Source organism: Alnus glutinosa, chromosome 3 (assembly GCF_958979055.1).
Source record: "Alnus glutinosa chromosome 3, dhAlnGlut1.1, whole genome shotgun sequence".
NCBI classification, from domain to species: domain Eukaryota; kingdom Viridiplantae; phylum Streptophyta; class Magnoliopsida; order Fagales; family Betulaceae; genus Alnus; species Alnus glutinosa.
Window position 1 is genome coordinate 8,849,959 of NC_084888.1, and position 72,089 is coordinate 8,922,047.

General features: G+C 34.7%; 4 protein-coding genes and 1 long non-coding RNA gene across 8 annotated transcripts in view; 2 read left to right on the forward strand and 3 right to left on the reverse strand.

The window, feature by feature from the left end:
* Positions 1-4,114: 4,114 nt before the first annotated feature.
* Positions 4,115-15,414, reverse strand: LOC133863599 (beta-amyrin synthase-like). 4 transcript variants are annotated; one of them, XM_062299621.1, is made up of 18 exons: positions 15,110-15,413; positions 11,242-11,427; positions 10,311-10,400; positions 10,022-10,219; positions 9,847-9,922; positions 7,845-7,918; positions 7,563-7,751; positions 6,857-6,970; positions 6,500-6,619; positions 6,211-6,333; positions 6,022-6,120; positions 5,833-5,889; positions 5,479-5,525; positions 5,258-5,401; positions 4,922-5,099; positions 4,694-4,774; positions 4,500-4,583; positions 4,115-4,401 (listed from the first exon to the last, which is right to left on the reverse strand). In XM_062299621.1, exons 1-18 carry the CDS (start codon positions 15,308-15,310, stop codon positions 4,279-4,281), a joined length of 2,184 nt encoding a protein of 727 aa, XP_062155605.1. In that variant the 5' UTR covers positions 15,311-15,413; the 3' UTR covers positions 4,115-4,278. The 4 variants fall into 4 exon arrangements, with proteins under 4 accessions (XP_062155605.1, XP_062155604.1, XP_062155606.1 ...); XM_062299620.1 differs by having other exon boundaries at positions 7,845-8,011; XM_062299622.1 differs by lacking the exon at positions 5,258-5,401 and having other exon boundaries at positions 7,845-8,011.
* A 10,095-nt stretch (positions 15,415-25,509) lies between these two features.
* Positions 25,510-26,386, forward strand: LOC133862349 (uncharacterized). Its single transcript, XR_009899210.1, has 2 exons — positions 25,510-25,686; positions 25,812-26,386. It is a non-coding gene; the product is annotated as an uncharacterized LOC133862349 (long non-coding RNA).
* Positions 26,387-29,006: 2,620 nt separating this feature from the next.
* LOC133863123 (beta-amyrin synthase 2-like) lies at positions 29,007-33,687 on the reverse strand. The gene is made up of 9 exons (XM_062299114.1): positions 33,548-33,687; positions 32,427-32,892; positions 30,582-30,638; positions 30,229-30,275; positions 30,008-30,151; positions 29,672-29,849; positions 29,444-29,524; positions 29,249-29,332; positions 29,007-29,150 (listed from the first exon to the last, which is right to left on the reverse strand). The coding sequence occupies exons 1-9, from the start codon at positions 33,685-33,687 to the stop codon at positions 29,028-29,030; spliced, it is 1,320 nt and encodes a 439-aa protein (XP_062155098.1). The 3' UTR covers positions 29,007-29,027.
* Positions 33,688-52,900: 19,213 nt separating this feature from the next.
* Positions 52,901-55,306, reverse strand: LOC133862232 (protein IQ-DOMAIN 17). The gene is made up of 5 exons (XM_062298004.1): positions 55,066-55,306; positions 54,648-54,956; positions 54,319-54,564; positions 54,066-54,203; positions 52,901-53,964 (listed from the first exon to the last, which is right to left on the reverse strand). Exons 1-5 carry the CDS (start codon positions 55,144-55,146, stop codon positions 53,176-53,178), a joined length of 1,563 nt encoding a protein of 520 aa, XP_062153988.1. The 5' UTR covers positions 55,147-55,306; the 3' UTR covers positions 52,901-53,175.
* Positions 55,307-70,732: 15,426 nt separating this feature from the next.
* Positions 70,733-72,089, forward strand: part of LOC133863125 (zinc finger CCCH domain-containing protein 44-like) — an 8,381-nt gene continuing 7,024 nt past the window's right edge. The window contains exons 1-2 of the mRNA XM_062299115.1: positions 70,733-70,865; positions 71,146-71,389. Of these exons, the coding sequence (XP_062155099.1) occupies positions 70,733-70,865; positions 71,146-71,389 (377 nt within the window). The remainder of the gene's footprint in view (positions 70,866-71,145; positions 71,390-72,089) is intronic.

Consider the following 72,089-nt stretch of genomic DNA (forward strand, 5'->3'; position numbering starts at 1 on the left):
TTTTTTAGCTTTTATTTTTTATATTTTAATTTTTAATAAAATAAACAATACATACATACATATATATATACATATATATATATATATATATATATACATATATATACATATATATACATATGTATATATACATATATGTATATATATACATATATGTATATATATACATATATATACATATATATATATATATATATATATATATATATATATATACATATATGTATATATATATATATATATATATATATATATATATATATATATATATATATATATATATATATATATATATATATATATATATATATATATATATATATATATATTATTTTAATTTGATTGGCCAAGTGGCACTAACGGTATACAATAAACTTGGACATCAAACACACTGAGGGATTTATTGCGAATAATCAAAAACTCATGCATCTAATTTTCAAAATTAAAAAGTAAGGGAGTTAATGCAAATCGCGCATTTATTTAAGAATTTATAATACATTTACTCTTTTATTAATTGGCCTCGAAGATAATGAGATGTCCGCTGCAACTTTAATAATACTCCCAAGTACAAGATTGTCGCAAAGTCGAATCTAGCAATCCATAACACAAAATTAAATTTAAACAATAAAATTGAATTAAAGATAAATTGCAACAATTAATTATTTGGTTGGCAAAAATAGCTTAAATTAAGGAAAAACAATATATTAAAACACTAAGGCTTAAAGATCTACAAACAACACAATTATTGGTTGTTTTAATGATTATATTTTATAAAAGCTCAAGCATAGAGCAAACTAGGGTTGAAAATGCTAATGCAGGATATGCAGTTATCACTTTTACATATCCGCATCTGCATTCATATCATTCGAATATTATCCGCATCTGTACGGTTATTACGATTATTATCCGCTATCCGTATATAAGGTAATGAGTGTTTTAGGCCTTGAAATTGTAATTCCCGTTTCTAATAAAAAAAAAAAGAAAAGAAAAAAAAAAAAAGATATTATCTATAGTTGAACATTATTATTCAGATCACAATTGCTAATCATTTTGCAATGAAATTTTTATCTCATACATTATTCAGCTTCTTGCATAATCTATTTATAGTTGGTAAAGGGAAAAAAACAAATATTGGAAAATCACTATTTGCATATGAGGTAATATCCAAACGACGTTGTTTTAATTAATTTAATATATTATAAAGGGTATGTAGATGCGGTTAATAACGGCATCTACATATATTAAAATCGTTATTCGCATATGCGAATAGTAATTTTTGCTAACCGCATCCGCATATGCGAATAGCGGACATCGAGTGGTTATTATTCGCCCGCATTTTCACCCTTAGAACAAACCACGAAATACAAGACTAGAGTCAATTATTCTTACTGATAAGCATTGAATGTTACACATTCAAGCCCCTTAATTTATATATGTTAATTCCTTAGCATTGTTAGTTGTTTGATTTTGTGTTGTTTTATTGTTTTCAGGTTTTAAATAAAGATGCAATTAATTTCATTGATTTTTGGCTTAAAACACACTTTGAGAAGACTTGGAAGATATGTTTAAGCTTAACCAATCATAATAAAAGATCTATATGATGTGGTTAAGTTTAATCAAATCAAGTGAAGGATTAAATCGGAATTTCTCCACTAAGAGTCAAAATCGGATTGGATTCAAATTTGGATTCTGCATATGTCTCAGTGTTTGAATCATAACTTTTGCGTCAGATATCGGATTGCAATGAAATTGGTGGCGTTGGAAAGCTAATAAGATATTTAACAAATATGTCAGAAATATATTTTCTCTAATTCGAATGTTTACTATATTAAAATCGTCCCCCAATAAAATACCGCAATTCTGGCCGAATTTGGAATCCTTTTCCTACTTGGATTGAAGTTTCAATCTCCTACTTGGACAAGAAGACTCAAGAGACGATTTTTTTGGAATTCCAAAGGCTTCTAGGACTTGTGTGCTCCCTATAAATAGACCCCTAAGCTCCAAGAGATTGTGTGCTTGGTGCTTGGGCTTGTGCTTAGCTTTAAACAGAAATTCTTCTTGGAGGCCTAACAAGTTGAAGAGGAGAATACCATGGCAGGAGGCCATCCCAGCACCACGATGAGCGGTTAAATTCCTAATAGGGTGTTGATGTAGCCCTTTCCAAGTAAAAATGGTTTAATTGTATTTTAGTTTGGGATTTTCTCTATGCATGATAGTTGTATAACTGTGAGAATTGATTTTAATGTTTATATTCAATCATTATGAATTTCTTATCTTGTCTTAGAAAGTCTTTTATATTGATTGAACTCAATCCTTCATATTTTCTGTGATTATGTGAATGATTGTTATACAACGGTTTTAATTGATATATGATCAAGAGGATTAGATAGACCATGCCTAGGAAAGACGGATTGTACTACACCCTAGTTTAGTGTAATTTAGATAGACAGTCTGTGCCAACCGAAGATGGGTTATACTATTCCATTGATTGTATGTATGTCCTATTAAAGACGTAGCTAGTCCATGCCTAGGGAAGACGGGTCGTACCGCATCTTAGTGGTTAGGTGGACGGTCCGTGCCAACCGAAGATGGATTATACTTATTCTTTAGAGGTAATTTCTTGACTACTCGAGTGAGACGAGCCCTTTATCATGTATAGTATGAATTTTCCTTATTAATTTATTATTAACCATTGTTATGCGGTGAGTGGTGAAATCAATCCCCTATTCTTTATCTCGTCCCTACTATCTTTAAATTTATGTCTTTTACTTTTATGCATTTATTTTTATAAAACAAAAATCAAACATATTTTAAATTAAGTTATATTTAATCTCGATAAGCTTGATAATAATACCTATACAGTTCTTGAGGTTCGACACCCTAAACATACCCCTATCCTATAAGGATTCGTACTGTTGCGAGTGGTAATTTTATTATTGATATATTTTGGTAAACAAAAGAACACATCACTTACCTCAAAAATAGAAACTTTAGACAATTTTTGGTCTCCAAGCCAAGCAAGCTCCTTATCTTTCTCTATCTACTTCTCTCTCTCTCTCTCTCTCTCTCTCTCTCTCTCACTCTAGGGTTGATGGGTGGCGAGCTGGGAGGTTTGCTAGGGTTTCCAGCCCTTAAATAGAGTGTTTCCACATTTCTAAGCTTTTGGATGTATTATTATCACAAGCAACAATATGACCATTCAAACAATTATCTCAAACCGTTCAGACGATGTTTCTAAAATTTTGTTACCTCCTTCGTGGCATTGAACGTTCTTTAATGCCGATGTTTTTGCATCGTTCAAATAGTTCACGGATAGTCCAAACTTTTTCCTGATTCCCAAATTCTAAGTACTCTCTAAGGCCAAGCATTTATAATTTTGGGTGTTGTCTTACATTTCAACCATCTATTTTGGGTGATTTAGAAAATCAATGGTATTTATCTATCTCAATTTTATTGCACAGATTATTTCCAAAGATGATTTTTGCCACATGTTTTGGCAGGGCATTACAGTCACACTTCCAATTTTCTCCTTATGGTGTTAGGAGGGATTGGGGACATGCACGACATAAAATATATTCAATTTATCCCCATATCTGAAGCTAAATTTTGACCCAATTTTGTAATTCATTCTTAATGGTCTGAAAATACAATTTAGAATCCTAAACCATTTTTCTTACATAATTACTGACCAAGCTCCCCAAAAAATAGGATCAAAATAAATTTCTAAACTTGGTGAACTTAATTGACGCGATTCAGATCCATTTACCCGAATCGAAAGCTTTTAACCCTGACTAGTTCAAAATCCTTTCATGGCCCATCTTAGTCCTAATTTGTTTCTTTCTACCTTAGTTTTGTCTCGAATAGGTAACAAATACTGACAAAAATTTATATTTTTCGGTGAAATTTGGGTTCTTTTCCGACGATAGTTGATATCGTCTGTACGTAATTGCTAATGACAACTCTTTCTTTAAGCCATCCACCAGCACTTTTGCAACAACATTGTACATGAAAATGCTAGCCAGTCCTAGCATGGAGCATAATATGATACTAATTGTAAAACTTTATAATAAAACATGCTAAAAACTAAAATATAACAATTCAATAAGAATACATGTTTTTCAAGCTGTCTCATTATTTTGTTCGAATATTAATGCTACATACACATTTCCCATTACACTTCTGTATTACTGGACAGAAGTGACAGTTTTCATCAACCGTCTTTATTTAAAAAGAAAAAGAGTCAAGGACTAATGGGCAGTGCTACGTCATGAGTATAGTTTAAACAGATTTGCTAGGCAATGAAACATGATTGCGATATTCTGCAAGTGCCCACAAAGGGAAGGTACTCCTGAAAAGTGCATAGTGCAACATGTCATTCTTCATAAAAGCTCCGATAAGCTCCTGCAATAAATATGCAGTAAATGGTTATATGACAAAATCATTTTCTACTATAAATAAAAGCTACTTTTGGTGTAATTAATTAAGACAAGGAGTGGTACCTGTTGGGGGAAATCACCATTCTCCATTTGAGAATTGATCAATAGCTTTGCTGCACGATGAAGAGGAGTAGGGTCTCTCTCTGCCTATTATACATGACATAAAATTTAATACTTAAATCTTTTGAAAATGTATATGGAAAATTAAAATGATTTATGAATGAGTTAACTACATAGTGCTTAAATCATGAAGTCACCTGCTGAGAATGAATTAGGCCCATCATAGCCATTGCAGTCTGCACCAAATTTGATCGATTTCCCTCAAGAGGCGTATATTCCTGTAAACCATGGACAAAAAATATTTTTGTATTTTTGTTTTTGGAGATAGTCAGCAACTAATTCAAGATCAGCTCTTTGTTACTGCACTAACTAAATTTAGGGATCAATGAGGGCATAAGAAAGATCATTTGAAGGAAAGAAATTACCTTGTTTGGGCATGAAAGATAGCTCTCTCCCCAACCGCCATCATCATTTTGTGTTTTGAGTAGAAATTCTACACCTTTTCGCATTGCTAGACAATTCTGATAAGTCTTGCGAACAGCTTCTAACCCTACAAGTGCAAACCAGGTTGCATATATGAAGCAAATTCCCCAAATTCCGTACCTGCATGTTAAAATATAAATTAAATGATTAAATTTATCAGTTTTTATAAGTTTAAACTTTTAGAATAAGGGGTGATTTAACTTGGTGTCAAAGCAAAAATCATGAGTTCGAACTTTGACGATTCAAACGAATCTAATTAACTCAACAAAGAAACAGACCATGAACCATTAGCCTTTTGTGTGTCTTCAAGGTACCCTACAGCTTTTGTGATGAAAATTTCGATCTCTTTCTTCCTGTGTCCGGGATATAATTTATTGAACAAAACCAATGCCTGTATTGTTGATGAAGTGCATTCAACATACCTGAATCACCTGCTTTTTAGTCCTTAAGTTATTTACAACATAAACAATTGTTAGAAAGAAAAGGTGCCAAGTCTTACTCATGCTCAACCATAGTGTCCTCAAGAAATTCTACAGGATTAACCAGCTGAAGAACAACACAGAAAGAGAATACCTTTGGTCAATTATTGCTAAAGATGCCATCAAAACAATAATACTGTACAAGGTTTCCACTAACACTATATGTGATTGGAAGTGTCTCTCAAGTTGAAATGGAAATTAAAGCAGATGGGGGAAAATGAAATATGATTTTTTTTTTTTTTTTTTTTTCAGTCTCAGAGTCATCGAGGTACAGTGAAAAATATCATTTAACTATTATTTTGCTGTTAGATTGGGGTGTCCATGGCTTCCACTGGTTCAAACAATAAGTTAATTCAAAATGTTGAAGCATTTACCTCCAACCATGATGAGCCAGCTGCTGGCTCCCAGCCTGGTAGACCACCATTTTTACTCTGCAATAGTTCATAAGATGGAGCTTCTTGTTACAGTAATATGTTGGAGAGACAAAAGGAACACAAGTTTATCTACTTTGTGCAAACATAAAGTAGTTGAAATACACAATTCCAGTACAGTCTAATTCTCACCTGCAGAGAAATTATAAAATTGACTGCATCATATAACCTTTCAGGTTCCATTTTCTCACCGACAATTTCTGGTGGTAGCATAGAGAGCAACAATATACACTGGCATATAAGATAGCTCAATGATCAACCCATTTAAATGTGGATGAGGTTCAAGTCTCAAATTAATTGTAATTGAATATAATCAGTTACCTTTAAAGCTTCTGCAGTGCAATCAGAAACAGTCCATCCATGATCTTGATCAGAGAAGGGCCATCCCCCTTTAGTAATGTGACGAAACATCCTTCTAAAGTCGCCAGGAGGATTATCCTTGACCTTCCCAAGTTTACGTTTGTTGACAAGCAAGGCAAAATGTTAATGAAAATGATCTAAACCCATGTATAAACTGCCCGAAGAGACATACGTTACGTTTATACATATGAAAAATGCTTGAGGTAATATAACTTTTACTACATAATTGGTGAATGTATATGAGAAAAACCTGGGATTTCTTTAGAAAGTCGTGTCCTTTCATAAGGGTAGGTCCAATTTCATCACTGAGATTAGTAGCGAGCAAAGCTTGGATGGCAAAGCTAGCATCCCAAACTTGGCTACCATAAGTCTGCATATGAACAGGAAGTACGAAAATTGGGTAGACAACTAGTAATTTCAAAACTAAATTTATTACTTAAAGCGAAGGGCTGAATATAGAATGAAAAGTATAACTTGGGAAGCATCTCCAATGTGATTGCAAATTAAGTAAATTTTTTTTTTTTTTTCAATTTAAGAAACAAGAATAAATAAAAACTGTAAATTCTCAAGATTCTATATATGATAGTTGTGACTAATATCTACTAACCTGCAACTTAAGTCCATCTTCTCCAACCCATAAGATATCATGTATCCTATGAAGATGCTTCTTAAAGTAAACCCCATGTGGATCTTCGATCCAAGTAGCTAGCGTAAAAAATGGCTGTCCAATTGAAGGGGCATAAGAGTCTCAAGTTGAGGAGTAGGCATATATAACTTGATCATATATATATGGGAAATTCCCTTAATTTCCTCAACTTTTATCTCATTTATAATTACCCTCATAATTAATCTTCAAAAACTCTCAATTTAGGCCATTCATCTTTCATTTTTTTTTTTTTTTTTCAATTTCACTCATCCGTTAGAATTTTTCGTTAAATTCTAACGAATGGACGTCAAAATTCCCTAAAGACCCCACTTCTTTTTCCTAAAAAAATGAAAAAAAAATAATAATAATAATAAATTGCAAAGATCTAAATGTTGGTCATGATTTAACGAAATTTACAAAAACACCTACGCTTGAATTTAAATTTAAATTTTTTTAAAGTTTGAAAATGAAAAAATTTAAATTTTTTCAAAGTTTGAAATTGAAAAAATTTAAAATTTTTTAAAGTTTGAAATTGAAAAAATTGAGAATTTTTTAAAGTTTAGGAAAATAATTACAAAAGCGACAACAATTCATAAGGATTAACTGAAGTTTGCGCCTTGATCTCTATGTATTCCTTGTATATAAAAATTAATAGTGTATTACGTACCTTGTCCACCCCTCCAATGACAATGTAGCGACTACTTTCGTCTTCATAATGAATGTGTTTCATCACTACTTGAACAGCCTTATTTCTTAGCTTGTTAAAAGGCCAACGAGTTAGAAGAGGCTCTGTGAGCATGTAAACACCATCCCAAACCAAATCTTGTATCCAATGATGACGACAATACAGATCCTCCTACAAAAATTAATTTTACAAATATCATTTTATTCTATATACATAATCAAATTAATATTGTTGTAATTAAAAATGGTATGCAAAATTCATCACCTTAGCACATAAGTGGCGTGCTCTCCTCCAATTAATAGTGTGGTAAGGTTCAACATATAGCTCTTCTCTCAACTCTAAAATGAGAGGTGTTATTGGCCCAACAAACCTCTTCCCGTACAAATATGAAATTGAAAAATAAGTTACCCGAAGATAGCACCAAAGTGTTGCTGCATGCACATGGGATATATATAATTATCAGGGGAAACCTCACTTGCCCCATGATGTTTTGGCACTTTTGCAATTATATTCTTAAGTTTAAAAAGTTGCAATGTCACGTTTTCATATTTAAAAATTTTGCAATGTCTGCCTTCCATTCGGATTTTCTTTTAAGAATCCGTTTGATTTTGCGATTTCAAAAAGTGCAATTTTAAAATAGGGATTTTACGATTTGAAAAAGTAAAAACACAGTTAAGCATTTGGCAAAAAAACACTTTGACCTTTAAAATCTTAAAGTTAGCCTTTAAAATTATGTGCTATCAAAAAGCACCCTCTTGCGTGTGATTTGAAAACACATATTTTATGCGTTTTTAAATCGCAATTTTTTTAAAAAAAAAACACAATTTCAAACGATTCTTTTTTTTTTGAGATTTAGTTTAAAATGGCACATTTTATCTGTGAAATCGTAATGTCAAACGCACCCTAAATCCTAAAGGAGGATGCCAAAATACCCCTATTTATTTTAAAAATAAAATAAAATTAAAAATTAAAATTTGCTCAAGTTATTCCAAATTTTTTTTTAAAAAAAAAAAAAAAAAAACTATTTATTATTTAATTAGAGAAATTTTGTATTTTTATAAGTTTTACAGGTAGAAGAGACATTTTACCTATCAACCTTTATCTTCAACCCCAAATTCTAACGGTAAGGATAATATTGCAAACTTTCAAGGGTTAAATACCCCAGAGGTACCTGAGTTTTACGTGATTTTAAATTTAGTACCTAAGTTTCATTTTGTATCACAGGTAGTACCTGAATTTGGAAGAAAAAAACCTTAGGTAGTACCTGTCAGATTTCTCGTCCAAATTTCAACTTCTCGCCACGTGTCAACCACTGAGGTTGACACGTGGCAAAAAAAAAAATTAAAAATTAAAAATTAAAAAATAAAAAAAATGATTAGAATTAAAAAAAATTAAAAAAAAAACTAAAAAAAAAAGAAAAAAAAAAAAAAAAGATGGGTGGCTGAGCCACCCCCCTTGGCCGGCCACCCCCATTTTGGCCAAGGATGTGGCCCAGCCACCCCCTTGGCCGATCTGGCCGGTCTGGGGTGGCCGAACCACCCCCTAGGGCCACGGGGGTGGTTCGGCCACCCCCAGTCCGGTGGTTCGGCCACCCCACAGTTGGAAAAAAAAAAAAAAAAAAAAAAAAAAAAATTTGAAGGGTTTTGGCCCTAGGGGGTGGTTCAAACCAGCCAAGGGGGTGGCTGGGCCACCTCCTTGGCCAAAATGGGGGTGGCCAAGCCACCCCTCTTTTTTTTTTTTCTTTTTTTCTTTTTTTTTTCATTTTTTTAATTTTAATCATTTTTTAAATTTTTAAATTTTTAATTTTTAATTTTTAATTTTTTTTTATGTGGTGCCACGTGTCAACCTCAGCGGTTGACACGTGGCGAGAAGTTGAAATTTGGACGAGAAATCTGACAAGCACTACCTAGGGTTTTTTTCTTCCAAATTCAGGTACTACTTGTGATACGAAATGAAACTGATGTACTAAATTTAAAAACACGTAAAACTTAGGTACCTCTGGGGTATTTAACCCAACTTTTAAAACATGATCGTTGACATTGCAACTTTTTAAAATTGAAGGGCATGATTGTAAAGGTGACAAAACATCATAGGGTAAATAAAGTTTCTCCTAGTAATTAATATTTCCGAAAATCTATTTTAGTATCATAATATATTACACTCAATAAATGAGGAGTAATGTTAGAGGTCATTTTTTTATTATCTTTTTATTTTCCTAAAATTGATGTTATATATATATATATATATATAAAGATATGGTGCAAACCAGGATTAATCGGAGGGAACAGCCAAAACTCTGGGGGCATCGGCTTGCATCCAGACCATTCATAGACACCAAGCAACTAGAAGAAAATGGTAATAATTAATAGGTACGTAATTGAGTCAGAAATTAATTAAACACAAAAAAAGAAAAAAAAGAAAAAAAAGGTATTAATTTGTACCGAAAGCCAAATCTTTCCCCAAGAGAGTATATGAGTTGCACCACCGTGGTGGAGAATCCAGTTTCGGGACCTGGCACAAGCATTGTCTTGACCGCCATCTGCTCCTTCTCCAAGTATACGCATAGCAACGTAGCACAGAATTGTGCTAAACATGCTGCTCTCACCCTCTAAATGCAGCCCCCACCCACCGTCTTCGTGCTGTACGGACGTAACTTGGAAAATCAATTTACTTTTGCATGCAACTTTAAAGCATCTTAAAATCGTATAATTAATTAAGAAACTAATGTACCTGTTGATTGTATATATATCGAAGGATTTCTTTCCTATGTTCTGCAGTGAACACAGTATCAAGATGCCCTGTAAGGTATAGACCCATGATCTGCATTTTTTGTTTTTTGATTTTTTTTTTCAATAATAAAAAATTAAAAAAAAAAAAAAAAAAAAAAAATACTAGTTAGAAATTGCATCAACTGGATAAAAAGTTATGCCGATGTAACCCAGAACAAAATATTTGAGCAAACATGAACAATGATCACTAAGCCTATTCTGCTAGAGCTAAAAGGAAAAGATCGATCTTCGTGATGTTTTGGATTTAATTCATACTGATAAATTATTTTGATCGACCTTATCATGCATGCAGAGTTATAATTATGTATAATTGTAATCGAGTTGAATAAAAGCATGAAAATCCTGTAAATTTTGTTTCCCCTCACTACAAAAATACAGATTTTTGTCTTTTGAATCTTCTTTGGGTGTCTATTAGAACCTATTTTAAACGATTTTGAAAATAATTTAAGTAAATTTTTAATATTTTGGGATTTTTATTATTATTTAATTTAATTTCTTTTTTTTTTTTTTTTTAAAAAAAAAACCATAATCTTTTGAAAACATATTAATTTCACATTACTTTTGCGTTTTTTGCTTAAGTATTACAAGAAAAAGCAATATAGCCAACCAAACCAATGTAAGGCTATACCAAAACAATATAATTCTAGTGAATTTATTAAATATAATAGGTATAAGGATGCAGTTCCTCAAATCGTCATCCGTATCCGCATATGCGGATAATGATTTTTATTAACCGCATCCGCATGTGTAGATAGCGAATTCGATCTGTTAATATTCGTCCACATGTACAACCCAACTAATAACCTAATTAATTAATAAAACTTAAAAGACTCCATTATTTATTTCTCATAATGGAGATGAAAAGAAGTTACCATGCAAGGAAGGGAATAGATTCCACAAGTATTTTCAGCAGGCCAATGGCCGTCGCTGGCCTGCAAGGCTGTAAAGATGTTGACGGCCCTCCTCATCGCGATTGTGGCAGTTTCATATGAAATTTCCTCACCGTCCTTGACCTCCACTTGGGGAATCGTTTGTTCGAAATTTTTCTCTCTTAAAAACTGCATTATAAATCATAGAAATCGATCGATCGTAACAAAAAAGACATCCTCGACGATCAAATTTGGAAGTTGTAGTGATATATATATATATATATATATAAAACTGCATTATAAATCATAGAAATCGATCGATCATAACAAAAAGGACATACTTGATGAGCAAATTTGGAAGTTGTAGTGATATATATATATATATATATATATATATATATATATATATATATATATATATATATATTCTTGTTTAAGAAACATGGTCGTAAAGAATCAACCAAAATAATGCTGTCTGGAAACAAATTGATTGATACCTGCTAGTACACATGTTACTCATGTGGTGCTGCTATATAACAAATTATCTGATATCAAGTTTGGATCGGTATTTAATTTTGTAGAATTTTTAAAATCCCAACAATTCTTTTCAAACTAAATTATATATTCGATCGGATCTTAATTACTATTTCATTATTTATCGCATTTACTAACTAATTAATATATCATAGCATGAATTAAGAATACTTTAGAAGTTGATAAATGCCGAACGATTAGAATAAACAAAAACAAGTTTATATACTGAAGTATGAACTCTTGACTTGACCCATTTGCTGGCCAGAGGCCTAGTTTTTGGTAGTCATCGTTAGGGTTGTAAATGAATGCTTCGGGATCTTCTCCGGTTGCTCTCCAGAATTGCTTTTCAGTTGCTTTCAATTGGAGAGGAACCGGTCATTTATACATAAGAACAGAATTATAATTTTATACCATGTGAAATTACAATTCTATCCTTGTGTATAAATGACCAGCTACTCTCCGGTAGAAAGCAACTGGAGAGGATCCTAGTCTATAAATGAATAGAGTTGCTCGCGAACAGGCTTGGGCAGTGGCGAAGCCAGATAACTGTGATTGAAAGGGCCATTAAAAACTGATATTTCCCTTTGTTTTCTGCAGATCTCCAACAACAAATCCCCAAGTGTTCTCCCCTCCAAGAAGCACTCCAAAACCATAAGCTGGCAAGAACGGCTTAAACTTGAGAGAGAACGAAAGCAACAAGAAGAGGATGAGTAAACTGCAAACCTTAGCAAAATTGGAGGCTAGCTCCAATGTCAAAGAGTAAAAGATAAAACTTGAAATGCTCCAAATCTCTTCTCCGTTTCATTTTCCCAAGCACAGACTCATAGAGCACTTCCTGCCTTGCACTTCCACCACAGTCCACACGATTGATAATACAGACGTTTTTTTTTTTTTTTTTCTTTTCATTTTCCATGTAGTGATGATGTAAATGTCTATAAGGAAAAGGTGGTGGCCAGGACCTTACAAGGAAAACTGGAAAAGTATCGGTACTTTGTGTATTACCACTTTTTTTTTTCTTTTTTTTGCCCCTGTTGTCCCCGTAATAGATTCGCATTCGCCACTGAGCTTGGGCTTGGGTTCGATTAATTTAATTAAATTCAGGCTCATATAAACTCGTTTAGTTTTATTTTTATTATTTTTAATTTTGTAACAAGAACATATTATGTATTAAAAAAAATGTTATTCATAGTGTAATAGATATATATAAGTTGAATTATTATAATTATGAGTCTAAATATAGATATATGTATCTTTGTGTGTGTGTATATATATATGAATGAGTTTGTGTATATATATATGTGTGTGTGTGTGTGTGTGTGTGTGTGTATAATTGATATTAGATTATTTAAGATTTGAGTTAATTTCTATAATTAATCAAACAATAAATCTTAACCATAATTAAAAAACATTAAACAATCACGACATTTTATATATAGAATGACTAAACTAATTGAGAAGCTCGTGAACAAGCTTAAGTTCGTTCGAAAAATAAATGAACAGAGTTTGAACAAATTATCTAGCTCGGTGATAAGATCGAGTTCGGCTTGTGTTCGAAAAAAAAAACTAGTCGAATTGAACTTGAACATTCGATACTTAACTCGGTTCGACTGGATTACAACCCTAGTTGTTGTCATCAATGTCGTATCCCATACAGATTTCAGTAACGACCACAGCCGTCAGCCCTATAGTGTTTGGATCGTTTCTCTGGAAACCCTAGAATTAAGGATAAGAAATTTGGATCATGGATGCGTTTGTCCGTCTATCTAACCACATGGTGTCTATATGTTTCTCTGAATCTTATGTCTGATGTAAATGTCTTGATGCAGAGAGACAGAGAGAGATGTAAATTTGCCATAGAATAAAGAGAATTCATCCTCTGGGTTTGGAGCTGTCTTGGGGTCCAGTTTTGGAACCACACTCTTTTGGACTTCATATCGTATGGAGCTCAAGGGTACTGTAAGTGAAACACTGAAGCCCAATTAAATGATGAGGACAAAATTGACCTGATCATCGTACAAGAGATTGAGAGACCGTTTGGGTTTGCAATTTTAAAAACTACAATTTAAAAATAGCAATTTTTAAAATATACTATTTGAAAAAGTGATTTTAAAAAACGTAGTTAACCGTTTGACATTTAAAATTGTAGTTTAGAATTTTAAAATTACACGTTTTCAAAAAAGTACCCTATTGTTCATGATTTGAAAAAACAAATTTTCTGAGTTTTCAAATCGTAATTTTTTAAAAACTTAATTTCAAACGATTCTTTATTGTGATTTGGTTTAAAATCGCACTTTTTTGTTTACAAAATTGCAATCCAAAACGCACTTGAAAGAGAGAGAAACATTGGGTGTGTATAGCAAACCATTCTATTTTTTGTTTTTTGTTTTTAAATATTAATAAGAATTGATTGATGTGATATAAATATAAAAAAAAAGTAAAGAAAGTTGTTTGGAAATGAGAAAAAAGAAATTTGACTTTCTTTTGAAAGAACAATAAGAATTGATTGATGTGATATAAAAGAGAAATGAGTTATGGATTTTTTGTGAGAAAAAAATGAAAAATGTTATTCGGTAATGTGAAGAAATTAGTTTGACTTCATTTTTTTTTCTTAGAAAAAATAAATGAAAAAAGAGTGGGTTGCCAAACGGACTCAAAGAAGTCCATTCTCTTCTGGGAGGTTCACAGATCAATTTTTAACATTATATATTACAATTTTTATAGTTTTAATATATTTATAAATCTTTTTTATTATGGGTGACACGTGTCATAATCTGATTAGTACTGACGTGACATTTAACGTTTTCGGTTAAAAAAGTAGACAGAAGTTGGGTGCATATATTTGTCATTTTTTTAATACCACACGGGACTCTCAAAACATTTTTATACTTTGGTGTTAGGTTCTTCAATCGGGCTTCATTTGTTTTAACTTTCGGCTTGATCGAATTGAGATTTGAGGTGTCCAAGAATATTGGCTTGAAATCTTACAAGAGATAGATTCCTCTTTTTTAAAAGAAAAGACGGGAATGATTAGAATGGATTGTCCGTCCTGCAATGATGTTAACATTGTTGGATAAAGTTATAGTATTTAGCATTTATCATATAATTACATATACTTAATATTTCAAAATAAATTACATAACGTGTTTAAATCATTATTATTTATGATCTTTTAAATGCATGATTCAATTCACAAATAGTATTTTGGTTAACTTTCAAGCTAGCTCATACAAATTTTTTCCATAACACCAACGTAACGTTATAAGATTAAAGGTTGGTTGAAAACACAAAAGAAGATGTAGAAGATTGATGAAGGTGATCAGAGCATGCACGTACGTACCTGCAATCGCCAGAGGAGGTCGCTGCTGTTCCTGTTGTTATGGCGGTTATCGGAAAAATGTTGACGAGCATCTTCAACTTCGGCTCGCTCCTCAGGCGTACCGGCATTAGGGTCGAACTCCCATATTTGCCTCCCCACGAAGTTGTTTGTGCTAAAGAGGTAAGGGTTGTTCGCACCCTCCCCAATCTTCAATCTCCACATTCTTCTGCATGCACTACTCTCCCCTCCTATCACTCACAAAATATTGCTCTTCTATTTATATACCTTCCTTGGATCTTAGCACCATTAATCCTACGTACGCACTTACGTTAATTTATGAATATGTTAACTTGTAAGAGCTGCCAAGTCTTAAACAACCAAAATCAATAATCAAAGTAACCAATTCTTAAACACGTAATTCAAGAATCACAACCAAACAATCATTGAGACCCTTATACGGTACCTGCCTCCGAGCACTGTACTTATATTGAGACCCGCCGCTCTTAATGCTTATTATATATGCTATTTTTTACAGTACTCTTGCCAAACAATCACAACCAACAGTTCTTTTTCTTAGCCTTGTAATTCAAGAAATCAGCCCAGTCCGTACGTGACGATTTTAAGATCTAAGTAACAACGATTTTATCAATTCAATGAAAAATTTAGAAACAAGCATAAGAGAAGACAAGTATCCGGCATGATTTGATTGTAATATTTTAGACAAGGGTCAACATCTTCCAGCGTGCAATTTCTTATTACGAAAAGAACAAACAAATGAAAAACGCCACTCTCTTCTTCTTCTTTTTCTTTTTTCTTTTTGAAAGAATGAGTAAAATTATATATCGACAAAAAGAATCAACTATACAACAAAAGGCTTACAACCCAAACAACAGAACAACTAGAGAAAACCCTTTAGGAAAATCCACGCTACACTCATGGGACTAATCCAAAAACACCCAAAAAAAAAGCTCTGCCCACAATGGAACAACTAACTCAAAATACAAGCATCAATGCTCCATTTGTGACAAAGAATAACATTCTCCATAGTTTTTGAAAATTTGCCCTTTCCAGAAACTTTACACCGAACTGCCCAAAAAATTTGCTTCAAAACCTGCTCTTCGGTAAGAGGTTGTCCACTAACTTTTAACTCATTTCAGGCTCGCCATAACCAATTCACAGCAGAGCTCAAGATAAGTCTACAAATTGTCCTCATCAAACTCTTACTCTTCTAGGTTCTACATTCTTCATCAATCACTTTACTCCAACTTGTATAACAATTCAACAAGCCACTTCGTTGTAAACAAGTTTTTCAAACTTGGGAGCTAAAACCACAAGAAAAGAAAAGGCGGTTGGAGTTTGTTTCTGTATTTGTTTTTAGATTGTCTGTATTATTGTTGTTTCCCACTTTTGAGCTAATGGTGGTTTTGGTCCTTCTTGGGTTTCCTGTGAAGGTTAGAGTCTCCCAACCCCTAAGGTTGTGTGGAGTTGTTGTTCCCCTCAGTGTAGATCCGATGGGGTTGGTTGTTGGTCTGCTTTTTGACAGTTTGCTTTGTGTGGATCAACCTAGTCATTGCTTTTAGTCTAAAATGTGTGACCGACTCCCTCTTCAAGTAAAGGTTTATATCACCGTAGAGGCATCATTTTGTTTGAATAGGTCTTATTTGTAGCATTTTTGTCTGTAATGGTCTGAGTTTTTGGCTCAGGTGGGATATACACCTTTTTGGGGTGTCTTGTGTACACCTATATGGTGGTTTGTTATATACCCTTCTTTTGATTAATGAAAGATTTATCTTTTCAAAAAATAATAATAATAATAATATAACATGACAAAGTTTCCAAGAAATAATTATTTGACTATTTTCAACTATTGGAAAAGCAATATTAATTCTGGATTTTTTTTAAACGTTTTTTTAAAACATTTCTTCTCAACTGTCCCCAAATGGTAGCTCAATCGACTGGGGACCACGCCTCATGAAGCGGAGGTCACTAGTTCGAATCTCTCCTCCCTTCTCTTGTGTGGATATGTCAAAAAAAAAAAAAAAAAAAAAATCTCTCTTTCAAATAATCTGACATTTAATTCTTCTAACCCCCTTCTTCTTCTTCTGTTTTTTTTTTTTTTTTTTTTTTAATTCTTCTTATTCATTTTTTTTTTCCTTTCTTCTAACCCTTCTTCTTCATTTTTTTTTTTTTTTTTTTTTTATATATATTCTCTTTCCAATTAATTGGCTTTCACGTGATGAGCAAATTAGTTGTGTTAGATTTTTTTTTTTCCCAAATTTTTTATTCACAGCAGGTTGGTGATGATTCTTTACAACATTGATGGTTTTCTTATGCTCATGACTCATGAGTACTATTCCTTCTTTTTTTTTTAGCTAATTTTTGTCAAAAATTTTTCCAAGTCTTTTCTTCCCAATTGGTTCGTTTTTTTTTTTTTTTTTTTTTTTTTTCTCATGTACCTCGTGATGAGCAGGTTTATTATTATTGTTGTTGTTGTTGTTGTTGTTGTTGTTATTGTTATTATTATTATTAAAAAATATACAATAGAAAAAAAAAATTAGATTAACAATAAATGATAAAACAACAATATTTTAGTTAGTCAAATATAAACACGACACTCATTTCCTTGAAACCTAAAAAATAAGATAAGACATAAAATTAAACAAAAAATTTCCCAAAGAGAAAGCTAAGCATTGAAAACAAGAGAAATAATATATTAATTAAAATAAGCTTTGCCCATTTGAACTAAAAGGTTGAAACTTCACCTCACCTACCCAACTTGGCAGCCTCAAACTTCATAAACACTGCATTAGCGACTTTTTATATAAAATAAGGATTTTTTTTTTTTTCATTGCTAAGTTATTTACCCATCTCTCACTCCCTGCATCTTGTTCTATGGTGCTCTAAATTGTTCTGCCATATATTCTGAATTTTTTGATCACTTTGCTTCCTCAATCTTCCACTACTAAATTTCGACTAGGAGAAATGCTACTCACATTTTAACTTACACTTTTAAGTACATACTTTTTTACGTGAAAAATTACTATTAGATTTCAGATAGTTCACTATTAGATGGTGATTTTTACTGCCATCTCAAGAACTGTGTAGCATTTCTCTTCGACACGAGGCTTTCATTTAACTTAAGGAAATTCATCAAATTATTTTTTGAGTTTTAACTATTGGCCAAATTAGACCCAAAATTTTTAATTTTTTCACTGAAAGAACTCTGTTATGGCAAAATGTCAAATTAATCATTCCGTTTAATCTTTCATTCATTTTTAAAGAGAGTTTTTGTCATTTGAAATTTTTTCCAAATCAAACCAATAAAAGTAATTAAGAGTAGTCATATTTAGTAGACTGTTAGTAAAATTTAACCTTTAGATCAACAAGGGCTTTTAAAAAGAAAACTCAATTTCTTATTTTCACAGTCATGTCATCTCAATCATATAACAGTGTACTAAATAACATTTCTCAACCAATAATAAAAGGCTCCCATATGTTTTCTTTTAATTTTTATTTTCCTCATTCTTTTTTGAAGAATTTATTTCTTTTTCTTGTACATTAATAATTTTTTTAAAAAAAAAAAATATAAGCAGAGAGAGAGAGTTTATTTCTTTTTCTTGTCCATTAATAATTTTTTTAAAAAAAATATATAAGCAGAGAGAGAGAGAGAGAGAGAGAGAATGTGTAAGATTAACATTTTTCTTATATACAGATAATTTATTTTTATGTTTAAACAAATTAACAAAAATAATTTGATTAAGAAAAAGAAGGGGGAGGGTGGGGGTGGAGACTCACCTTATTCTACGAGGCTGGATCTCCACCCCTATAGGAGGAAGGGTGGATCTCATCCGTTCAAATTTAAATGCATAGATTAAATTGACAAGTCAAAGTGCAAGGGTAATATTTGTTGTAAGGTAAAGGTGCATGCCTCCTCGCCTCCTCTTCAGATGACCGTTTGTAGATATTTTTCTTTATTTTTATTTTGGGAAAAATCATATTTAACCCCTAGGTTTTCAGTTGATTTGGATTTAGTTCTTTGGTTTCTAATTTTAAGAATACAATTCTTAAGTTTTGTTCAAAAAATTAAAATTTGTTACTTTACCATCAAAGTTAACGGTTTATCATCTGTCACGTGCGTCCCATCTGACACAAATCTAAACCCTAATGCAATGCCACGTTAGCAAGTGCCAATTGATTCATAAAAGAAAAAATAAAAAACAACCCGCAAAAAACAATCAATTAATCTGACACGTGAAACTTAGAGAAACACAAAACCAAAGGAAAAAAAAAAACAACTTGCAACGTCTGTATATCTTATTGTCAGTTTCTTTTGCTTGCAAGTTGCAAGTGTAACAGTTGGCGACAAAGAAGAAAATTTTAAAAGCCAAGTTAGGGTGAAAATGAGGCCACCTAAAACAATTGTGCCCTCATCCTCTGCATTCCTTCGTTTGTATTTGCAATAAATTTTCAAAATGTAAAAAAAAAAAAAAAAAAAAAAAAAAAAAAAAAAAAAAAAAAAAAAAAAAAAAAAAACATTTGGAGCCCACATCCTCATTCCTTCATTTGTATTTGCAATAAATTTTCAAGAAATAAGCAAGCATACGATCCTCCATGTATAAAAATTATTTGAAAAAAATCAAAAGGCATGCTACCCCTTGCGTATAGAAAAAAAGATTTTCGATAAAACATTTGGAACCCACATCCTCGTCATTCCTTCTTTTGTATTTGCAATAAATTTTCAAGAAATCAACATGCATACCACCCTTCATTTATAAAAAAATATTTACGATAAATTTTTAAAAATCAAACAGCCCGGCATGCGACCCTTATGATTCGGTTGAACGTTTGTTATTATATGTTTGCTCTTTAGGTTCATAGGTTTTGTGTTTCTCTAAATTTCATACGTCAAATCGATTGGTTTTTGTAGTTATTATTATTATTATTTTTTTCTTATAAATGACTTGGCACTTGCCAACGTAACAAGCATTGAGTGCTGACATGGACATTAACGTCTCAAATGAGACACATATGACAAATGACATACTATTAACTTTAACAGTAAATTAAGTAATAGAATGACCTCTTTTAAATAATTTTATTTAGTTAACTATTATACGATTACTATACAACTTGATATATAATGTAGCTAGTAAAAATTAGCTATTGAATCAAAACTTGTAAAAAAAAAATATTAAAGGATAATTTTCATTGTCACGTCATCTCACTTGTATGGAAGTCGTATAGCAGTCTACTAAATAACATTACTCATTTTAAACTCGGAAAAAACCTAAGAACTATATTCTTTTTTTTTTTTGAGACACTAAAAACTATATTCTTGAAATTGAAAACCTGAAGACTAAATTCAAATCAAATGACCTAATTTCATTCCTAATTGTTAAGTACACATACTTTTCTTGAGGGTTTTCAATTGTAAGCCATGGTCATTGCCCTTTGTCAATTTAATGCCTAATTAATTTTCATTTATTACTTTTCTTTTGGGGTACTAAAGATGCCTCTTTAAAAACATAAAAAATAAGTTTTTGATACCTAATGAGCCAATTTAAAAAAACCTAACATAGACCACATGAATTGTTACTCTTTTATAATTGCTATCAAAAGAATAATTTGAATTCACGACTGCTTATAGCATTGGCTCTCAATCGTAAGAGGAATGTGAACTTAAATGTAAAGTCGATGTGATTTTAATACATTTAGATAATTCTTAGTAGATTCACCAGATTTTACTAGCTAAAATAGTTAAAAATCATTTTTCACTATTTTTTAACTATCCACTTTTTTAAGGGAAATGATATTTACACTTCTTGTGCACAACAACTACACTCACACAAGACACATTGAAGTGGGGCTCACACACTGGGCCCCACCCCCAATGTGTCTTGTGTAAGTGTAGTTATTATTTTTCAAAGATTTCTTTATTCTTTCTCTAACATTTATATTTTTTAATGTTTGTTTTTTCCTAATAGTCATATTTCTGAAAATTTTGTCTTATTCTAACGGTCATATTTTAAAATTTTTATTTTCCTTACGATCATATTTTTAATTTTTATGTTATCCTAAATATCATATTTTTGAAATATTTCTGTTATCCTAACAGTTATATTTTTTAAAAATGTCAATTTATTTTTTTTACTAACGGTCATATTTTTTAAAAAAATGTCATATGCTTTTAATATAAATTAGGAGTACTGACAATTTTTTATACGACTTGCGAATTCGATACGAACACGACACAAAATAATAGGGTTAGAGTTTAATCTAAACAAGTTCAGGTCATAAATGAGTCAACCCGTTTATGACATGTTTAATATACGGGCATAACGGGTCAACCCGCTTGACCAGCGGGTGACCCGAGCGTTTGACCCGTTAAAAAAATAATTGAAAGTAGTTTATGTCGGACCCTTATATTGCTGTTGAGATATGTAGTTGGCATTCATTGTAAATTGTATCGAAATTTTTACATTAAGGTTGAAAGTAGTTTTTGGAAGTACTTTATAAAGAAAAGTACATATAACTCACTCAAACTACCACCACATTGTCAATGTACCTTCTAAACTATCAATTGTGTCATTGTCCCCCCCCTAAACTACCAAAAAATGTCAATGTCCCCCTAATGACAAAAATACCCTTAATAAATTATTAAAATAAAATAAAAACTAAAAAAATTATTAAAAAAAATACAAAATAACAAAATTTATACAAAAAAAAAAGAGAATAGTAATAAAAAAAAATTAAAAACTGGTTTTTTTTTTAAAAAAAAAAATTGTTTTTATAATTTTCAGTTATTTTTTCATTTTTTTATTTTTTAAATTAATAAAAAAAACTGGTTTTTCTTTTTTCTTTTTTCTTTTTTAAAAAAAAACGTTCTTTTTTTTAATTTTTTTTTTTCGTTTTCTTTTTAATTTTTTTGTTTTTGTTTTCTCGAATTTATGAGAACATTTTTGTCTTATTCAAAAAACATTTAGGGTCATTTTTGTCTTTTTATTGGTCTTAGGGGGAACATTGACATTTTTTGGTAGTTTGAGGGGAGACATTGACACAATTGGTAGTTTGAGAGGTAAATTGACAATTGAGTGGTAATTTAAGGGTGATATGTATACTTTTCCCTAATTTATAACTTCATATTAAGGTTGGAATATTAGATCCAAAAAAAACAAATTATACTGCAAAGTTCTAGCTTAGAAGTTAGAATCATCAATTAGGTGATTGTATGGTTTTGGGCCTCAAGCTGTGCGGAAGATGAGACTTTTGAAATTGCATTACTTTTAAAAATTTTGAAATGATTGAACAAAAAACAAAAAAAAAATTAAAAAAAAAAAGGCAAAAAATTAAATTAATTGGCCATTTCGAGTGTCAATCCAACACGACTCGTTAACTAAACGGGTCAGACGGGTCGTGTTACCCGTTAATTTAACCTGTATGATTGGATTCCTCTAAACTCTAAAGTCTAAAAATTCATACTTTGCATTTGCCCGTATATATAGTGCAAATATTTTAAATATTGAGAATATATTGATAGAGTTTTGACGATTTATTGGCTCATTAATTAAATTCGATCTCTCTTTCTCGAACAAACTTCCACCGGCTAGCAAAATGGGTGTAAAGCAATTATTGAATTTCACATCACAAGAAAAGAAAGGGGTCTTAATTCAAGCATGCATGCTTGAATGGACCGTGCAACTGTGAGTATTTCTGCTAGGAGACTTTAGTCTGTGCATAAGCCTTGCTAAAATTCCAGACAATCGAATTCCACAAGTTAAGGTATAATTAATGCTAGCTTGGAAAAATGGGTTAGGAAGGGAGGAAAATTGTACTAAAAATTGAGATTCTAAGTTCTAAATTTCTAACGGGAGGTTGGTCATATATATATATATATATATATATATATATATATATATATATATATATATATATACCCACTTGCTGATCATGAAGTCAATTGTTGTGAATATAAATTAAATGATAAAATTTATTCATTTTTATGAATTTAAACTTTAGGTATAAATAGTGATTTAATATGATATCATAGTAATGAGCTTACTTAATTATTAAGCCAAAGTTTGTTATTTTTTCCATCAGAATAAGTGGTAATTTATCTGATAAAATATACCTAGGGTGAAGTTGGGAAATGGCTGCACAAGTGGATTAACAAAGTTGGTGACCTGCTCATTTATTCAGGTCAATGATAAAGTTGGTGACCTGCTCATTCTTGAAAAGCCATAATGCAAAGGTGACATCAGGCTTGGCTGACTTTGAAACGAGTTGGGGGGAACGGCAATTTATCTTCCATGGCCCATTGCTGCCGCCTGCCATTTATTAATATAAGATTGGAAAAGGAAATCGTTGACTTTAAGCCTCACACGTTCAATCCACCACATCCATGTTGGGTTTGGTATATAAATATTTAATATTACACAAACGCCCATAGTTCAACCGAAGGATGATTAAAGCTGTCTAATTTATAGAAATAAATAAAACAAAAAAAACAAAAAAAAAAAAAAAAAAAAAAAAAAAAAAAAAAGCTTTCTAATTTCTTTGTTCCAAGTTTCCATTGCCCATATTACAATTGTAAATGGCAAGCCAACCCAATTGGTGTATCAGAAAGAAGTCAGATTATTCAATTGTACATAGCCTTTGCGCCAATTTAAATAGGATAAATGCGCCTATTTAATAGCATGCTATAACATGAAACTCGTCACAATCTCACAACCTTCCTTGGCCATGACGCTCTCCAACCGCCCACGTTCTTTTCAACCCCACTATATTACAAGCCCCACAAATCCCACTCAACCCACGTACACACACATGCTCCGGCACTAACTCTCACACCAGCCGGTGATCCTTCGTTGAAGTCTTGAAGATTTCCTAGTCTCTCTCCCCGCCGGCCTCAAAATGTTTACAACTTGTGGTGGTGGTTCAGCCACCCCCAAAGGCCAAAACCCTTGACAATTATTATTATTATTATTTTTTTTTTTTTTTTCCTGCCATGGGGTGGCCGAAGGGTGGTTCGGCCACCCCATACCAATCAAGAGGGTGGCAAGCCACCCCCTTAGCCAAAATGGGGGTGGCCGGCCACCCCCATGGTGGCCAAGGGGTGGCCCAGCCACCCCTCTTCTTTTTCTTTTTCGTTTTCAATTTATTTTTTCAGTTTTTAATATATTTTTTTTTTAATTAATTTTTAAAGATTTTTTATTTTTTTATTTATTTTTTTATACTAAAACACTTGTCAAACCTGGTGGGCCATTAGTTTTTGGACGAAAAATTTGACTAAGGTACTAATTTGGTCTTTTTCCAAAACGGAGGTACCATCTATGATGCGAATTGAAACTGAGGTACTAAAAAATAAAATTTCCAAAACTCAGAAACCAAAAATGTATTTAACCCTTCATTTTATTAAGGATAAATTTATCACAAATTTTGGAGTAAATACACAATTTGAATTTACTCCCTCACTTTTTACTTTTAAAAATTAGATGGCTGAACTTTCGATTATTTACGATAGATCGTTATCTGAGTTTGTAGTCCAAGTAAAACTAGCCTCACCAAAATAGTTTTTTAGCTATTTTGGTGAGCTAATTTGATGAAAATCCTGAAAAACCACTCCCAGCAACCTCACCATTTTAACCAAAAAAATTTGATGACTGAAATTACTAACCAAATTAGATGAGGCATTTTCACTCAACAACCCACTCACCAAATTTTGTTTCACATTTCTCTCACACATGATCAGCACACTTTTTTCCTTTTTTCTCTCATTTTCTTCTCCCATCTCCCATCTCTCACAGGATAATGTCTTTATTTCATGGATATGAATGATTTTTTGTAAAAAGATTATATAGAGAAAAAATAAATAAATATGAAAAAATTATTATTTAAATGGAATAGTGAATATTGACTAGTTAAAATGATGAGGCTTCTGAGGGAATTTTAATAAAGTGGCTCACCAGAATAAAAAAAAAAAAAAAAAAAAAAAAAAAAAAAAAAAAAGAAAGTAATTTTTAGTTATTTTGATGAGTAAAATTTGGTGAGGCTACTAAGAATGCTCTTAGAGCCACTTGTCAAATCACCTTTATTTTTTATTTTATTTTGTTAAAATCTGAAAAATAAAAACTAAAAATAAAATCTTAGAAAGAAAAATGTTAAAAAAAAAAAAAAAAGACAAATATTTCTTCCAAACTGGGTTGGAGGAACTTCTTTCAACCCAATTTATAAAAATGACGTGTCTACTTTGCATGTAAAAAGCATATGCTTTTTAAATAACAAGAACAAAGTTGGAAGAGACATTTTTTTTGATAAAAAAAATTTGCAATTATGTCTTTATTAGTTACTATTTAAAAAATATGTACTTTTCACGTGGAAAAGATAGCAAAAGATACGCATAACATTTTTATACACCGATTTGGAGAAAGTTCTTCTCACCTAAGTTGGAATAAAATTCTTTTCTAAAAAAAAAAAAAAATCATCAGGTCAAACCCCAGTTCCTACAACTTCATCTTCTTCTTCAACTTCTTCAAGCCTCTCTTCAATGGTGGGCCATGGTTCAAGCATCTCTCCAGTGGCAGTAATCCACGACCCAGAAGGTTCTATATGTTTATTCATTTTTGTTTCCTTTTCAGTTGGATTGTGAATATTCCTATTTTAAAAGATTTATCAATCCCTGTTACGAAGCTTCTTCCCATCCCTTCTTTCCCCTTTGTTGGTCCAGGTCTTCACCAGATAGAGATGAGAACCTGTAAGAGAGAGAGAGATGCCATGGGTGGTGCTCTGTTCCGTGAAAACCACTGTGTGTGTCTGATGGTGGTGATTTGAGGCTTATATTCTGCCGAGTAAAGGTTCATTTTCATTGGCTTTGGTTTTCTACAGTATGGGTTTAAAGTTTTCGGGTTCAACGGGTTAGTGTTTGTGGATTTCTTATGTTAAAATCTATTTGTGTGGCAACTGAAATTGGTGTTTGATGGTAGATGTTGGCCCAGTGGGTGTGATTTTGGGTTGCTAACTTGCTGTGGTTGATTGAGTTTATGGGTTTGATTTTTAGTCGAATCCCTTTGGCCTCTGTTTTGTGTTGGCCAAAGTTGAAGGTTGGGTAGGTACTAAACAAGAGGGTGTTTGGAGCTTTAGAGAGGTATGTTTTGATTTTTGTTTTGTGTGTTGATGGTAGTCGGCTGTTCTCCATAGGTGGAGGAAATGTGTTGATTTCCTGTTGAGTCTTTGAGATGGCTAATTGGGGATTTCTGTTGTACTTTTCGGTTTGCCTATTTATTTTATGGAGGTTTTGTGTTTCGCCATTGGAGGACAAAAGGAGCTGCAGAGTTTGGTAATGAAAATATAAGGTTAGGGTTTGGAATTGAGAAAACTGAGAGAATCAAAGAGGATATTGGATCTACAAATCTATCGTTGTTTACTGATAATTTCGTTGTGTGAGAAGATGATGGAAATGGAGATCATCACCCGCGCTCAGATCTAAACCAAACATTTTTTTTTTAGCTTTTTTTTTTTATATATTTTAATTTTTAATAAAATAAACAATATATATTTATTTATTTATTTTAATTTGATTTGCCAAGTGGCACTAACGGTATACAATAAACTTGGACATCAAACACACGGAGGGATTTATTGCGAATAATCGAAAACTAATGCATCTAATTTCCAAAATTAAGAAGTGAGGAAGTTAATTCAAATCGCGCATTTATATAGGAATTTATAATACATTTACTCTTCTATTAATTGGGCCTTGAAGATAATGAGATGTCTGCTGCAACTTTAATAATACTCACAAGTACAAGATTGTCGTAAAGTAATAACTCGATAAATTCAAGATCGAATCTAGCAATCCATAACACAAAATTAAATTTAAATAATAAAATTGAATTAAAGATAAATTGCAACAATTAATTATTTGGTTGGCAAAAATAGCTTAAATTAAGGAAAAACAATATATTAAAACACTAAGGCTTAAAGATCTACAAACAACACAATTATTGACTGTTTTAACGATCATATTTTATAAAAGCTCTAGCATAGAACAAACTAGGGTTGAAAATGCTGATGCAGATGCCGTTATTAGTAATATTCGCATTCGCATAATGCAATTATCACTTTTACATATCCGCATCTGCATCCATATCATGCGAATATTATCCGCATCTGTGCGGTTATTGCGGTTATTATCCGCTATCCGTATATGAGGTAATGAGTGTTTTAGGCCTTGAAATTGTAATTCCTGTTTTTAATAAATACAAAAAATATATTATCTATAGTTGAACATTATTATTCAGATCACAATTGCTAATCATTTTGCAATGAAATTTTTATCCCATACATTTATTCAGCTTCCTGCATAATCTATTTATAGTTGGTAAAGGGAAAAAAAAAAATATTGGAAAATCACTATTCGCATATGAGGTAATATCCAAACAACGTTGTTTAAATTAATTTAATATATTATAAAGGATATGCAGATGCAGTTAATAAAGGCATCTACATATATTAAAATCGTTAATCGTATATGCGTATAGTAATTTTTGCTAACCGCATCCACATATGCGAATAGTGGACATCGAGTGGTTATTATTCGCCCGCATTTTCACCCTTAGAACAAACCACAAAATTCAAGACTAGAGTCAATTATTCTTACCTCAAAAATAGAAACTTTAGACAATTTTTGGTCTCCAAGCCAAGCATGCTCCTTATCTTTCTCTATCTACTTCTCTCTCTCACTCTAGGGTTGATGGGTGGCGAGCTGGGAGGTTTGCTAGGGTTTCCCCGCCCTTAAATAGAGTGTTTCCACATTTCTAAGCTTTTGGATGTATTATTATCACAAGCAACGATATGACCATTCAAACAGTTATCTCAAACCGTTCAGACGATGTTTCTAAAATTTTGTTACCTCTATTGTGGCATTGAACCTTCTTTAATGCTGATGTTTTTGCATTGTTCAAATAGTTCACAGATAATCCGAACTTTTTCCTGATTCCCAAATTCTAAGTACTCTCTAAGGCCAAGCATTTATAATTTTGGGTGTTCTCTTACATTTCAACCATCTATTTTGGGTGATTTAGAAAGTCAACAATATTTATCTATCTCAGTTTTATTGCACAAATTATTTCCAAAAATGATTTTTGCCACATGTTTTGGCAGGGCATTACAGTCACACTTCCAATTTTCTCCTTATGGTGTTAGGAGGGATTGGGGACATGCACGACATAAAATATATTCAATTTATCACCATATCCCAAACTAAATTTTGACCCAATTTTATAATTCATTCTTAATGGTCTGAAAATACATTTTAGAATCCTAAACCATTTTTCTTACATAATTACTGACCAAGCTCCCAAAAAAATAGGATCAAAATAAATTTCTAAACTTGGTGAACTTAATTGACGTGATTCAGATCCATTTACCCGAATCGAAAGCTTTTAACCCTGACTAGTTCAAAATCCTTTCACGGCCCATCTTAGTCCTAATTTGTTTCTTTCTACCTTAGTTTTGTCTCGAATAGGTAACAAATACTGACAAAAATTTATATTCTTCGGCGAAATTTGGGTTCTTTTCCGACGATAGTTGATATCGTCTGTACTCAATTGCTAATGACGACTCTTTCTTTAAGCCATCCACCAGCACTTTTGCAACAACATTGTACATGAAAATGCTAGCCAGTCCTAGCATGGAGCATAATATAATACTAATTGTAAAACTTTATAATAAAACATGCTAAAAACTAAAATATAACAATTCAATAAGAATACATGTTTTTCAAGCTGTGTCTCATTATTTTGTTCGAATATTAATGCTACATACACATTTCCCATTACACTTCTGTATTACTGGACAAAAGTGACAGTTTTCATCAACCGTCTTTATTTAAAAAGAAAAAAAAGTCAAGGGCTAATGGGCAGTGCTACATCACGAGTATAGTTTAAACATATTTGCTAGGCAAGAAAACATGATTGCGATATTCTGCAAGTGCCCACAAAGGGAAGGTACTCCTGAAAAGTGCATAGTGCAACATGTCATTCTTCATAAAAGCTCCGATAAGCTCCTGCAATAAATATGCAATAAATGGTTATATGACAAAATCATTTTCTACTATAAATAAAAGCTACTTTTGGTGTAATTAATTAAGACAAGGAGTGGTACCTGTTGGGGGAAATCACCATTCTCCATTTGAGAATTGATCAATAGCTTTGCTGCACGATGAAGAGGAGTAGGGTCTCTCTCTGCCTATTATACATGACATAAAATTTAATACTTAAATCTTTTGAAAAAAGTATATGGAAAATTAAAATGATTTATGAATGAGTTAACTACATAGTGCTTAAATCATGAAGTCACCTGCTGAGAATGAATTAGGCCCATCATAGCCATTGCAGTCTGCACCAAATTTGATCGATTTCCCTCAAGAGGCGTATATTCCTGTAAACCATGGACAAAAAATATTTTTGTATTTTTGTTTTTGGAGATAGTCAGCAACTAATTCAAGATCAGCTATTTGTTACCGCACTAACTAAATTTAGGGATCAATGAGGGCATAAGAAAGATTATTTGAAGGAAAGAAATTACCTTGTTTGGGCATGAAAGATAGCTCTCTCCCCAACCGCCATCATCATTTTGTGTTTTGAGTAGAAATTCTACACCTTTTCGCATTGCTAGACAATTCTGATAAGTCTTGCCAACAGCTTCTAACCCTACAAGTGCAAACCAGGTTGCATATATGAAGCAAATTCCCCAAATTCCGTACCTGCATGTTAGAATATAAATTAAATGATTAAATTTATCAGTTTTTATAAGTTTAAACTTTTGGAATAAGGGGTGATTTAACTTGGTGTCAGAACAAAGATCATGAGTTCAAACTTGGACGATTCAAACAAATCTAATTAACTCAACAAAGAAACAGACCATGAACCATTAGGTTTTTGTGTGTCTTCAAGGTACCCTACAGCTTTTGTGATGAAAATTTCGATCTCTTTCTTCCTGTGTCCGGGATATAATTTATTGAACAAAACCAATGCCTGTATTGTTGATGAAGTGCATTCAACATACCTGAATCACCTGCTTTTTAGTCCTTAAGTTATTTACAACATAAACAATTGTTAGAAAGAAAAGGTGCCAAGTCTTACTCATGCTCAACCATAGTGTCCTCAAGAAATTCTACAGGATTAACCAGCTGAAGAACAACACAGAAAGAGAATAACTTTGGTCAATTATTGCTAAAGATGCCATCAAAACAATAATACTGTACAAGGTTTCCACTAACACTATATGTGATTGGAAGTGTCTCTCAAGTTGAAATGGAAATTAAAGCAGATGGGGGAAAATGAAATATGATTTTTTTTTTTTTTTTTTTTCAGTCTCAGAGTCATCGAGGTACAGTGAAAAATATCATTTAACTATTATTTTGCTGTTAGATTGGGGTGTCCATGGCTTCCACTGGTTCAAACAATAAGTTAATTCAAAATGTTAAAGCATTTACCTCCAACCATGATGAGCCAGCTGCTGGCTCCCAGCCTGGTAGACCACAATTTTTACTCTACAATAGTTCATAAGATGGAGCTTCTTGTTACAGTAATATGTTGGAGAGACAAAAGAAACACAAGTTTATCTACTTTGTGCAAACATAAAGTACACAATTCCAGTACAGTCTAAAAATATGACCTATAAATATGACTACTACGCCAGGTATGAAAAAGGATTATTTCTCTCTGAGCTTTTGAGATTACAGATACATTCCAGGAAATTGATTTGAACTGACTTAGGCATCGGAGTGGGCGTAGTCAGCACCCCCAACTAGTTGTTTGTTGTTTTACAGGAATCAAGGTTGTACGTTTGAGGGAGGCAGCGAATCAATAGGCGACACGTCACCATACCGGAAACAGTACCAACAATTATCATGTAATCTTAAGATTTTAATTATAAATGTTTTTTTTTTCTAAAAAAAAATGATATTATTCATAACGTTTAGATTAATGCTTTTACGTGTAAAAAAGACTCGGCATTTAGACTTTAACCTATTCTTTTATACTAAAGCTATATATGTTTACATTCGCATATGTATTATCTTTTTAAATAATATATAATTGCCATATGCTTCATATTTTAACTAATTATATTATTGCCAAGTTAAGATTTTCATTATAATTTTTTTTTTTTTTGCTTTTTGGTCCTTGGGGGTGGTTTGCCCACCACCCCGCACCCCCCCCCCCTTTTTTTTTTGCTCTTTGGCCCTTGAGGGTGGCCGAACCACCCCCGTTCCTCACCATGGCCTACATCCTCGCCCATGAACGCCTCCATACTCACCGACTCTGGAGGCACATAGTCCGTCTCCGTATGCGTTCCTCTCTGCTCTGACTCTTCGGTCTCAATCGATCTCCAACTGATCCGACTCCAACCTCCGGGTCATCCAGCACGACGAGCCTGCAATTTCAACCTGGTCAATCCGGGCTATGAGGCCGACCTCAAGAGAATACGCAAGGACATGATAGTAGCCACCGTGGCCTCGTCTCTCATCAGCTGTGTGATAATGGGTTCCTTTGGAGTCCATTATGACGCTACATGTGTCTGCATGCATGTGTTTATCGCTCCCGACTTTATCTATTCCTCGATCGGAGTTGTTTCAAATCTGAACGTTGTTCCTCCTTTTCGTCTCCAGTGTTAAATGATAAGGAAGATTAATTAATTGGCAACATATTTCAATCGACTGTGCATGATGTAATTATAGAGGCATGGAGGGCAGTTGAACATCAAGCTTGGGCTCGGTTTCAGATGGGAAAGGCACCAGGTTATAACCCACTCTGTTTTATGAAGCTAAAACAGAGGAACTACAATATGCTAGTGCTCACGTGGATTGGCGTGAAACAGACACATAACACATCGTTTTCTAACGCATGTACTCTCTTTGATCTCTATCTATCACACAAACACATGCACATAAAGTGAATAAAGGAACTGAACCCAACTCACGTGCCGATAATTCGATATAATAGCACAGTTCTTGTCCTGGTTTCTCTCGGCATCATGTTTTGTTCTTGACTTTTGGCATTTTTAATTTTTTCCATGTTGGCATATGAGTTTCTTAAGTGTCTGTTACCGAAGTGCCTAGAAGGGCTTCTAGTGCCAGGTCTCCATGATCTTCGGATCAGATGCATGCCACCCACATTACATTATATATATGGTGGTTGAAGATCAAGTCTTAATTAACACTCACCGTTGCATCTTTGGTTGCTTAAGTTGCCCAACGGCTACTAGCCGTTGGAGACAATGTTAGAGACAACACAACCGCCCAACGACTACTAGCTGTTGGAGATAGAAAATAACAGACCAAGGATTGGAGGGTCTCTAATACATGTCGTTGTTCCTCCTCTCTTCCAGTTTTGAGTAGTTTGGCAATGGCACTGATACATGAACTAGTTTCAGCAACTGCAATCCTAACCTCTTTAGTAGCGCATAAGTTTTTCATAATCTTAATACAAAACCGTGCGAGTTTGTAATCACCCAAAAACGGAACCAGCTTTGTAATGCAGTTCAAATATACAAAATGGTATCCAATATCACCATTGCAGGACAAATTATAAAGTATCTTCAAGGCAATTCTATGAAGTGCCCTGTTCTGGGTATCAAGGACTTTTAGAATGGCGGGAAGAACACCAGATGACACCATCATGGACTTGTAATTGGGTTGGTAAGACAAAACGTCCATGATAGCAAGGGGTTCTCCAGTAATATCAAAATCCAGATATGATGCCAACACATAAATGACATCTTCATCAAAGGATGGCATTTCACTTCTGCATGAAATAGCAGAGAGTTCATTAGCATAGGATCTAGCGATTTCTCCGGCACCAGAATATGGTAAACAATTTGATGCAGCAGAGCATTTTTTTTTTTAAAAAAAAAAAAAAGATTCTCCCTTCTACCTCATTCTTAGTTTCTATTGCTGTGCTGAATCACAATACTTTTGCTCATATATTAATAAATATTCTTTTACGTAAAAAATAAGAATTCATTGTATATAGTTCGAATTCATTGTATATCTCTTTGAGGCTCTGCATTCCTCTGACTGAGCATATAACTAGAGCCTCCATCATTCTTGTCATTTGACATTTCTGAACCATAATTGGTTACTGAAGAGCGTAGTCACACATTGCTAATTTGAAGGCACATGTTTAAGATGTCACATTAACAGTTAAATCACTACAAGAAAGTTTCTGCTTGACAATGCACATAAAATATCCATGCTTCTTCACAAAATCACTAAGAAAGTATACTTGCACATGTTCCTTAAAGCATACACACATATACATAGCTATGTCGGAATGTTTAGGTAAGATGCAACGTTTGAAACACACGTATCTGTGACTAGCTAATTAGTTCATGCAAAGCCCTGCAGAAAGGTGAATCAAAATTTAACAAGATTTAGAGGAGTCTTTCACATTTTGAGACCTTTGCACTTTGCACCCTACTACTCTGTTCATCTCCGTTTTTATGTTTAAAAACAGAGCTTCATTCCCTATGATCCCCATGTCCTTTTCTGTTTCTTTGGTGTTGTATGCAGTCCAGTGGAATGAAATGCGTATATCCATGAAGCTTCATTCCCTAGTTGCAAGTGAAATGCAGGAAAAAACTCATGCCTACTCATAACACCTCTATTCAAACTCATGCAAACTCATGACACGCCTAGTGTTGGATTGCTTACACGTGAGGCTGATATGCAGCCAACATAAGACGCGTGGCGGGGAAGATTTCTAAGCTATTCATCAAAAAAAAAAAAAAAGATTTCATTATTTGGAGTCTAAGATTTGATCGGATAGTGTGAAAATGCCAAGCGATATTTCGGTCTCTTTGGCACCCAGATGATGAATATGATGAGAGTGAGAGAGGGTTGAAACCCAAACCCCTCCCCGGGGTTAGTGAGATCTCGCCAGACAGCTGGTTAGAGCACGCACAGTCGCCTGAGAAGAGAGTCTGGAATCTGGCCGGAGATCTCATTCCCAGAGATGTCGACAACTTTCAGGCGGTGGAGATTGGAGATGGATGCAGGAAAGTCGCCGGAGAAGTTGTTGTCGTTGAGGAAGAGGCCGGGATTTGAGATTGAGGAGAACGCAGAGGTCGGGGATTTGAGATTGATGTCAGAAAACGTGTCCTCTGTGCAAGGGGTATTTTTGGGCTTTTGGGCTAAAAGAGTCACATGACGTGACTCGGTTTCCTTCCACTTCGACGATACAAAGTGACGGATAGGGCCAAAAAATAAGCAATCAGTAGTTTGGGGGGCCGGACTATAAGCATTGGTAGTTTGGGGGCCATCCGGAGAATAGGTGGTAGTTTGAGGGGCTTTTTTGTATTTAACCCTAAATAAATAATTTTTTTAAAAAGAAAAAAGAAAAAAAAGATGGGTGTTTGGGGTGGCGTTATTTCCCAACCGTGACCCGATCTTCCCGACACCCCTCCGGTCACCGTCCTTTTGCAACGCTGTGATGATCGATTTTATAGCCCGGCTTGGGGAGTTTCGATTCACAATCATCAGCTCACTGATCTCGGTCGGGCTCAAGCTTGCCCCGCTCTGAAAAATATCATCCACCTAAGAGAAAAGCTTGTGATCATTGAGACACAGGTAGCTATTGGCCAACGTTTTGAATGCCAAAAAATCAAAGAGAAGAAAATGGATATGAACATCGACGAATAAGCTCACGGCCGTTGATTTCTCCGTCAAAAACCGATCGAGGTCATCCACAACGATGATAGACTTGCCCATCGTTTGTAACAAAACAAAATTCATATTGGAATTATTTATAACCTTCGAAAAATCAATATCATAGACATTGAATGATAGGAAATTTGTCATGTCTGCATTCGAAGAGGCGGGGACGAGTTCACTGAGTTGCAGGCCTGCATCGTGCCCAACAACGATGTTGGAAAGAAGTAGTACGTCCTCCGGTCGATCACAATATTTTTTTTAAAAAAGAAAAAAGAAAATTTTAGTTTTTTTTTAATTTTTAAATTTTTTAATTGAAAAATGGCGCGTAGCAGGGGTATTATGGGGATATTTTACCAAAATGAGTCTTTTTCAAAGGTTTTGGTAGTTTGGGAGGCCATTCAGAGACATGGTGGTAGTTTGGAGGGCTAAATTGTATTTTTTTCTTATTTAAGTAATAGAGGAAAAGGATAAGGAAAGCTATTGTGAAGTGCATTTAAATAGAGAAGCAAAAAGTGATTTAATTCCCTAAATTAAGAAAAAAGTTTAAGAGAAACTGCTGCTAGTACTCTTAAAGCATCTCCTAACAGTCAAATTTGACTCTTATCAACTATTTTTCATATCAAGCAGAATAGGCGAGATAATTATTTTTTTTCTTCTAGCCTATTCGCTGCTCACTATAATTTATTATTATTATTATTATTATTATTATTTTCTCTCATTCTCTCCCTCTCTCGCTCGTCTTTTTCACCCAAACAAAATCAGCCCTTTCGCACCCAGCCATTATCAGACATCAACCCAGAACTCAACAACCATGATTAGATCAACCCATAAATCTGAACAATAAAAATCTACCATAATTGCTTTATAAAATCAAGAGAACCCGATTCACAAAAAATCACATATAAACTCAAAAATTCAGCGTCAATCACCACGTCATCGGCGATGAGAATCACACAGGAAAATCCCCAGTCCTTGGCGACTCATACCCACTGAGTTGAGTCGAGATTGGAGGGGTTGAAGATGTAGGGGTCGGCGCGGCCGTGCCGTTTGGGCCGAAATGGAGGAAGAGGGCCATGTGCCCGAGCTGCCATCTGGAGGTGGGGAGCAGAAGGGATGGGCAAAATGGGAAGAGGAATAGGTGCAGGTTTGACTAATGGGTTTGAAGAGGAAGATGCAGATACATACGAAGAGATGAGTGATCTGGGACATGGGTTTTGTGGGTTTTTGGGTTTGGCTTCTGGGATGGTAGAGAGAAACGAGAGACTGAAAGCAAATGTTAAATTTAAAAAATAATAAAAATAATATTAAAAGAAAGTAAAGAGTTGAATAAATAATATGTTAGAGTTTGAATTGAAAAAGTAGTAGGTAAAATAAAAGAAATGTGTATTTTGAGTAGCTAAAATAGATACTATTGTTGTTGATGCTCTTAAGTCTTAACAAATCGAGAGCAAATTAAACAAGGCATTATTGAAAAAAGGTTGCCCAGATAAAAAGCATTCCAAAGAAAGACCTAATAAAAGCCTATAAAACCAACTGAGAGATCATTTTAAGATGAATGGTTATATCAACAACTGGTTAAGTGTTATTTGCAGATATACATCTAGTATTTGCCCTAGTTAAAGGGCTTAAATGACCCACTGGTGTGGTCTATGCACAAAGAAACTAAAGGATAAAAACTATGACAAATAAACCTCGGCCCCAAGAAGACGCATCCTGAATCCATCAACCTATATAGATATAGATAATACACTGCAAACCAAATCGACCACAAACAGTGGTTGTTGAAACTCCATGCTGACCAGCATAAGTTTCAGCAATAATCCATTTTTTCCCCAAACGCTTGGAGGTTGTTTGGTAAGTAATTGCGTTGTGGGATATTTGTGTATATATTATATAGTAAGAAATGATTGATGTGATATAAAATTTGAAAATATTTTATAGAAAAGTAAAAAAGTTTTGTTTTGTAGTGAGTTTTTTTATTTGAATAATAATAAAATATGATTGATGTGATATAAAAAATGTAAAAAAGTTAAAAAAAATTTATTTGATTTTTTTGGGAGAAGTGAAAAGAAAAAGAGGGAGAATTGGGAATGGTTTGTCAAACAAGCCCTTGACCTTGGCGAGCAAAGCTTGGCCAATAGCATTATTATTGATTTTTGTGACCCCCAGTGTGATGGGAACCCACAACGATGAAAAGAAATAGGTTAGAAATATTAGCTCATTTCAGGTAGGAGTATAACGCCCAAGAGAAATTAATTAACTGATAATTAACTTCTTAGTTCGCTTCATAGCCCTGTTCCCTAAGGAATAAGACTCAGGGATCACAACCTAGTTTTAAGGAGATACAACAAATGGACATTCTCAATCATGTCACGACGGGTATCCTCATTTCCATCCCACATCGACTTCATCCACACAAGATCATTGCCCGACCTTCAAACATTCGGTCTCGACATCAAACGGTCGTCGAGTGAAGGGTCGAAGACTCGGTACTGGGCAAATTCCCTAATAAAATTTCAAACATTCGGTCTCAACATCGAACGTTCGTCGAGTGAAGTGTCAAAGACTCGGTACTGGGCAAATTCCCTAATAAAATCCTAAGGTTTTAGTATGATCCCTAATAAATTCCTAGGCCACAACAAAATTTCCATACATAACTTGGTACGTCAAACCTCATTAAGCTGTTAATCCATCGTTAAGCTAATATTAAAGCAAAAAACAACTAAGGGTGTAAACTAGGTAGAACTAATTATTAAAACAATAAGTAAGCAACCTAATAACTCTACAAAACGAATTAAGCTAAGAAAGTTACCTCCTTGGTATAAAGAAAGTTCTTCATCCTTCAAATCACTCTCACACTGTAACATTCCCAGCCCGAAAAGAGTAGGTTCATCAACTTCCCCATTCAGATGCGCAAAGAATTATAAGGCATACCAAATCAGTTAACTAAATGTAATAAATGCATGGTAAAATAAGAAAAAAATTACTGCAATTAAAAATTTATTTAAGTGCGGAAGTGTTTGATTAAAACTTCTAAGATGATAGTAACAAGTTCATAATTGAAAATGCTCATGTGCCACTGCACTTATTTGATTTGAAGAAAAATCGTTCATGATATGTTCTCTATGGATATCCTAGCCCCACATCCTGGCCACCTAGTCCTTGGTCAAGACCTGAAAATAAAAAGTAAATTGAATGAGCTGAAATGCTCAATAAGTGAATCCCCAACCATAAAACAGTTGGGTTAAATTTGTTTTTCTTTAAAATCTCTCTCTTAAAACAGTTAATTTCTTGAAAACCCTTCAAACCATCTTTAACTCATGTCACTAATTAAATAATATACAATTTTCAATAAAGTTAAGTTAAAACATATTCTTTTCTTTGAAACATATAAATATACATATATGTTTATAACTGATTTCTCATAATAGGGCTCATATACACTGTTACGTCATGTGTACTAGGGTTGCGCGGTCCTTGAGGCTATGACAACGACTGTGGCCGTAGACCTGTCTGTCAACTAATCAATCAAAGTGCACTTAGCGTGACTATTGATGGAAAAACACCATCTAGCAAAGCCTCCTTCAGTGGTTGCGCCTCCATCCCAATGTCGATACCGAGCCGTGTTTTCTTTTAATTCTCTTGGGCCAAAAATATATCATCCGCACGTGCCCTCATTTTAGAAACTTCTTCAGATCTTTTTCTTCTCTTGATATCTTTAGGGCGGCATGTAGGAGGGTTTCCATCTCATACTTCTCATAATTATTACTTAAAAATTTAAATAAATAACGCTTTCCCAATTTGGGAACTTCCCAAGACCAAAAATTGAATATATCTAAAAATTATTTCACGATAAGAACTCTAAAAAAATATATATATTCTCAATGATATAATTTTCATAGACAACTTTCATTTTCAAAAGCACTTTAGAAACCCTTTATGAAAGCAAGGAAATAATTATTCACATGTACATATCTATAATGCTAAAAAGCATGGATCAAATAACAAGACATAAAATAATCTTAGAAGAGGCAGAGGATCTACTTACCTCGATATTACTGCTAAAATGTGCTCTTGTCTAGCAACTACCTGAACCAAGTGTATGGTTATATTAATATCTGACGCTAGCCTAGCTAGGATAGACCAATTGACTTACCTAACTAAAACAACAACTCGGGTCCAAAACTTATATTAGATGGATCAATTGCACTTTCTAAGCGTATTTTTACAACTTTTATATAACTTCAACAACATCAAATTCTTTAATAAGTATGCGAGAATAATGCAATGAACATAATATATGAAATTTATAATTAATTAAAATTGTTTTCATAAAAATTTAAGCCTTATAAGATTCTGACCTAGCTCAATTTACCATGTTCTTAGAAAAAGTGTTCTTGCATAGGATTGTGCATCATACTACTTAGGTTAAGATTGGTTAACAAATTTCATGTGGTTTTAATGAATTAAAAACAATATAGTTTGGTTAGGCGAATTACTCCCTTGACCAATTCATATGTGCTCATGAAATCATGTAGTTTACAAAAGTTTACTACTAATTTAGATATACTGGGAAGTCATTTGAAATCTAATGTTGATTGGAGTGTATAGATTCAGTTACAGGGCATACCGAATCTACCATGTGTTTTTAGTTATAAAATAAAAAATCAAGTATACATGCAAATCAGTCTTAGCATTAATGGATCTAATTGATGCAGACTTATGATTTTTCAAAGCAAGGTGATATCACACAAACCGAATGTTAATAGATTAAAAATTAATAAATTGATGTCATCATTTGAGTTTCAAATGTCTTAAACCTGAAAGTACAAACTCAAGGAATGAAATCAATGGTGGTGACACGTGGTATCTTGCAACTTCCTATAAAATGGATGAAATCAATAGACATAATGCATGATTTCATGTTCTAATGTAGTACTCGAAAACTAAGTGGGCAAAAGTAAATTATATATTATGTTATTTCAGAAAGTCCTCTCTATATATGCATGTTTATCAAACCACTTGATGCTATTTTGATTTTATAAACATTCTGAAAGAGAAATAAAGATAAAGATGCTTACTCAATGAGATATGTGATTTTGCTTTTGAAACAAATTGGTTAATAATCTTCTCCTCCTCATGTCGTGTAGGTTAGAAAAGAGGAAGATAGGCCAACTTTCTTGAAGAATGAGGAATAGTCGAATGAGATATAATTCTAGGTTTTGGTGTTCTTAAAATGAGAGAGAGAGAGAGAGAGAGAGAGAGAGAGTAACGTTCAAGATGTTAATTAAATGTTAAAAACATGAATTAGAGTAATTAAGTGATTAATTAGGTCAAATGAGGAAGAAAAAACTTAGAAAACATTTAGAATTGAGTTTCTGAGTTGTGTGTCTGGACAAACCAATTCTGCGTCCAGACGGGTCATGCATTGGAATCGTGTCCTTTGGCGTGTCCGGATGGCTTGCAAACAGGTTGGGCAGTAGGTTCACTTCTCGATACGTGTCCGGACAGGTAAATCTTGTGTCCGAACGGGCTTGACAGAAAGTTGCATTTTCAGCGCGTGTCTGGACAGGCCTCGGTAGAAATTGCTAGAAACGAATTTTCAGCTCATTTCTTCCCCATTTATTTCCTCCCAAACGAATTATCTCCATCTTCTCTCCTAGGGTTTGATAATAAACCCTAGATTTCGGTAGATTAAAGCTTCCAAACTCAAATCCGACACTGGAACCGTGATCATTGTTACAAGATCTACGTTTGCATCGATTGTTTTGAGGTAACTCTAAAAATCCTAACTTTTCTAAATTTTGAGTAAATCCTTAAATGTTTGAGCTTAATATCTCAAATCTTTTTAGGTATTTGCCAATTTGGTGTTCTTGAACTATTCTAGCAATTTCCAAGTATTGGGTTTCACTTTTGGTGATAAATCAAGGTAAGACCCAAGACCCTAGATTTTTCTAAGTGTTGTAAAATTAGCAATTTGTGTGTCTAACCCTAAGATAATCTTATGGGTTATTATTATTAGTTAATGGGGTGTCAAATGGAGCCCTATAAATTTATAATTTTTTCATGGGTCTTAGTTCTTGAGCAATTCAAGAGCTAAGTGAAAATTTAGAGTTAGAAAATAATATATGCTAGTATTAATTGTTGTCACAATGTATTGTGCAGTGATACATTGCGTGGCTTACAAGAATTATTTCTTCTTAGTCAATTGTCAAGCAGCCTAAGTGAGTATTCAACTAACTGAGAAAAGATACTAAGTTTTGTAGTTTTATAATATGCAAAATGCTATATTTGCTTAAACCCGAGCCAATGATATTTTGAGATGATATATGCTGGTGATTGATTTCAATACCTTCAAATATGTTAAGTTATGCCTTTAGATGATTTCAAATGAGTTTGAGAATTATGTTTTCATGAAGTATTTGAAAAGGGATAAAAAAGCATACAAAGTTATACGATGCAAATGTATATGATAGCATGATCATGATGAGTATAAGATGTGATGAGCATGAGCATAGAACGAAATCATTAACGATGAACGTTAACACCATGGATGAAAGATCACCATGGAAAAGGAAGTGTGAGACCAGTGAGTATAAAGCCCCATGGCATCATAAACAAGACTGGAGGTTCGAGTCCCATGGCAAATAACTATCAGAGCAAGTGTAAGACCAGTGGGTATAAAGCCCCACAGCATCAGCAACAAAAAACAAAGAAAACAAATGTATGTCAAGCATGACATGATGTGTGACATGATTTACATTTTAAGATGTTTTCATAGTTAAATTTACCAGTATGCCTATGAGTTTGAATGGAACAGAACATATGTATATAGTTACAGCTAGATTGAATAGATGATTTAAATGGAATTTCATACTAGACCTATCAATATGCCTATGAGTTTGAATGAAATAGAGTATATGTATATAGTTACGGCTAGAGTGCATATGGTGTTTTATATGGCATTGAGCTTGTACTTAGATACAGTTATTTCCCGAAGGTTTTGAAATGCTCGTATCTCTGCATATCCGGGCAAAGTGATCAAACCCAAAGTGAGTTTAATAACCTTCATATGGTTCCATAGCCACGCTTCAAGGTCAAGGTCGCAAAGATAGAAGTGATAAATAACAGCAACCAATCATAACTAAGTAATACAAACATATATATATATATATATATATATATATATATATATATATATATACAGGAAATAAATAAAAAAAATCACAAAAATTCAGGTGTACCGCTCTTTGCAGTGTAGTAGCTTCAGTACTACTAATTTGGGAAGGTGCACTCGAGCCTATGGCAGAGTGCGTTCGAGCGTACTATCGGCAGAGAAGAGCTCGAGCGCAAGGATAGTGTGATCGATCGCAGACCGCTGGATGCATTGGACTTGAGTGAGAAAATCTGAGAGGAAAAAGAAAAAAAAAACACTAAAAGCAAAATTAGAAACTGAAATTAAGAGTAACAAAAAAATAAATAAAAAGAAAAGGAAAATAATTAAGCTAGATTTAATCTTTAAAACTTAATGATGCAACCGTTAAGCAGTCCCCGGCAACGGCGCTAAAAATTGATGTGGTATTTTTAAAGCAAAAAATATATCAATAATAAATTAAACCATTCGCAATAGAACGAATCTTTGTAGGACAAGGCTATAGAGAGGGTGTCAAACCTCAAGGACTACAGAGGTGTTGTTATTAAGTTTATGAAGATTAAAAATAACTAAAGAAAATATTATTGATTTTGTGATTAACTAAATTGCATAAAATAAACATAAAAGATAATTGAAATATGAGAGAGAGAGTAGAGTATTGACGTCACCGTTATCCGCACATAAATGGTTAATCACATTTAATTAGAGAAATTCATTATATGCATGTTATAAATAAACAAGAAATTACCTTATTAAATAATAAGTATAATCTATCTTCGGTTGGTACGGATCGTCCACCTAACCACTAATATGCAGTAGGACCTGTCTTCCCTAGGTATGGATTATCTGCGTTTTTAATAGGATACATACAATCAATGGAATAGTATAACCCATCTTCGGTTGGCACATATCGTCTACCTAAATTACACTAAACTAGGATGTAGTACGATCCGTCTTCCCTAGGCATGGCCTATCTAATCCTCTTGATCATATGTCAATTAAACCCGTTGTATAATCATCATTCTCATAATCACAGAAAATAAGAATGATTTGAGTTCAATAAAGGTAAAAAGTTTTCTAAGACAAAAGAATAATTTCACCAATATTGATTTTGAATTTAAGAACATTTGCATTAAATATGAAGAACAATATCAAATTGTAGCAATTTTCATAATTATACAACTAACATGCATAAAATGAAAAGCTCTAAATTAAAATCTAATCAAATCATTGTGCTTGGATAGGGATACATCAATACCCTACGAAGGATTTTAGCTGCTCATGACATTGCTGCGATGGCCTCCTGCCATTGTTACTTCTCTTTAACTCTTCAAGAAGTATTTTACTGAACTTGCTCTAGGTAGCAGTGTGTCTTTCTTCAATGTTTAGAGGCCTATTTATAAGGATTAAGAGAACCCTAGAAGCCCTAGGAATACTATAAAATTTGGAGGCCAGTCTCCTAGTCTGAGTAGGAGAATAAAAATCCAATCCAATAAGGAAAAAGATTTCAAATTCGTCCAGATTTGCGGTCCTTTATTGTGGGGCGATTTTAGCATAGTAAACATTCGAATTAGGAAAACTATATTTCATACATTTTTTTTTTATTAGCTTTCCAACGCTTCTAATTTCACTTCAATCCGATACTTTAGCATAAAGTTATGATTAAAATACAGAGACATGCTCATTATGGATTCTTTCCAAAAATAACATATTTTGCCGACTTCTATTTTCTTAAATTCAAAATTGATTTGGAGTTGAATTTTTCCAAAAGTGAGTTTGCCGACTTCGTTCTAATCTTGAAATTTGATGGATTTTCTTCCAAAACCTGTAAAATACAAGAAAACACAAACATTACAAAACATCAAACTATAACAAAACTAAGAGATTAACGTATGTGAATTAACAGGGCTTACACATTCAACACTTATCACGTAACTCACGTTTATAACAGTCTCTCTAAAGATGCCTCAACTTTCTATAGCAAAACTGGAACTAACACTGCAATCAAATAAATGCTCACTACATTAATGCTTTGGGTTTTCAATCATACATAAGAATAAAATACATATTATAATATATATAAAAAGTAGTACAACAATAATTTGTCTTTAGGTTGAAATCACAATAGACAAAATATTTAACTATTATGATGATTCTCTTTCATTTATTAGGAATAATTAATAATGCATTCATAAATCAATAGGTTTATTATATTTAGGTAACTAGAGAGAGGAAAAGTTGGCCCTAGACTTCACCCCTCAGAAAACATATCTGATATGCTCCCTCCTCCTCTCTATTTCCCTTCCTACTCCTTGCTCCTACCCTCCCTCTCCCATTCTGGTTTTTTTCTTTTGTTTGTAGGTTGTCTCCGATGAAATCAGCAATTTTGGCATCTCCGCTATGCATCCGTCCATCTACGTCTGTGTTGTGTCATTCATCTCCTCTATGGCCGCTACTGTTGTTTGCTGGTTGTGTTTTTGCTTTGAATAAGAGTTTTCTTCTCTTTAGATCTACCATCATGGTCGATCTATGGGATGAAGGTTAGTCAAGTGTGAGGGGTTATCTCTCACGGCTTGGATTGTTCGGTGTGAAGGGTTATCTCTCACAGCCAGTTTAAATAAATTTTTCTAAGATATTTGGCTACCAGTCTTAAATCTAGTCTGCTTGGAGCAGATATGCTCTTTAACTATTTTTGTACATGGGTTAGCAGAACATGAAAGCCATAGATAGCACTTTATTGTAAAAATTTTGTTTGTATCTACGACTATGTAACCTCATAGCATATGACTTGATTTTGCAGAGCTTTATGCTTTGTGATGTAAGAGTTTTATGCTCATGATGTTTGATTAATGAAATACTCAGATATTTCGTTCAAAAAAAATTAAGAATGCACATTAATTACCCCATTTAAGTTTATCAATTATTTGAAAAGCGATGGACCTTTAGGCCAATTGATTATAATATTCTCTTTTTTTTTTAGTGAAAATTTCAAGGTTTTCATTCAAATCATAAGAACGAAATATTTTTAGCACATATAATATCATGAATAAAAATTAGGATAATCTTCCATCCAAATTTGCTCCAAGGATTGTTGGATAGCCGCCTTTGCTAGTCTATAAGCAGCCATATTAATTTGCTTCCCTCTTAATGTGACACACATCTTGTGAACTAAAATTAACCTCTAAGCAAAGTCGTTACATCCTCGATCAATTAAACATAACTATTCCAAGATTGACCTTCCATCTGCAAGGCATTTACGATCTCCAACGCATCTCTCTCCAAAATAGTATTCATGTCAACATGCCCATATCTTTACTGAACTCCACCGCCTTCCAACCTGCATATGTTTCTGGGACTACATGGTCAACTATGAATTGTTTTAAGGAACACATGGATGCCAAAACATTCCCCTATTGATTTCTAACAATAATTCCCATAGCCATCATCTGCCTTGCTTTGTCTATCACCACATCCCAATTTACTTTAGTCACTTATGAAGGACAACCATCCACTTTGGAGCTTCTACAATTCATTCTTGTTCTACACTATTTTTTGCCTTTTGGACAATTGTATTAAAGCCCTCCAAAGCCACCTTAGCATTACGAATTAATTGAGAAGGATAAGTGAAATCTCCTCTAAAAACCATTGTATTTCTACAAAGCCATATTTTCCTTGCTATTGTAACCATAAATTATACCTCTTCCTTTTCTAGTTCTCCAAAAAATCATCCAAGATTTGCATAAAATCTTTGTCCCCATTAGGAATTTTTTGAATCTTCCTATTGCAATCGCCCTATACATCATTTGAAGATGAGCAGCGACATAAGATATGACATATAGTCTTCACATCAACCCACAAACTGGGCACAATATTGAATCATGAGCAATCCTTTTTTTTTTTTTTTTAAATATATTTTCCTTGGTTGACAACAAATTGCTACAATCCTTCCAAAGGAAAATTATCATTGTTCCTATGACATTCAAATTCCATATGGCCTTTCACACTTTACTATGGGTAGCAGCAGTGGTACTTTCACCTCCATCTTGCATAAAACGATTTTTTTCCAGGTGGTATGCGCTTTTAACCAAAAATTGTCCTTTTGGTGTACCAATGCAAATCAACTTATCATTTTGTCTAAAAGGACTAATTACCATAAAAATCTCTTAGATGAGTATGCCACTTTCCACCATCTGGTACCTTCATCAATAAGCTCTTGAACTCTTGCATCTCTGTCTAGAATCCTCACATGCAACTAGAAGACGTATGTTGTTGAACTTGGGGACCATTTGTCTTCTCATATTTTAGGGGTAATTACCTTTTTCCCCCATCAACTACCAGACATTGTCAACATGCCTCCATGAACTAACACCTCGACCAAAAGAGAGCGTCCAACTACCAACTTTACACACTTTACCCACTTCCGTCAGTTTAATTCGTAAAAAGACATAAATGCCCTCAACTTTTTTAAACATATTAATTTTAATATTTTTTTTATTAATTACTGTTGGAGGGCATTTTGGTCTTTAAACCAAAATTAACGCCCAAAAATGGAATATTCCGTCCAAGTTAACGGAATTCCTTGACGGAAGGGGGCAAAGTGTGTAAAGTTGGTAGTTGGATGCTCTCTTTTGGTCGAGGTGTCAGTTCATGGGGACATGTTGACAATGACTGGTAGTTGATAGGGAGAAAAGGTAATTACCCCCATATTTTAATATTGGACCCATCCCCCACTCTCCAAACCAAACTTGTTTTTAAAAGTGACATTCCAAATGCTTCTCTAGGCATACGACGACTTGCGTCCAAATTGGACCTCTAGAAATTTCCATGTGGATAGTACTTCTCCTTAAAGATCCACACCACCAACGTGTCCAAATTGGGCCAATTAATCATAATATTCTTGTTATCAACAAACTATCCATAATTATCAGTGTCATTATATATCTTAATGCTTGGGAAATGAGTATTAAGTTTCAATTATACGATTTGATATCTATGGATTATCTAGTTGGATCACTTTGACAACTACCAAACTATTTCATAATAGATCCTATATTGTAGAGTTTCGGCCAAATCTAGGGTTTGGAATTTCATTCCTTATTTTGTTTATGTAGCATGTTTTAAGTGACTTCCAATGTTAGCCACTTAAAACACGTAACGTCAACTGATTTAAAACTAGTATGATAAATGAGTGTGAAGAGTAGCATTACTCTTTGAAAGAAGACCAACCCTCCATCACCACCACCCCACCCCAAAAATATAAAAATCATCAACATACACTCAGGTACTACATGGTAAAGGCAAAATATGTTTTGCCACATGTTTGAATCATATATTCAAATGGAATAAATGATGTAGCACCACACAAGTATAAATGAAAACCATGCAATCCAAAAATATGTATGCTATATGGTTAAAAGTGACAATTTGTGTTCGCGTGTTAGATTCAGGTCGTGTTGCAACATTAGTATAAGAGTCATAAGACTATATGAGTCAATCCAAACTCTATCTATTAATTAAACGAGCCAAACCCTTCAAATGATCCAACCCGACCCACATAACCCGTTTAATTAATAAATTTTTCAATTATATATTGAGCATGAAATTACCATTACCATTTTATACAAAGATATTGGCACAGGAATTCTCAATTATTGAATACCAGAATGAATTAAACTACCAAAGTCATATCTTTACAACTAAGGATGAGAATGGGGATTTTTTTTTTTCTTTTTCTTTTTCTTTTTTTCTTAGACTATGCTTTAATTTTTTTTTTTTTTAAAAAAAATGTTTCAATTTATATGGACTATACGCAGATCACCCATTGGTGAAGTGGGTTGACCTGTTTATTAATCGTGTCTAATCAAGTCAACTCGGTTTAACCTGAATTCTATTTTATTAAAACCTAACTTGTTAATTTCGTGTTGGGTCCACAGTTTGTGTTAAAAATTATATGTCTTATATATGATAGAACCAGAGAACAATTAAGAGCTAAGTGCAATTCATGCAACACAGAGTTCATTAGCTTAATTAATGTCGACGACTCTTTCTTTGACACTAGTAATTGAACTTTTGTGACGACACTCTTACGACATGTGTTACTCCTCTAGGGATGCTATTTGTAGATCATTAGTGTCGGGAATAATCCCAACCAGACCGGTTCAGCACAAGAAGAGTTGGCGGTTGTAAAGCCAAGACAACGGTTCTCCCAGGCAGTCCTGTCCCAGGAGATAGGTGTTGAATCAACAGGGCACAGGACAAGCACATCCCGGGAACCCGAAAAGCATATTGCAATGCTTTGTGCAGAGCACTAGTGATGGTGCAAAAGGGATGTAGGCACCGCAGTGCCTCGTACAAAGTGCCAAGAATATCTTGCCTTGTGCAGAGCACCGGAAATATCATCTGCATGTGCAGTACAATGACAAGATACCTTCCTTAGCAGCAAAGGAAGGCTGGAAATGATGAGTCATCCCCGGGCGTGGATCCTAAGGGATGACTCATTACTAAGTAAAGTCGGGGCTATAAATACATCACATACCCCAAGTATGAAGGGACTCTCTTTTTAGCACAAAAAGATTACACTCAATTCACCCTAAATGACTTAAGCGTCGGAGGGAGGAACTCCAACCAACCCCCAGTGTACCCTCTTCACCTTGCAGGTATTGCAGCACCCGGACAACAAGCCTATTGAGGAGGAGGAGTGAGACCCTCGGAATGATCTCCTGACTCTGCTTATCTTGTAGGATCTTTGAGGAAAGCTTGGAGAACAATCAAAGGACGTGTTGAATCACACCATACCAAAAATTGTACCAACAGTTTGGCGCCGTCTGTGGGAACGATTATTCTCTCATGAAAAAGAAATCTGTCATGATGGTGAACACGCTTTCTGGAAGCCAAGCCAACCGGCGAAGGAGGTCCCTGCTGGAGCAGACTATTCAGCACAACCCGAATCCAGGAGTTCAAAACAATTTGCAGCCTCTACCGCTCCCTCCCCTGGGGGTGGAGACCAGGATCACCGAGAAGGCAAGCCCCCAGAGTTTTGTTACGACAAGGATAATTGAAGGAAGGGCCCAAGAGGAGCTGCCATTTCCTTCGCAGGGCTGCCTGACAACTTGAAAAGGAAGGTAGCCGAGTTGGAAAGGAGGTGTGCCAACATGGCTCGGGAGATGAAAAAGAAGGACAAGGCAAAGCTGTTGCGGTGGACAGACTCCTGACGAGTACCGGTACCCCATTCACCCGACGAGTGACCGAGTACTGCCTGCCCAAGAAATTCAAAGTCCCCCAAATCTAGAGCTATGTTGGGACTGGGGATCCTGTGGAACATCTGGAAAACTTCCAAGTCCATCTGGACCTCCATGGAACCCCGAGCGAGGTTGCTTCTCGGGCTTTCCCGTTGACTTTGATAGGGAATGCGCGGGATTAGTTCAGAAGGCTAACTCCAGGATCGGTCGACTCATTTGGGGAACTGAGCAAAGAATTCTTAGGGCAATTCATGGCGGCACGAGTGCGCAAGAAACCTTTAGGGTACTTGCTCATGTTGCAACAGGGAAGTGGTGAGACTTTCAAGGACTTCGTGGCTCGCTTCAATTCAAAGAGAATGACCATAGAGGATTCGGCCGACGATATGGTCTATGCAACCCGCTATCAAGGGTTGTCACCGAAAGAGCCACTTATGAAGAAGTTGGCCAAGAAACAACCGAGCACCCTGCAAGGCGTGATGGACAAAGTGGAGGAATTTATCAATCAAGAGGGGGCGCTGAAGGCGATGGCCAGTTCGAGGCCATCCCGGGAGGAATCCCTGAAAAGGAAAAAAAAAAAAAAAAGAGTTCAGTCAAGGCTCTTATCTATTTTAAGTTATGTTTCAAAGAACGAGATTATTATTTTAGTTATAATAATAATAAAGAAAAAATTTCCCAAATTTTGGGAATAAGTATTTTTTTCGGAATAAAAGAAGAGAGCTGACATAAGCATCAGAGCATTCCCAGTCTAAGGACCGAGAACCTGTTGATGTCATTTATTTTACAGGACAGCAAGACCCCCCCCCCCCCCTTCTGAGTGATGCTTTAGCAACCGGGGGGACATTGTAGCAAGACCCCTCGAGTGGTGCTTTAGCAACCAGGGGGACACAGTAGCAAGACCCCCAGGTGGTGCTTTGGCAACCGAGGTGCTTTGGCAACTGGGGGACATGGTAGCAAACCCCCAGTGGTGCTTTGGCAACCAAGGGACATGGTAGCAAAACCCCTCGAGTGGTGCTTTAGCAACCGGGGGGAGACAATAGCAAGACCCCCCGGTGGTGCTTTAGCAACCGGGGGACATGGTAGCAAGACTCCCGATGGTACTTTGGCAACAGAGGAACATGGTTGGACTGCCAACCTCTATAAAAACCGAACAGGGGGAAAATCCTGCATAAAAAATAAGGTAAAGTCTCCCGATTAGTCCAACACCGAGAGCAAGAAGTTAGACTCCCGGGTAGTTCCAACCCCGGGAGCCAGGGAGACAACCCTCCAGAGAAAACAAGAAGGACTGGGAGGTCAGAGCTAATCCCCGGGTTTGCGATTTTCAAGTTTCAAGAACCACAAGGACATCATGCAATTTCAGAAGAAGCCAAGGCTCGGGTTTTTCGGAACATAGAATTCTCATTGTTCGAATAAACCTCGGACAAAGGAATTAGGGGATAACTGTTAGGATTAATCCCAACTAGACCGGCCCATCCAAAGGGCCCTGGGCCTTCGGGTCAGAATCAGTCCAAGAAGAGTTGGTGGTTGTAAAACCAAAACAACTGTATTCCCGAGCAGTCCTATCCCAGGAGATAGGTGCCGAATCAGCAGGGCCCGGGACAAGCACGTCCCGGGAACTCGAAAAGCATATTGCAATGCTTTGTGCGGAGCGCCAGTGACGATGAAGAAAGGATGTAGGCACCACAATGCCTCGTGCAGAGCGCTAAGAATATCTCGCCTCATGCAGAGCGCTGGAAATATCATCTGTAGGTGCAGTACAATGACAAGACACTAAGATACCTTCCTTAGCAGGAAATGAAGGCTGGAAACAATGAGTCAGGGCTATAAATACATCTCATACCCCAGGTATGAAAGGGACTCTCTTTTTAGCATAAAAAGATTACACTCAACTCACCCTAGCTGACTTAAGCGTCGAAAGGAGGAACTCCGGCCAACCCAAGATGTACCCTCTTCACCTTGCAGGTATTGTAGCACCTGGACAACAGGCCCACTGAGGAGGAGGAGGAGTGAGACCCCCCGAAGGATCTCCTGACTCTGCTTATCTTGTAGGATCTTTGAGGAAAACTTGGAAAACAATCGAAAGACGTGCTGAATCACACCATACCTAAAACTGTACCAACAATTAGTGACGAAATTCCAGTCGATAAAAGTAATTCATTGTCGACATGTTTTCTTGTCACCAAAGATCTCTTTCGACCAATCTATCATGATGACTATTTTTTGTTGCTAGAAATTTTTAAGGACAATTTTTGCCTTTGGTCCCTATTCTTATAGGGATGTGATGCAATGTCGCGTAGCGAAAAGTAGAATGTGCGAGTACAATAACTTGTAATCTTTCTATAATTCTTAAAAAAAAATTAAAAAATTATATAAAAAACTACAAATTGAGAGGAAAAAAAAAAAAAAAATCAATTGGGCGACTAGGCTGTCCTTATTGCAACCTTAACCGATCGAAAGTTGATTGAACTGTAAATTTTTTGTCTCGTGGCATCAATTGTAACTTGTAAGTTCTTTTTCCCGTAATATAAGTCGTTGGTTCGATCGATCAATCGAAGGTAGATCGAACTTCCTGAATTATATTATTATTATATTTTATTCTAGCAATATTAATCATGTTATTGGAATCGGAGAAGTGGGAAACAACTTTCCAGCCCATCATGCAATCCTCAACTTTCTTTTATGGATGCTCTGTAGTCATCATTCTAACTTTTGAAAGTTGAAGTGGGGACTAATTAAGCCGATGTCAGAGGTTGCTTCTAACACTGAACACTCGTACAAGCTTAATTAGTAGCTTGTTGTACGAAGGCACCAGAGGCAGTGATCAATATCATTGAGCAATTTCGTTCCCATTTTCTCACGGTGTACTTACTAGTATATATAACTACTAATTACTTTCTTTTCTTTTTTATAGATCGCCACTACTAATTACTTACCAGTATACTACTGCACTTAATATTGCCCCCCCCCCCCCCCCCCCCCCCCCCAAAAAAAAAAAAAACACTGTAGCACATACTATACAATAGTGACTATATACTATAGTATATAGTATGTAACTACTAACTAGTTAATATATAAGCAATAGTAACCCTATCATATGTTATATATTTACATTTTTGCATAGGATAATTACTTGTGAGTACATATAAGTAACTAGTAAATAATTATAGACTATATATAGTCAATATGTGAGTATAAATAACTAGGTTACATGTTATATATTTAGTTATAAAGATTAACATGCTTAGATTATTACATATATGATATATTATACATAGTAGTATGTAAATATATAACTACAGCATATAGTGTATAATAATCTTATATTTATGTAGAATGTTACTATTTATTCTTTTTTATACACATAAAAGTATGTTTCTTACTTATTAAGTAATAAGAATGTTATATAGGTTAATTGAATATACACGTCGAGCTCATACAAGTTGTATTCACAATCATTAACCGAGTCATGCTGAATTTATATAAATATATCTCGTTTAATAATTGAACTTATACTTATGTCCACATGCAAATCTATTTATTTATTGAATAAAGTTTGAATCCAGTCTATCAAAACCAAGCAAGAACCTGTTCGCGAGCGACTCTTCCTAGTAAAAAGAACAGAATCCAAGTGTTGAGGGTCACCTCAAAACCTCACTTTATCTTCAACTTGAATATATATATATATATATATATATATGAAAGAAAAATAAAAGGGAAATAAAAATACCAATTTTTCTTAGCAAAATAAAAATAACCCTTGAATCATCCGACTACCTATCCAATACTACTCAGTACTCACTCTGTTTCCTACATCGATCAGATCCCATTTAAGTACCTCTGGATCTTTTTACTTTTCTGGTCAGACCAACATATATCTCACACACAAATTAAATTGAAAACCTTTCTGAAGCCTGCGCTTCAAAGGATCATAAAGAAAACCTTACAAGTCATACGTCATACCTTTATCATCATCAACATTAACCATTAATCACCTCAACCACCTTCTAAGGTCACTGGTTGAAGAAGGAGAAACCTCACCACCAAGGCTATCAGTGCAGCAAGAGGAATAGTTGGACTGACGCTCCATCCCAAAATGTGTTCCAGCAACACTCTTAAAGCTCGGGCTCCTCAAGTTATGCCCATGACCTCCATACCCCATTCCCAAACCATAAGGGTCCGGTGCCGGGAACGAAAGCCGTTTCTTTGCCGCCGACCCAACTCGCTCCCTCTCCGGTGTTAACGACCTCTGCCTTGGCGCGCTCTGAGATCGCACACGAGCCTTAGCAGACGCCGTTGCGGCCATGTAATTAGGCAATGTAGCACAACCACTGCCACTACTACTTGTTCCACCCCTGCCATTGTAGCAATAGTTGGACCTTAAGCTTGGTGTTTGAGATGTGTGGAAGGCTCTATTATCTTCTCTAGAGCAACGAGGGCTCGCCGACCGGACTTGGACTGGCCGGGTTTTCGACGGTGAGGGTGTGGCAGGGGAGTGGTGCGGGTGTAGATTTTGGTGGCTTCTGTGGAGTGGGGAACTGGGTCTTTGTTGTTGGTGTTGGTGATACTGATTTTGATTAGGCCTCCGGAAAGTAGGAGCCAAGTATGAGCAAGGCTGGGAGGTATCCATTTCCACGGTTTTGATGGGGTCTCTTTGATCAGTTGAGGCTCTTCCCCGGGGATCCCACGGCTTCGTGGCCATCCAACGGTCGAGCCATTTCGGTCTCTCTTCCAGCTCGTCTTCATTACCAATTGATGGGCTCCTACCAGTCCTCCAAATCTACGATTGAGTGTTCAAAGTTGCAAAAATTAGCTCACGGATGGATATGACAAGACTAAAACAGAGGGCACCGAAGCAGAGGAGTGGATAAAAAATAAAACCTGTTGAGAAAAGGAGTGAGACAGAGTCTTGTCACGCTTCATCGCAGTTTCTTTTCTATGCTGCAACATGGCTTTCACTTCGTCAACCGTGTGGGGTCGTTCATCCCAATCTTCTGCTATACTACTTCCTTCTCTTGACTGTAATTACCCCCAAAAAAATAAATAAATAAATTGAAATACTTTAAAGGTTTCTGTTTGATTGACATTTCAGAAACAGGAAAAGGGCTTCGGATCGGATCAAAACCAAACTTACAATCGATTTTCTATCTGAAATGTCTTGAAGATACCGCGACTCCCAAACGCTATTTGTGTCGCTGAATGTGGATTTTCTGGTGCCATCATGGGAGAGCCTCATGCGTTGGTCAAGCACCCTAGCCTGTACCCGAACCAGCGCTTGCATGCACCTAAGAGTCATCTTTGCTTGCTTTCTAACATTATGACCTCTCACTAAAGCCTGCAACTTCACCAGCCCCTTAAGCGCACGAAGCGCTCTCCTCGCCTACACCAACACACGGTCATACACTGTCGCACAAACAGTCTCCTCCTTAAAGAAAATACAAGTTAGATCTATCTTTGGCTTACCAAATACCCTCTAAAAGCGGTCTGAATAACAATGGCACTTGCAGCATATTTCTCTCTACCGTGATTAGCAGGCCTGGTCAGCCGAGCCACCTCCACAGCCGCTTGGGCAGTGGCCATTGCAGCCTCGGCAGTGGCCACCGCCACCGCTAGCGCTTGCTTTCGATCCGCAGCCGCCTTCGCTGCCGACTCATGGTTTGTCGGTGCAGCAGCAGCAGCAGCAGCAGCGGCAGCATTTGTAGGGGTTTGCTGTGTCTCCGTCGTTTCTTGGTTTGTGGGCTTCCTGAATATCCATCTTCGCTTCTCTCTCTTCTGCGTGGATAAAGATCATTGATTTCATGGTTTGCAAAGTTAGGGAAACAGATCAAGAAGCGAAAGAATATTCATTTTTAAACAAAAATAGAGATTAACAGTTTCACACCTTTTCTTCATCCTCTTTAGTAGGAGATCTGAAAGCTCTTTTGACAGCAGTCAACCATGAGCTGCCTCCCTTCTTCCCCATCAACAGATGAGGTAAATCCAAGCTGCATTTACAGCGAAGCTGCTAAATAGATGACAAAGACCAGAGAACTTTGAGGGTAAAGATGATCCGGTCTGGTTTGTACTATAGTAGTGCCCACCTCTTTAACCGTGCATGTGTTTGGAGGCGTGTGAGAGAGAGGGAGAGGGAGAGAGAAAGATTAAAAAAGAAAAACAAAAAATGCGAGTGAGGGTGAAGCAGCAGGCTCTGACGGATTAACTGTAGTGGTGAGCTGGTAAAGAATCTACTGCATCTCTTCTTGGTAAATGTAGCGCCAAGCTTCCATGATATGTGATCGTACGCTCACAGCTCATGTCATAAATAAATAAATAAAAAAAAAAAAAAAAAAAATCAGCTCAAAAGTTATTCAATTTTGGTTTACTTTCTTACCAAAGTTTAGGTAAATTTTATAAAATTATGATGATGTAGAATATCAACATTTAGCTCGTGCTTATATTTTTAAAAATTTATAATAATCATTTTTGCTAATGTGTTTTGAGATTATTTTTTATTTTTAATTTAAAAAAAATGTTTTGAGATAACGTAAAAATAAAAATTATTGATGAGCTTAGTGTTTTGTATTTAAATTGTTTATTAATATTTTTATTTTGAAAAAGTAAACAAACGACATAAATGAAATGTTAACAAACTAAGCCCTTTTTTTTCTATTTTAAATTATACATTAACATTCCTAAATTGATAAATAGTATTTTATTCATAACCTTCAAAGCACCGATATCTATTAAATAAAAGAGTAATCCTATATATATACATACTTTTATTTCCTTCTCATATCATGGCCAAACTCATATGCCTTTAAATTAACTTTTATTAAAAAAATAATAATAATTTAAAAACTAATAGGCACGATCGCATTAGCTTAAAAAGATAGATACTTTAAATAAAAAATTTAATTTGAAATGAATTAAAATATGTAAAATACTACTTTTATCTTTAAAAGTGCAACAACCAATAAATTATGTTTAACTCTAGGAAGCTCGCAACCAATCAAGTGGATTATTTCAATTTATTTTTTTGCAAACTAATTGACCTTATCAAGCTGGCATTTAAAGTTTTTGTTTTATAATCAAATTAAGTGTTCATTTGGGTGTGTAATTTTTTGAAAAATTATAAATATTGAAAAAAATTATTTTTTAAAATTATATTTGAATAGTTTAAAAATTTTAAAATTAAATTAAATAAAATCTGAATAGAATTTAACATTTAAAAAACAATATTTACAAAATATTTGAAAAAAATTTGACTCTCAAACATGTCCTAGATATTTAGAACTTGTTTGGCAAATATTTGAAAAAATTTCTCTCTCAATATTTACAAAATATTTGAAAAAAATTTCTCTCTCAAACATGTCCTAAATATTTATAACTTGTTTGACAAATGGTTGTAATTATAGAATATTTGTTTGAATAGTAATAAAAAGTAATTGATGTGATATAAAGTATAAAAAAGTTTAGAATTGTTTTATAGAAAAGTGAAAAAGTTTTGTTTTGTAATTATTTTTTTATTTTGATAATAATAAAAAATTATTGTTGTAATGTAAAAAGTGAAGAAAAAAATGTTTTTTATTTAATTTTTTTTTTTAAGAAGTAAAAAAAATTGAGGTGAGCGAGGGCCGTTTGTCAAACAAGCTCTTAGGTATTTATGTCGATTTTTTTTATTTTTTTTTTTTAACTCATTGGAAGATGGTGACATGCGGTGTCGGAGTGTACGTTAACAGCTATATATACTTATCGAGCGAGTGAAATCGAGGAGGTTGAAAGCCACGAGAGCACGTTGGGTGCACAGGAACCGAAACTCCAAATGCCCTTTTCAGGACTTTTTTTCTTTTTCTTTTCTTTTTTCTCACTTTCTGCTCTGAAACAATTGCGTACCCCTCGTGCTTTCACGTGCTGGCAGCAGTTGATGGACCATGGCGGGCCTGAATTTTGATCAAAGTTTAGCTGAGTACATGAACCTCTTTGGGAATCAATCAGGTGCTGCATTGACTATTTAGTCAATGCCAAGAACCCTAGTTGGACGCCTCGTGGCTTTCGCAGTACTACCGAAGACTGGTCAAACTCTGTGGATTCCCTTGATCCTGTTTTTAACTTGGTGATGATCTCATTCCAAATTTCCAATGCTGCAAAATTATATATAGATCTTGGACAGAGTTCTGTTCTTGAATCTTTGACCAGAGAGATCCGTTAATGAGATTTATGTTAACTTAATTAACTAGATTATAAAGCCCATTAAATATAAATAATAAATAATTTTAAATACTCAATTTTTATTTTATTGGATTAATATGATTGTGCATATCAATTTTTCAATATTTTTATTTTTTAATAATGACTTATGACAATTAGCCCAATAAAATAAAAGTTGACTATATAACATTACTTAAATAACAAATTTTATTTTTTAATAAAGTAATTCTATATATTCAAATCTCATTCCACTCCTATCCTATTAGGACGACGCGGCTTATCCAATGACTAATGAAACTGTCACACTAGTCTAATAAGATAGAAATTGAATATGTAACATTATTCTTTTTAATATAATTTCAGGCAATATGAATTGTTTAATGGTTAGTATAACATGATTTTATGAAAACGGCATGGGTTTGAATTAGAGGGCCCCAACTATGCGAATGGGCTATAAAATATCATTTTTACAGCCTTTACTAGAAATTTGACACATCAAAAAAACACTATACAAAATAATAGGATGAAAACACCCTATCTTTCAGCCAAACAGAAACCTTCGTCTCCAAAAAGTCAATAACTCGCTTGAATCTTGCCCGCGACATCCAGATCTCACCGAAAAACGACCACTACACACTGAAGACGTTCAGTCAGCGTCGTAAACCACCATGAAAGGTTGCCAGGAACTCAGATCTAGCCGGCGACACCAACTACTACTACAACGTCAACTTTTCAATGAGACTTGGCTTGAATTAGATTACAAATATCCTTGTCCTTGATGAGAAACAGTAAATACCAGCAACCAAATGGTAGTCTTCTTCTCCGAAGCTCTTTGGAAATTCTCTGGTGACACTCAAACAATGCCGACAACCACCATGACGATGGAGGAAGAACCAAACGATGTTGAAATCCATGCAAAACACAACACCAGTCACCAGAGAACACAAAAAGGCACCATTTTCACTCTTTGTCTATACAATCTGTTTGGTTGCTGAGAAAATCCTTAAGAGCATGGCTTCTTAGAAAAATCTTGATCGGAAGGCTTTAGGGGGAGGCGGGCCGGTGTCCTTTGGCTGATTTCAACGGCAGTGTTTGAGGGAGGAGGCGGATCTTGTTGGATCCGGTGGTTTTGGGAATGGGCAGCAACCATGGGTGGGTGATGCAGTGAAATGTAGATGAGGGAAACGTCTATCCTCTGCATTAGTGGGCTAATCCTGTATTTTTTGTGTATATCTTCTTTTGTGTTTCAAGCTGATGTGTTCAGCTGCTATTGGATGCTGTAAATAAGTGGGTTTACACTATATCCTGATTAAAGTTATTCTCTTTGAATTAATAATAGTAAAATCACATTTTTAGCAAGATTTTTAATAAATGAAAATTTTTATAAGAACCCTAATCACCTCCTATATATAACTTATGCGTATAGAGGATCTATCTTAGGTCCTGTAGGAAAAAATTTTATTTAGAGACTTGGTTGCATGTATTCGTAGACTATTTATGTTGGGTTAACTTTTATTCTAATGTTCTAAACGTATTCGTGTGTTTATCTAATTAACACCATTTTAGCATTTTTGTAACTTTGAAAGTTCACAACTTAGTAAGTAAATTATCAATGAAATTTAGCACATGCAGTGAGCTTAGTTTAGTATAAGAAATCAAAAGATTGGGTAGTTCATGATTAATATTTATTTTGAAGAAAATGAAATAATGCTGCCTATATTATTACGCCAGGAAAAAAGAAGAAGAGAGAAAGTAGTGTGTAATGATTAAGGCATAATTCTCGAGACAAACACATAATATTTTAATGCAGTAAATCATGCTAATCAATTTTACATAATAATTATAATAATTTGTAACTCCTAATCGTCTTTCGTATGGTTTATTCGAACCATTAACCTCTTCTTGATATATAGGATTTGCGCGTCCTAAGGGGCTTATAGCATGAAACTAGTGCCTCGATGAAGCACAATAGTAAGCCATTGTTAGTGGCCTAGCCTCGGGTGGCCCTGATGAGGATCCTGACGAGGCTGCTGAGATAGATACAATTGAGGGGTTCCAGCACACCCATATTCGGCCTACGAGAGGGAGGCTGTGAGTCACCTGGGCTACGGATTTGTCGATGGGTTTTCTTGGAACGATGTTCAAGTTGGTCATGTTAACTCTATTTTTAGTTAACTGTTGGACTGGATTGACTAACCGCATTCACGTATCTCACTACACTCTTACCTTGAGGCACGTGAAATCGAATCCAAGTCGGCCTAACCCCAGGTGATCCAAACCACTAATATTGCTACAAATGCGTGACCATCACATGTACATGGTTGTGCCGATCATTAAAAATCATTGAATTCAAGGCTAACAAATATAAAAGTAAAATGTGGATCATAAAGTCAAGTCTTTATATGGGTGTAACCACCATCCGTATATGGCGTGAAACACATTATATAGTTCATTTGAGAATATAAGTCACATTATAGACCATTATCACATATATTTTAAATAAGTTATGCACAATTTATAATTTTTTTTTTTTTTTTTTAGAAAAAAAAAATAGTCATGTTAAATGACAAAGTATTTTGACAGTTCCATGGGTAGTTCCTTACCTCAAACGCTCGTTCTTAACCCAAGACATCTCAAAAGATCATATTTACATATTTACAATTCATACTATATTATTATACATATCTCCATACTAAAAACCCTAATAGTACACACAAAACCATAATCATGCGTTTTAAAAGCCTAATCATGTACTTATTGCCCAAAACGATCGATTGTTATTCAGGGACCACTTGATTGGTGAAGATCGATCGATCGATCGTTCCTTTGCCCTAACTTGATTGTCCCTAATATAACCTACCCGATCTTAATCGTATGCTTAACCAAGACTTCTAATGGTTATAATAGTCCTAAAGAAAACCATACATAATGTATAAACGTTTTAAAACGAGCGGAGCTACAAGCATTACTCTAAAACATTAAAGGTTTCAACTTTTACTCACATAACCATAATGCTTTGTCAATCAACCAAGGAAAAATGCTTTAAAGTATGGAAATGTTGGTGTTTTAACATTGTCTCAAAGTTAAAAACGAAACAAATCTTTAAAGTTTACATTTTACATGTAAGAACCAAACTTTTCTTCATAAAAGAGCCAAGTTTAAGCCATTTGAAAAAAGAAAACAGCTAATCATGATTAAATTGGTAAACTACATTGTGAAGCATGCATAATGATCAAGTATGATGGATAGGTTAAGTCCATATATCAAGGTAGGAGCTTCTCCAAGCTCTTAGAAGCAAGACCTCCAATGGTGTTCATTTCTCTCTCTATCTCTCTCTATAGTTGGGCATTTTTTTTTTTAATTTTATTATTATTATTTTTTTATTTTATAAATACATGGAAAGAAATTACATTAATTAGGGCTGGACAACCCTGAACATAAAAAAACAAGAAAAACTAAGAATGAAAAGTACACGGAGGCAATGCTTCCGAAGATGTGGGCCTATTGAGCCTTGACACGGATGCCAAGAACCTGGGCCACCAGTTAAGGTGGTAAATGGTGGATGCAGGAACCATAGGATCCAAACACCACGTGGGTAACTATTACAGAGATCACAACAAAATAAAGCTTTTCCGTGTGTGTACTGAAAAATTGTCAAAAAAGTATGCAGACTAGCATCGATTGATCGTTGAAAGGTATCGATTAATCATTATGCGCCACGTTGTGTTGTTCAATCGCTATGAGACCGATTGGTCATTGGTCAAAAAAGCTTAAAAATAAGCACTTTTAAGACATGTTTTTAACACATTTCAAACACAAGTCACGAATCACCTTTGAAACTTGTTTGGCCGTTTGATCGAACGAAGTGAAAGATATTTAAAAATGTACATATACATATACGAATATATATTAGAGAAATTTTGTATTTAATTAGTTTTATAATATTTGAAATTCTCGTGGGCTTAACCGGTGATTAATAAAATATTTGCAACATGTGTTAAGTGGGGTATTACAAATATATCATGGATTGAATGGAAAATTTGGCAGAAGTACGATCGCATCAGATGGGACTATGAGTACGTAAGAAGCCTTTTACGTCATTCTGGAGTTGGATGGAATGGCAATACGAAAAACAGTTGAGGCATCAAAGGAGATGAGGAATAGAGTTTGCATGGAGTATGGAGATATATATGGAAGGTATAAAAACCGGACATTGTCTACTTATGATGGCTTGAAAGACCTCATTTGGCGGGATGACGATCATGTTTAGGAAAATGCTGAAAGTGTAGGTCTAGGACATGCAATAAAAATGTAATGGTCTCGTTTATTGTATCTACTAGTGGATGGTAAACGTGAAGACTACTGCGGTATGATTGTGGTTTTTCTTGTGTAATTTGTGTTTAGACGTTGATGTTTGTCCCAACTGTGTTATTGCTGTGGGTTTAATGTTATGCTCAGATTGTACCTATTTTTATTTTACTTCCCTGTTGGGTTGTGTTTGATGTTGCTCAATTCAGTTTGGAAATCATCTAATAAGTGAAAAAAACACAAAATTTAAAACTAAAAAAATAGAGAAATTGCCTAACAATTTTTTATTTTTTCTTAAGTGGAAACTATTTTGAAAACAATTTTCCAAACGTCTTAACCACTGTTTTTTGTTTTTTGAGATTGTTTTTAGAAACAGTTTGTGAAACACAGTTTTCAAAGAAAAAACAATAAAAAACGATATTTTATTTTTGTTATCGAAAACACATAATTACGTGAAACAAAAATATAAATTGATTTGCTAAACGAACCCGTGATTTTTCTAACCTTCTACCTTATCATGTACTTTCCCTTGCACTAGTTTTCTTTTGAAACAAAAAATTAAATTTATCTTACAGTGCACAATGTATAAAATCCTACAAGAATGTTTTGTTGACAAAAATTTTATCTAGTTCAACAAAGTATGCCATCAATTTGAATAGTGTTTTGATTGATTAATACCAATATTAATTTTATTGAAATGGTTACATGCATGTTAACGTAATGCATGACTTATTGTTGCTTTTTAACAAAAGCTTGAAAATATCAAAAGGAATACTTTATTTTAAGGGTTAAATATTTTATTGGTACATGTGGTTTGACAATTTTATTTTTTGCTAATTGTCATGTGTATCATAAATGGTATCTGGGTTATGGAAAAAGATAAAAATTGTACATCCGTCTAAAACTAACGTCTGACCATGTTATCAGATAAGTATCGGTGTAATAATGTGACATCTGCCTGATGCAATGTCAGCGCGACATCAGTGTTGGCGTGACTACCATATATATATTTTTTTTAATTTTAAGGATTTTTGTTTTTTTTAAAAAAATAAAAAATTGTAGGGCCAGTAGGCCACCCCCAAGGCCAGTTTTGGGGGTGATTGGCGAGCCACCCCCATAATAAGTAGAATATAATTTTTCTTTCTAGTATGAATAGCAAATAAGCATAATTACCTATTTTACAATTCATATTACAAATAATTTTTTATTATTTTCACTCTCTTCCTTTCTTTCTTTCACACTCTCTCGGTCCCTCTTAGCTTCCTCTTTCTTTTAGTCCCTCTTCTTCCTTCTTTCGGTCTCTCTTTCATAAAAAAAATATTTTAAAAAAATAAAGATTAGAATATAAAATTTGTGAAAGAAAGTATAAAAAAGTAATAACTAAAATAGAAAGTTGTATTTTTTTTAAAAGTTACTTTAAAACTAGGAAGGTGTTCAGGAAGTCAGTTAAACTGAACAAAGTTCACGGCGTCAACCATGTGACTTGTGAGATTGCCCTTGCCTTCTGGATGTCTATATATATAATTTTTTTTTTTTTAAAAAAAAAAAAATCAAAACAACTCCAAATCACTCTAACAAACAGAACCTATATATTTGCCCTTTCCTTGTACGACTCTACCTAATAAATCGTTGGCTCAGATTTTGGGTAAATATATTATTTCCATGTTAAGCAATAATTATACTACGTGCACATAAACCATAAACCGACTTTCATAGCTAAATTGGGTTTTTTATTTTCTTTCTTTCTTTTAGATAGCCAAATTGGGTTCGAACTGTTATTGAGACTGAGGGGAGTCTGGGAGAATCAATGTGCTTCCTTTAACCTAATTTCACCGTATATTTGCTCTTTCTTTCTCCTTCTTTCTCCCTAGTTGACAATTAATTTCGGAAACCCCACTTAGCCGATTAGGGGTAGAGGGTAGAGACTGAGAGAGAAAGAGTCTGCTTTATTGGAGATGAAAGGGTCTAAAATGAGGAAGTATAAGAGAATGCGAAGGATCAACAAAGAGATTGAAGCAGAGGATTGGTGTTTCGTTTGCAAAGACGGTGGAGAGCTAATTATCTGCGACTACGGGTCAGTTTTTTATGCCTTTTCCTCTCTCTTTTTCCTATTTCTGAAAAAGCTCTTGTTTTTAGTAAGCCTATTCGTAAAAAGAGGGTGGGTGGGTCGGGAACTGTCTTTTTCTGGGCAACACATGTTTGTTGTTTTGATTACGACAACTTCTCTTTGCTCTCAGTCAGAATATGAAAATGCTATACACCACTTTGTTTAACGTGCGACACTGCTAATTAGTCAATTTTTTAAAGAAGAAAAAAATTCACATGCAGATTAGAATTATGATAAAAGATTGACGACGTCATAGTTGTGATACAGTAAAACGTCAGCAAAGGGAGATAGTTGTGATATTGTGAAGGGCGAAACCACCTCAATGGGTGTCGTGTAGCATAATTCGTGTGTATATATTTTGGTTGTGAATCGATAATGGTTCGGTGTTGGGGTAAAAAGCTGATGAAAAAGAAGATAGTGATTGTTTAGAAATCCCCAACCGTCATTCATTAAGCTAACTCACCTTTGCCAATGGTTTCAAAAAATTATATTGGTTGGGTGTTAAGGTGAAAGAGGAGCAAGTAGTTCATCTTGGCAGAGCAAAGAACAGTTATTTAGCGAATGGTATTCTGGCTCGTTGATTTTGTTTTTGGCTTAGCCCGGCACATTTGAAATTATGTGTTTTTTTTTTTTTTAATTATTTATTTTATTTTTTATCCTTATTGGGATTAAGGGCAATTATGTATTTTTGGATTTCTGCTTTGGATAGTGGATGAGCCAAATCAGGGACCACATGTCCACATGTTTGCACTATTTAATAATCTTTTTTTTGGGTAAGTCTAGTTTTGTAATGTTGCAGTCAGTATTATGTAAAAGATGCAAGATAGTGATTGCTGGGAACAATGGCCACTCTCTTATTTTTTTTTAATCAAAACAAAAAAGAAAAGAAAAACAACGAACAGTCCCTTTTAGAAAGGAAAGAAAGGGGATCGGCTGCCTTTCCTTTTAAACCATTTTATTATCATCCATTTTTATCTGGATGTAAGACATGCACAAAAAAAAAAAAAAAAAACCTAAAGAATTATATCAGGTTTGTTAAGGTATTTCTCAAGTGTTTTTATTTTTTCTCTTTCCAAAAACAGTTTTCAGAATTTTTTAATTGTGTAGAGCTAGACAGGCTCTTAGCATCTACAATGGCTTATGCATTTTGGATTTCTCTGTAAAACGGCTAACCAAAACTCCTAAAAAGACATTTCCATCTGGTTCTCTAAACCAAATACCAAATACATTTTGCATTTCATCTACAATGCTTACCCAAATGCAGGAAAGCATTGTAGCTCTATGGATAAGCTTTTAATTACTTTCTCTCTTCTTTTCTCTCTCTCTCTCTCTCTCTCTCTCTCTCTCTATTCATTTATTTTTCCCTCTCTCCCTTTTTCTCTCACCCAAATGAATAGGAAATTATTAAAAAGATAATTTTATTCGAATAGAGAAACAGTTTAGATAAGTGGATGTATGGTGTTTTTGAAAAGTCACTAGCTAAAATAGAAAAAAATAGTTTTTTGTTAGTCATTTTTGAACTACCTTCGATAATACTATCCGTAATCTCATTTGATATATGACCTTAAAATAATACATTAAAATGTTTACTTTCAAGTACTTCTCTGCCACTTAAACTGAAAAATTTTCCCGCTCTATTTTTTTTTTTTCCTTTCTATCAAAGACTTGTACAAATGGTTTATAATTTTTGAATTTAATAAAAAAACTTCATAATTTTTTTTTTTAAAAAAATTAATTGCTTAATTAGTCAAGCTTGGAAAAATAGGTAATTTAAAGCCCTTTTTCGCCCTCCACTTATTTTGCAGGAAACGTCCAAAGTCAATCCTAGGGAACACTGAAACACCATAGGGTCTTTTTTTTGTCCAAGTGCAAATAGTTTTTGCTCGTGCAAATGAAATCGAAGAGGTAATTTAGGCTCTCTTACTCACCCTTCATGGATGAATGACTTGGAGGTTCTGACACAAGGTTAGGATTCTAGGCTGATCTTCTCCAAGAGCTCACATTGTTTCTTTCCCCTCAACCCCCTTGTAACCAAGAACTAATAGTTTTAGAGATTTTGATTAATGCCAAATGCATGATGCCAACCTAGTGTCCTTCTCTAATCTTATTTAGATTAGGGCTGGCATTTTATGTTGACGTGTCAGATTCGGGTCGAGTTGACTAATGAGTTAATCCGAACACGACCCATTTAGTTAAACGGGTTAGGTTCCTCAATCCTGACACGACCCATTTAAATAAGTGGGTGACACGAAATGACTCACATTTAATAAACATGTCATGTTGAGCTGACCCGACCAGACTCTACCTGGTCTATTTAACCCATTTTATAAATATGTCGTGTTGGGTTGACCCAAACAAGACTCGTTTGACCCGTTTCAACCTGTATATGAATTTAAATACAAAAGAAAAGAATTTTAATTTATATGAATTTATGAATTTTTTATAAAAATGAATTTAAATGTATTTTAGTCTTTTACGGTTTTATTTGTTAATTGTGAAAAAGTTCTAATTTAATTTAGACGGGTTATGCGGGTCACCCATGGGTTAAACGAGTTCACTTGGAATTGACCTGATCCCGATTATACAAAACGGCAACCCACTAATTTTGAGTTGGGTTCATGTCGGTTTTTCAAGTTGTGTAAAAATTTGCCAGACCTATTTAGGATACACTTTACTATCATGTATTTTTTTCATATCTCTCTATGCCCTTGTAATTAAAATTCTGTCATTGGCAAAGAGCTTTTTTTTGCTTCTATAATCTGTCAAGTGTTATCTATCTGTGAAGTGTAGATATAGGTAAGTTCTGTTAACTACTTGCTGCAATGTTATGTGTATTATGTTTGTGGAGGAACATATCTTTGAGGATTAAGGGGTCATAAATGATGGTGCAGGAGCAGCTAAGCCCAAAGCAAAGAAGCTCCCCTAGTCTATTTTATCCAATCCGTTAGCTATCTCAAGACTAGTATTTTATTATTATGTTTTTAGTATTTTAAAAACGTCATGTGTAACCCCGAGGGGTTGGCTCAAGTGGTAAGAGCCTTGGTTTTGGTGGCATTTTCATCAAGTTTAAGGTTCGAATCTGTTTTGGTGCAAACAATTTCTTAGGGCCAGCTCGCCGGCGAAGCCGAAGTATTACCCGATTCGTGTGGAAGGGGCGCTTTGCATGGGTCCGAGGTTTACTCGACATTGAGTACACGAAGTGGCTTTTCTTTGGAGGGGTTCCTCATCATAAAAAAAATGGGTCATGTGAGTAGCACGTGACTTTTAATGAAGTTGGATTGTTAAGATTTATTTGTTCTAAGAAAGATGAAGGGTTGGATTCTAGGGTTACAAAAGGCTATTATAAATAGTCTCTTTTGAGTCATTGTAGGCAGCATTTTCTTCTCTAACATTTAAAATTCAGATAGGAGTTCTTGGATGCTTTGAAGCCTAGAAAATTGATCTTTTATTGTTCCAACTTCAATCTTATCTTCTTCTCTTCGCTATAATCTTGTTTATTGCTGGAATTTATTCTTAAACCCTTTTGTAAGCATCAATTGGTTTAAAAGGTGGCATCTTTGGCTGGTTCATATCGGATCTACTCTAGATCTAAATCCTCCTTGCGGCATTAAGTGGTATCGGAGCAAAAGATCCTAGATCTAAGCCACAAAATCCAGATCAGAGTCAAAGGTTACAACTTTAAGCTATGGTTGGTCATGGGTAGAGGAAATCAAGGCCATCAGACAGAGATGGCTGAGATGAGGCATATGATTGAAAATTTGTTGCAAGATATTCAAACTCTTTAGTGATAGGAAATAGCGAGAGCCTTTATGGAGATTTCAGAAGGAGACTATGAGCCTTTAGACATACCGGAATGTTCTTGAGGATGAGAGTGGTGATATAGAAGATGAAAACCCCTTTCATGATGCCAGACCCCGTAGAACATGCAGCATGAGGCAGATTGGAGGATTAGTTGGGGCTTGTGACTTAAATGGTAGAGGAATCAAGATAAAAGTTCCTGCTTACTAAGGAGGTTGAGGGGCCTTTTGGTGTTGGAGTGTGGAAATATATGAGGAGGGGGTGAGGTGTTTTATTGAGATTTATTAGATTTGAAGTAGGAGATGGTTCTCAAATTAGCTTCATGCATGATGCTTGGTGTGGGGATCATTCTTTGGAGTTATTTTGTATTGCGTGATGTAAGGAGGCGAGTGTCATGGATAATTTACAGGTTTCCAATGGTTTTATGAAATGGAATGTACATTTTTTACGAGCTGTACATAATTGGGAGGTAGAGGTGGTGCTTGCCTTTTTTGGGATGTTGTATTCTCTCAAATGGAGACAAGGTGGGGAGGATTGTACGCAGTTATTATACTCTGTTACAATATGGTGAACACAATTCTTTCCCTTGGAGAAGTGTTTGGAAGGTCAAGGCTCCTCCTCGCGTTGCCTTTTTCTTGTGGACAACAACTCTTGGTAGAATCCTCACGGTGGGTACCCTTAGAAAGATGGGCTTCTCTTTAGCTAATTGGTGTTGTCTGTGTAAAACGAACGAGAAAACGAGTGATCAACTTCTTATCCACTACATTTATACTTCGGCTATCTGACAATTGATTCTTAACCTTTTTGGAGTCTTGTGGGTTATGCCTAGCAACATCCAAGAGCTTCTTCATTGGTACAAGGGAGGGGACATCCCGGAGAGGCAATCTGGAAAGTTATTCCTACCCTCTTAATGTGGAGCATTTGGAAAGAAAGGAATCGTCGTATTTTCGAGGATAGTCGGACAAACGAACTCTTTCTAAAATCTTCTTTTTTGAGATCTCTTTTGGGTTGGCTTCTTGTTAATGTTCCTAACTTCATCTCTACAAATATGGTTGATTTGATTTGCCTTTTACATTGTAGCAGCTTATAAGGTTAAGTCTCTTTTGTATACTTTTCGTGTACGAGGGTTTAACCTTTTTTTTTCCCTATAAGATCTGAATAATTCATTAAAAAAAAAAAGAAAAAAGGTGGGGATGATTGTATTCGATGGATTCCTTCAAAGAGGAAGAAGTTTGAGGTGTGGTTGTTTTTTCATGAGTTATCTATTTCGGGGGTTTCTTCTTTTCTTTGGAGGAGTATTTGGAAAGTTAAAGTACCTTTGAGAGCAAGGGTTTTCTTTTTTTTTTTTGTGTGGACGACAGCTCTTGGTAAGATTTTGACCTTGGATAATCTGCGAAAGAGAGGAGTAATAGTGGTGGGTACTCGTTCAATTCTAGCTGTGTGGAAAATAGCTCTATTGTGCTTAATGTGGAGCATATGGAGAGAGCGGAATGCAAGATGTTTTAAAGATCATAAAAAGTCGAAGGACAAGCACAAGAACATTTTGGTCAAATCCCTCTTTAATTGGACAGGGGCTTTTAATATTTCTTCTTTCTCTAACTTCTATCTTTTTGTGGAGTTTTGTTCTTCTTTTTGCCTTTAGTGGGGCTATATCTTTGTATACATCCTGTGTATTAAGGTTGCGCCTCTCTGCGCTTTTCAATGAAATTAACTATTTATCAAAAAAAAAAAAGAAAAAGTTGGAAAGATGCATGCAAATTATTTAGATTGGGAAGCTAGTTTGGAAACTTATTTTGAGTGGAAGGCCGTAAGTGAAGACAAAAAGGAGTTGTTCTTTGTTAAGCTTAAATTGAAGTAGGTACTGCACTTCAATGGTGGAAGAGAGCTAAAGAGCAACATCCTCAACAAGACAAGCCAAAAATCAACACATGGGGAGCACTTGAAAGTGAAGTTGTGGAAGCAATTTTTGTCGGACGATTATGCGATGGAATTGTATGAAAGATTCCACTCATTGAAGCAAAGAGGGATGTTCGTGGAGGAATGCACTTCAGTGTTCAACAACCTCTCCGCTCGAGTTGGTTTAAATGAGACTAACGAGCAGATGACATCTTGTTATCTTGCTGGCTTGAACCAATCCATTAGAGATGAATTGAGAGTGGTTCATTTATTTAATCTTGAAGATGCTCGACAATATGCATTAATGGCAGAAAAGCAAGTGCTGTGTTTCGGTGCAAGGAGACCTTTATCTGGCAGAGATGAAAGTACAACACAAAGGGGTTCAACAATTGTTTGGAGTGTTCGAAATGACCAATCAACTCAAAAGATTGGTCAAGATACTACTATAATGAACTGGACAATGGGTAGAAGTATTGCCAATATTGACAGAAGTGATAAGGGAGTAAAAAGAAAAAGAGTAAAAAGAAATTCTGGTCCAGCCTCTTCCAAGGCTGGTTCTTGATCACAGGTGCGATGTTTAGTGTTGTGTAGAGAGGGGTCACACTTCATATGCTTGTCCACAGTGGCAGGTGAACCTTGCAGAACTTGAATAGGAAGAAGTGCTAGTGAAGCTGACTTATGATGACTATGATGATGAGGAAGAGGATGATATTTACCCAGTAAAGGAGAGTCCTTGGTGGTACGAAGAGCGATGACAACATCGAGAGAGGAGGAGGAAGATTGGAGGCTGCATAATATCTTCGGAACAAGAGTTCTTTGTGGTAAGAAGGTGGTGTGTGATGCTGTTCTCGATGGGGGAAAGCTGCGAGAACATTATTTCCAAAGAGGCGACCGAAAAGTTGAGATTGCCTATTGAAAAGCATCCTTATCGCTATAAAATTGCGTGGTTTCGAAAAGCTAACGAAGTGCTTGTTGCATCTCGTTGTTAAGTCAATTTTTCCTTGGGTGACAATATTGATAGTGAGGCTGTGTATGATATTGTGCCTGTGGATGCATGTCACATTCTATTGGGAAGACCATGATTATATGACAATGAAATGGTCCACTGCATTAGAGCCAGCACTTATTCAGTCCGAAGGGGTGACAAAACTATACCTTGCATCCTCTTAAGGAAGAAGATACTAGTTCCTCTAAACACACTAAGGTTAATGACTTCTTGACCGCTGCAAAGTTTGACGCTGAGAGTCAAGATATGGTAGTTATGTATGCACTAGTTTGCAATGTTGGGAAGGAAGCTCTGGCCTTTAAGTTTGATGATTATCCTCCAGAGATTCAACAGCTATTATGGGACTTTAAGGAGCTAGTTGGTGATGAATTACCACAAGGTTTGCCACTGATTAGAAGTATTCAGCATGCCTTTTGATTTAGTGCCAGGAGCAAATTTGCCAAATCTGCCTGCTTACAGAATGCCACCTGTGCAGTGAGCTGAAATGCAAAGACAGGTCAAGGAGTTGATTGCAAAGGTTTGGTGCGAGAGAGCAAAAGCCCTTGTGGTGTACCTCATCTTGCTTACACCTAAAAAGGATGGTTCATGGAGGATATGTGTGGATAATAGTGCCATTCATAAGATCATAATCTAGTTCTGGTCTCCGATTCCTTTTTAAGAAGATATGCTCGACAAATTAGTTGGATCAAAGGTGTTCTCCAAAATAGAATTGAGGAGTGGGTTCAATCGAATTAGAATGAGGAGTGACGGTGAATGGAAGACTGCATTCAAGACACCGGATGGGCTTGATGGAGAAATGCAAGCTGTTGAAGAAAAACTTGAACGACTACCAAAGGTGCAACGAGATGTTATTGAAGATGTGCTTGATGTCGAAGAAGTTATATCAAGGAGTGGCGATTCTTGGTAAAGTGGTTGGGTAAGCCAACTAGTGAAAGTACATGGATTGATGAAGGGGAGTTGAAGAAAATTGATCCGGAGTTGTATGCTAAAACAGCCGAGGTTTTCTTGTCAAAGCCGTGTTTTTTCCAACCCGGAGGGATTGATGCAGAAGCATAGAGCCTAAAACAAAGAAAGCCCCCTAGTCTGACCATTCTTTTATTATCATGTTATGCTTTATATTATTATGTTTTTAGTATTTTCAAAGGTTATGTGACTAGCTTGTGACTTTTAATGAAGTTGGATGTTAAGATTTATTTGTTCTATGAAAGATGAAGAGCTGGGATTCTAGGGTTACTAAAGGCTATTATAAATAGCCTCATTTGAGTCATTGTAGGCAGCCTTTTCTTCTCTAATATATGAAATTTCAGATCCAAGTTCTCGAACTCTTTGGAGCCTAGAAATTGTGATGTAATCTTTTCTTATTAGTTAAGTTAGAGACTAATAAGGAATAAATCTCCATTTATTTTGTAGTCTAGTCTAATAAGGAATAGATAGTCCAAATAAGGTTATAGGCTATTCGTGAGTATTTTTTCTCATTAGGGTCTAAGTCAATGACGGCTAAACCTAGCCTTGTAACATGTAGCTATTATTCCTCTAGGATACATTGAAAATTTATGATATGTTTCTGTGAAATGGAACCATTGTTCAATAACTTGATCATCTT

Excerpts from the sequence above, each read along its gene's own strand:
- LOC133863599 (XM_062299620.1), bottom strand. The coding sequence starts at position 15,310 with ATGTGGAGATTGAAGATTGGGGAGGGTGCGAACAACCCTTACCTCTTT. Across the intron at positions 4,584-4,693 it reads GCCTAATTCATTCTCAGCAG|GCAGAGAGAGACCCTACTCC; the intron begins GTGACTTCATGA and ends CATGTATAATAG. Across the intron at positions 4,402-4,499 it reads ATGGTGATTTCCCCCAACAG|GAGCTTATCGGAGCTTTTAT; the intron begins GTACCACTCCTT and ends TATTTATTGCAG.
- LOC133863123 (XM_062299114.1), bottom strand. The coding sequence starts at position 33,687 with ATGGATATACGCATTTCATTCCACTGGACTGCATACAACACCAAAGAA. Across the intron at positions 32,893-33,547 it reads GTAGGGTGCAAAGTGCAAAG|AAGTGAAATGCCATCCTTTG; the intron begins GTCTCAAAATGT and ends TATTTCATGCAG. Across the intron at positions 30,152-30,228 it reads GACACTATGGTTGAGCATGA|GTATGTTGAATGCACTTCAT; the intron begins GTAAGACTTGGC and ends CAGGTGATTCAG.
- LOC133862232 (XM_062298004.1), bottom strand. The coding sequence starts at position 55,146 with ATGGGGAAGAAGGGAGGCAGCTCATGGTTGACTGCTGTCAAAAGAGCT. Across the intron at positions 54,565-54,647 it reads CCGCTTTTAGAGGGTATTTG|GCGAGGAGAGCGCTTCGTGC; the intron begins GTAAGCCAAAGA and ends GTGTTGGTGTAG. Across the intron at positions 53,965-54,065 it reads CTCACTCCTTTTCTCAACAG|ATTTGGAGGACTGGTAGGAG; the intron begins GTTTTATTTTTT and ends ACTCAATCGTAG.